Source organism: Akebia trifoliata, chromosome 15, assembly GCF_017979445.1.
Source record: "Akebia trifoliata isolate Shusen 1 chromosome 15, ASM1797944v1, whole genome shotgun sequence".
Classification (NCBI taxonomy): domain Eukaryota; kingdom Viridiplantae; phylum Streptophyta; class Magnoliopsida; order Ranunculales; family Lardizabalaceae; genus Akebia; species Akebia trifoliata.
In genome coordinates, this window is record NC_141389.1 from 10,925,709 (window position 1) to 10,997,797 (window position 72,089).

Here is a 72,089-nt window from a genome sequence, read left to right on the forward strand (position 1 = left end):
CTGTTAAGATATGCAGAATGTTTGAGCAATGGGGGATACAATTGATGTCAAATTTACAAAGACCTATGTAAAAGGAATGCACTACAAGAGAGTGATTTCCTTGATCAAAAGACATCCTAGAAGTTGTAGTTTTAGAAATCATATTTTTTTTCTTAAACATTGATAATGTAATGAGTTTTTGAGAAGCATTGTCGATGTATGTAAATATTGTGTTATAAGAAATATGCATACATTTGTGTTTGTGTTTGTACTTGTATACTATTGAAATAGAAAAGATAAATCATAAGTAAACATCATCAACTAACAATTACATAACATAATTTTTTCGAAGACACAAGATACTCAAAATGGTTTCACATAAGTGATTACTTACAAGTAGATTATGACCATAACCTGAACAATGGCTACATTGTATTTGACGACATGGAATAACTTAAGATTCAATCATTCTTTTCTTAGGTCTTCCAACTAATCATCGCATAATCAATGGTCGTATATTGACTTCAATTGGTGTCAACTTACCATCATTATCTGATGAAGCCAAGAAAATTTTCCACCAGGTGAACATTTCTCTTTGTTCATGCATCTTGACAATGAACTTTGCTCAGATACAATCTATGAAATGAATAATTGAAAGTTCTCGTTCGGGTAAAATCCATACATTAAAACTTTTGGCTATGTTAGAAGTCAAATACTTATAACGATCAACTTCAAAGAGTACATTACACCAATGCTCAAGCTCACTATTCAATATTCACTTCTATACTTCATTAGAGATCTCTTTCACCATATCGAGGTTATCCATGTAAATATTCATGTATAATGCAAAAGCAAGGGACCATACTGATTTTGCAATTTCGACCTTTATAGATGTTGGTATTAATCCACTAAAATAATCTTTCAAATTATGCTCTAGATGTCGTATACAATAATCATGAAATACATTTGAGAGTACATTTGCAATTACATTATTTAAACTCTTATCATGGTCTGAAATAATAGTCAATCTTCGTGACTCGAACATTGCAAATTTCAATTCTATAAGAAATCACATCCAATTGTCATTGTTCTCATTGCCCACAATAGCATAAATAATTGAAAATAAATGATTGCCTCCATTGATACCAGTAGTAGGTACTAAACATCCCGTGGCCTTAGATGTCAAATGGATTCCATCCAAGAAGATGAGTAGTCGGCAGTAGTAATCAAAACCAATCCTACTGGCATGAAATTATATAAAACATCAAAGAAATCGACTTTCGGGCCCAATTTCATATATCGCAACACTCCTGGGGTTTGTTTCTTATATCTTTTCACAATATCAAGGTAAAAAATTATATGCCTCCTTATAATTTCCACACAATTCATTCATTGCATTTTCTTTTACTCTTCCATATTTTATGTACTGGGAATAGATACCATAAGCTCTCCTTATGTTTTTGAACATGTCACACACTATATTGTGAATTGTCCTTCAATTTTTCTATGACTAACTTTGAGACTAATTGTCTTATAAGCAATTCCACCACCACATTTATGTCGATCTAAAATTGTCTTTATTGTGAAGTTTGGAGTAATCGGAACCCTTTGTGCATGTAACCTCCATGGACTTTTCACTTCAAATCAATTTGAATTGAGTCATTCTTGACAAAGATCATAATAAAATTATGAGCTATCATGTATTGCCTCAATACATTACAATGTTCTTCTTTATAACTAAAATTTTGTCCCACACCAAGAATATTGTCTTCCCAAACTTTTGAAAATAAAGGTGAGACCCGTTGGTTATTTTTTGGAGTGGTGGTTGCTAATTATCAATGACTTCCTCACTTTCCATTATAGTCACAGATGTTGTAGCTTTTGAATTTTGGGTTGAAATCCTAAAGGAGGATTCAGTTACTACATATATGTACATAGTTCATGTTGACCAATGTAAATCAATCAAAGAAGATAATGCTCTATCTGTTGAAAGATTGATCAAAACTCTATAGTTGTCGAGCATAAAGTACTTCAAGGAATATCTTCCTTTGATCTATTTGTAATTTTAGCAACTTTTTTCTTTAAATGATGAGAATGTATCATTGCGGTATATGTAATCTAATTCGAAACTACCATCACCCTCAATGTAAGTTATGAAGCCATCTTCATTGTTGATAGAAAAATTACCACCATATCTCAAAATAAAATATAAATTATCTTCAAACATGATGTTATGGTTCCTGTTGCATAAAAAATTATTTATTATTATTATTAAAGAGAAATAAATTCTATAAATTTAAAATTAGCATTGTGTTTAAATAAAGTTGAGTTTGGCGATTTTAATATTAATTAACATTGAGAAAGCACAACTTAATCATAATATTGAAAATGAAAGTACAAATTCTACGTAACTTAGAAATGAAAACATAACTTAATCTAAGTCACTTTCATCAGTCATATTGAATGGCAAACCAAGGTTATTATTGATAAAATTTTCTCATTTTGTTTTAGTAAATTCAGGAAAGACACTCAATCTATCGTGTCGTAAGACACGAAGACGCATTCCTGCATTTTTTTTTTTTTTTGCTTTCGAGAGCTTGATCAAATACAGATGGTGTATTGTTAGAGTACATCTTTGTTCTCTGTCAGGGAATTTTTTTCCTCTGATTTCATTCATCTCCATCTTAAGATATTCATCTTCACTTTTCAATCGACTTTATAGTTTGAAAATGTTTGATTATATCGTCACAAGCTACTTCGTCTAAGCTACTCATGTTGTAACATGAGTTTCTTGAGTATTAATCGGACTGACCATCGTCATTATTCATTAGATTTGTTTTTCCATATAATTCATCACTACTAATGAAAATAAGAGATTTTCCATCAAACATCAGGTTTTTGTAGAGAAGAAAACAATTATAAGTTGAGAGGTGGGATTCAAAGGATTGTATTCCAAAGGTATATGTAGGCGATCAAGTAATATGGATGTGACCATTTACTGGAGCTATTTTGAATGTTCATGACTTCAAACAGGTAAGAAGATGTAACCATTTAGTATTCACTGAAACAATTGAAACAACTGAGGTGAATTGTCATATCATTAAAAAGTTAAAGTGGATGTGACCATTGAATGGTGTATAAAGTATTCACTGAAGCATGTTAATAGTTTTGTTGCATAAAAAAGTAATATGAATTAACATCAAGTTTGATGATTTTAATATTAATTACCTTTGAGTTCGATGGTCAATTAATCACCATTGAGTTCATAATATTATGTAGTACCAAACTCCACAGTAATTTAATTACCATCAAATTCATAAGAATATTTAATATCGAGTTCGATGGTAATTAAATTACCATCGAGTTCCTAATATTATTTAGTATCGAGTTCGATTGTAATAAAAATTGAACTCAACGCTATAACTCAGTTTTGTTTGATTTTGCGATTTTGGTTCCAACACAATTTTTTCATCAAAATGACAAACAAAATGAAATGGATGAATCATAAACTCTTTATAAACCATCTATTTACTTGGATTTTGGCCCAGATCTATTATATTCATAGAAAACAAGTAAAAAAAAGTGTTAAAAACTCACCTCTTATGTCGATTTTATCATATAGAAGATTGGAAATAAGAAATTGATGGAATGAGAACAAGATCGATCTATTAGAGGGTTTCTAGGGCTTTATATCATCAAGAACTAAGGAAAGAGTAATTTCAACATTTCACAAGCTGAAAATGGAGGGAATAAGGTTTAGGGACCATTTAGAAAGGAAAAGTTTAATAAATATCCTATTAAGCCATCATCGAAACTTAGGGACTACTTAGAAAGAAACCCTTCCATGAGCGTCCTTTAAGTAATTATCCCTTATTTAAAATGCGGTTCAGCTTCCCTAAGTTTCGCATATCTCCATGTCCGTGTAAAACAATTAAGAAAGTTTACTTCATAACCTTATGAATGGAATTCTTTCTAAATATAGTCTGATTGTTTAGACAGTACCTTGACAACCCTATAAACCACCTCACATTTCTTTTTTAATGCCCCTCACCTCGACCCTATAAAAATCTTTATTATTAATTTCCCTCACCTTTGTTTTTTAATTGCCCTCACCCATCAAAATCTTTCTTTGTTAATGTCCTCTAACCCCATAAAAGTTTTCATTTCTTGATGATCCCCACATTTCTTTCTTTATGCCCCCTCACACCCATAAATTGTGCAAATTCAAATGGTATTCAAATCATTGAGATGAATAAACAAATGAAAGGGTCCTTAAATAAATACCTTCAAGCTTTTTTTTATTATATATTATCGATAAATCTATTTTCAATAAAAAAAAAATGTTATTTTTATTATTATGATACATTATTTAATCTAGATTTAATCGTAGTGTATATGTAAGTGCACCTATTTCAAAATAAAATGAAAAATACTATTTTTAAAGGTTGAGTCTATTTGCTCACAGTGAAATGGTGCACTTAAGTGTCTATTGTAAAAATAACAAAATAAATTATCATTTTACCCTTTCATTTTGGCGTATTGCACACACTACCACCTACAAAAAAAAAAAAAAAACTCAAAGCCCATTTTCTTCTTCTTCTTCCTTTCGAATTTTGTGAGAAGTTGAATTAATAAAGAATAGGTTTTTGGTTTTTTTTTTTCAAGTTATCTTTTTTTTTTTTAAATTTCTTTTACTTTTTTGCATCTAATCATTAAGAAAGATGGACAATCCACTATTAAAACATTAAAACGATGATTTTGAATTGACGAACTCAAAGATTTTTTATCAGTTCTATTCAATGGGTTTCAAACCAAACTTGTTTTAGCAAATTCGACAGGTACCTACTGAATATAACTAAACAGATTTAGTAAGTACATACCGAACAAAACTATTTACTGACCATTGTAAAACCAATTCGATAGGTACCTACTGAATAAAACTTTCTCATGTGAACGACTTTGACTCAATTGGAAGTGTTAGGGTAAGAAAAACAAGTAGGATAAAATATTAAAACCCTTATTGAAATCTTTTAAGATGTAAAGAAGAAGAAGAAAAAGAAGAGAAAAGATGAGGAAATGGTTGGGTACCTTTAGGTGTGTGCAATAAGCAATAGAAGTTAAAATAGACTTATTAGATTTGTGCAAATGGATATTTTAAAATTAAGGTGAGTAAGACAAGAAAGTGGGTGAAATGAGCCATTTTGGTGTGTGCTTATTGTCCCACCCACTTTTAAAGGCTCTAAAAATTTGCTGAATTGTTTTTGGATTTTTTCAAGTAGGTCTCTTTGCATAAGTGACTTATGGAAAAAGAAAACAGCAACACATTAACATTTTTTTTCCTTTCATTGCTTATTCCAAACCCCACCACCTACCAAACAAAATCCAAAACCCTTTTTTTTCTTCTTCTTCCTTATTTCCTCCTCTTTTTCTTTTCCTTCTTCTTCATATTCATCTCATTTTGAGTTTTATGAGAAGCTGAATCAATGAAGATTAGGTTTTAAAGTTTTTTTTTTCAATTTATCTTTTTTATTTTTATAACTTTTTGCATTTAATCATGAAGGAAGATGGAGAAATCACTATTAAAACCTCAAAAAGACAATTTTGAATCGAAGAAATTAAAGATTTTTTTATAGTTTTGTTTGGTAGGTTCAGACCGAACTTGTTTTAGCAAATTCATTAGGTGCCTATCGAATATTACCAAACAAATTCGCTAAGAACCTATAGAACAAAAATTTTCAACTGACCATTGTGAAACTGATTCGGTAGGTACCTACTGAATCTTGCAAAATAATTTTGGTAGGTACCTACCGAATAGAACTTTCTCATGTGAACAACTTCGACTCTATTTTAAGTGTTAGGATAAGAAAAGCAAGTAAGATCAAAGCTTAAAACCCTTATTGAAATCTTTCAAGATGCAAAAAAGAAGAATAAGAATGAGAGAAAGGAAGAGGAAGAAGAGGAAGAGATGAAGAAATGGTTCAATACCTTTGGGAGTGTACAATAAGCAATGAAGGTTTAAACAAATTTATTAGGAATGTGTAAAGAGATATTTTAAAGTTACGATGGTGAAATGAGTCATTTTGGTGTGTGCAAATCGACCCACCCATTTTTATTTTTTTTTGAATCAACCAAACAGGTACCTTATCGAGCAATAACCGAATCCAAATTTTCTTACTATGTCAATGATACTTGATGTACGGGACGTGTTACTCACGCCCACCAAATATGCTCTCGCCACCCACTTACTCTCCACATATCAATGTACTCTTCGCGCCCACACTAGTTTCCACTAACACCATCATTGGATTACTTTCCACATCCACCATCTTCTCCATAGCCCATCGAACAAAATACCCAAATTTTCTCCTCCTCATCCTTTTTATTCCCTCCCCCCCCTCTCTTCATATCTATATTCTTTTGAGTTTGTGAGATGTTGAATTAATGGATATTAGGTTTTAAGATTGTTTTGTTTTAAATATTTTTATTTTTATTTTTTTGCATTTAATCATCAAAGATGGTGGAAAATCATCATTAAAATCTTCAAAAACGAGGATTTCAAATCAAAGAACTCAAAGTTTTTGTTACAATTCTATTCAGTAAGTTCAAACCGAACTTGTTTTAGACAATTCGATAGGTCTATACTGAACATAACTTCCTACTGAACCTATCGAACGATATCTATCAAAGATCATAACTTGTTTTACAGTGCTTCCACCGCAATGGTTTTGTCATGTTTTGTAGGAAGTTATGTACTGAACCTATCGAACTTGTTTTAGCAAATTTAGTAGGTACTTATTGAACCTACAAATAAAGAGCATAACCTATTTTTCAATGCTTCAATAAGTTTCCACCAAAAAAGTTTTGTGATGTTCAGTAGGAAGTTATGTATTGTAGGTACCGATTGAATACAAGTTCGGTCTGAAACTACTGAATAGAATTGTAAAAAAAACTCCAAGTTCTTTGATTCAAAATCATCGGTTTTTAAGATTTTAATGGTAATTTTTATCACCATCTTTGATGATAAAATGCAAAAAAGTAGAAGAAAATTAAAATAAAAGGTTTTGAAAGGAAAAAAAAAAAAATTAAAACCTAATATCCATTGATTCAACCTCTCACAAACTCGAAAGGAGATGAAGTTGAAGAAGAAGAACAAGAAGATTGAGGTGAGAAAAAGAGATAGATGATGGAGAAGCATGAGAAAAGGGATAGGGAAGATGGTTTAGGTTTTTCAATCAATAGATAGAGAAGATGGTGGATACATGGAGAAGGGTAAAAAAGTAACTTCCTTTTTTTTTTTTTAAATAAGATAAGTGCGGCAACGTAGGTGGAGGGCGCGAGCGGCGCGTCCCGGTGGAATGATACACCTCCCAAGTTTGAATTTCTAAAAAAAGATGAAGAAATCCCCTCAACTCTTTTCGAAATTTCTCCAAAATCTCATCTTTTAGTCACCACCATCTCTTCTTCGATCCCCATTTTAATGGAAACCCTCCATATCCTACCTCAAAATCTGTATTCACCAACGTTTCACATGAACACAATCTCTGCTAACTTCAGAGCAAAAATCCGATTCAATCCCACTAAATTTAGGCCATTTTCTGGTTCTTCCCTCGATTTGAAGGATACCCATGAACTTGTTCATGTTGAGAGTTGCAAAAAGAGGGTTTTGAGGGATAGTTTTAGGGTTAGGGTTAATGTTTCAGATGCCCAACTTAAGGAAAATTGGTTAGCCTCTCTTAGTTGTCCTATGCCTGAGAAGGTTGAGGATTCTAGTGTCGAATCACGGGCGAGTACCGATGCTGGTTTGGATTGGATAATTGGGATTGACCCCGATGTTTCGGGAGCTTTGGCTCTCTTGAAAACTGATGATTCAGATTGTTCTGCTAAGGTAATTGGTTAATTCTTCGATTTAGTATACAGGTTTTTCTAATAGATGTTGCAATCAAGGTTTAAAATTTCATTTTTAAGGAATGTTTCCATCAAAGAAAAAAAACTGAAATATTCACTGAAATGGGACGAAATGAAACATTCATAATTTTGTGCAGCATTCCGAAAGCATTGTGAAATATTTATAAAAACCAGCATTTTAGTGATAAATATTATTAGAAAAAAAAAGGTTTTAGATTATAAAATGACTCTTACTACTATTTTTTTGTCATGTAGATCACACTATTTGATGCAGATGCTTATGTATGAATCCATATTTTTTTCTCCCAAAATTTTATCTTGTTGTTAATGTTTGATAGTTGAAGGAGATGTAATCTCAAGGTTAAAGATGATAGTTGAAATTTTTACCCTAAAGGTTAGAGGTTTAATTTGACCAGTTTGTGGGAGAAAAATCAACGGTTTTTTATTAGAGGTCCAAGACAAGGACATTTAGTTTATTTTGATTCGTATTTTAGAAAAGATTGAGGTGAAGGGTTTTGTCATCAGTTTAAAAACATGGGGATATCTCAAATATTCTTAAGAGTAATGGTTCCCCTATAAGTAGTCGTTGTTTCTAACATATCCTCTTTTTCTTTCTTTCTTCTTTTTTCCTTTGGTTTTGTTATATTTTTTTTCTGGTTTGTCTCAAAGTGTTTCAGCCAAGACATTCTGAGACAATCCAGCACATACTAAAACATTCATTTAAATTTTGATTCCAAGTATGCTTCGTATTGGAATGTTCAAATAACGTTATCGGCCGATACATTCTTAAAAAAATGTTTAGTGTTGCAGATGTTTTAAACAATTGGATAAGTTAGTTAAATGAAGCAATGCTGTGGTAATTTTGTAGTGTTATTCTTGATGGGTACTCTCTTATTTATATTCATTTAATAAAGAATCTGGTCCTCTACTGACAAGTGATTGGGTTTCAACCCCAACTTTTAAAAAGTTTACACCACATGTTGACTAACTCACAATCTACTTAATGTTATGTAGAATTAGTAAGGTAGTTAGTTAATTGGGACACTTGGCATTGATGCAATGAAGGAGTTGGAATTGAGTTTTGACTCTAGGTTGTATTGGATCCGAATTCTTCAATCAAAATACAAACTTGGCTATTTATTAAATTGTTTCCTCCTCTTTTGTGCTCTTCATAGCTCATCCGATTCAAATTTTCAGATCTAGAATCACTGAGGGACAATGATGAGTTCTTGGTTAATCTCATCCCCACCGTAAGGAAGAGGTTTCGTGATCTAAATTCGCAATACGGCAAAGTGATCGGTTCCGAAATTCTCAATTCGAATATGATTTTGGTGTTCTTGATGGATCAAAATCGGAGAAAAAAAGAATTAAATAGAAGAAAGATAAAATAAACAAGAAATAAAATTAAAGAACAAGAAATTGAGAGAGAAGGTTTGCAATTTAATTTAGAATTTCATTAGAGAGAAAAGAAAACTTTACAAATTTCGGAGCTCCATTAATGGAGTCTCTTTCTTTTTCTCCATTCTTCTTTTCTCTTCTAGATTTACTTTCTCTCTCCTGTTTCTCATTTTCTTCAAATCTCTCTCTATGTCTAATTCTTTCTAACAATAAGTTATCAGTTCTTTCTAAGATCTTTCCTCTATTTATAGAGAGAGAATCTTGAAATTATTACTAGCTCCCTCACTTACAACTTACAATTATTACAAAGCACTCCCTCTGTACTTACATTTACAATTATTACAAATTAACCCTTCCCTTACAAATCAACTCTAATTACATTATCCCCTTTCATTCACAATTATTTTATCCCAAAAAATACCCCAAATACAAGAAAAATTACAAAACCCCCCCTTCATTTCATTTACAATTATCTCCAACAAATTAACAAAAATGTAAAACCAACCCCAATTACATACCAAAAATGCATGCCAATTTTACCCTATAACAGAAATTTGATAGTTCATTGTTTGATCAGGTGGAAGTCAATCCGTGTGGTTTGGTTTATTACTTTATTATGTGGTTCATGTCATCAAATTGTTTTTGTTTGGAGAATCAACAATTAGCCTTTCTAATACGTATAACACCCTCACAAATGTGTGGGCTTGAGTTAATGTTGTAATATGTAGTCTTGAATTTTTCAACTTTTAATTCACTTTTCATCACGTTGGTAACATTTGAATGAGGACACCATCCATACCAAGAATCAGCCCTTGATTCATCTATGTGTGGCCTCCGCAATTTTATGCCAACCTATCTTAACATAATCATTATCAAAGTCTTATCCCAATCCTTCATGTATATTAGTTTATCATGTTTTTGGGAATTCATACTTACATTTTAAATTTCTTGGCCAATTGAAGTAGGTACATTTGATCAACTAGCATTGTAAATGAACCATTTTTCTTTTGGGAGGTTACAAATGTACCGGTTCAATTGGGAAAATGAGTTCTCTTACTATGATATAGAAAAGTTTTCACCAACTAAGCTTGAGCTAAGTTTGTTAGTTTGATGATCAATTTTCATTTTCTAGGTCTTTGATGCTCCACACTTGCAAGTTTTGGTTGGTAAAAGAGCTCGGAAGCGTTTAGATGCAAAGTCTGTGGTTGAGTTGCTACGGAGCTTTGATGCCCCTCTTGGTACAAGAAGTTTCTCTAATTCAAAGATTTGTAGTTTTTTGTTTTGACATGTTTTGGACTATTGGTTGACTAATGCATTGAATTTCAATGAAATCCCAGCCCATGATCCATTGTTTCTTGCTAGTTCATCTAGCAATTGAGGCATACATGCCTTCTGAAATGTGGTAACAATTGGACTCAATAAGCTTTCCTCTTTTATCAAAATAGTCGAGAAAGTGGGAATTGATGAAAATCGTTAATGTAATGCTATGTGGCTATGTTGCATAGATATAGTTATGTCAAAGTTCAACATGGGTATGATATGTTGGATTTGGCAAACCCCGAAATTTTTTTTTTGTGGGCACAACATTATGTCTAGTTTCTCTAAGAGGCCGGATACTCAAGGTATCAAATAAAATTAAAAAAAAAAACATTATATTTTTTTTGGAACAGGGTATCTTTGAGTCTAGCAGGCTGACCATGGTCCATTGGGCATTGCCCTACCCAAGAGGCAACTTTATCCACAAGAACTAATCCCTGAGTGTCACGCTCCATCCAACACCGTCACAAAACATTATATTTAACTTAGAACACAAGGGGTGATTTCAATCTATGATAAATGTTAATGACCATCTTGCAACACATATACGTTAACCTTTTAAAAGGGTTCACACAACATAGCTATGTAGAACTTTTTATTTAGCTCTCTATGTTTTAATAGATATTGTAAATCAATCTATTTGCTAATCATTGCTGTGCAAATCAAGATTTTTGTCAACATTTGCGGCAGAAAAACAACAAAAAATATGGATAATTGTGAGATTGGTGTTGTTAATAATTGGATTAAATGAAGGTATGATAGCTATCACCAGTTTGTTGGAGGAAGATTCCTCAAACTAGGTGCAGGAATGGGAGAAGGATTAAGGTGGTAGTGGAAACTTGGATTAAAATGCTTTGCAGCCAAGCCACCAAAAAGTGGATGGCAGTGCCCAAGCTAGTGCAATTGCAAGCTCTTCAAATTTGGTGCCAAATCTGTTTGGGTACTTCAATTTTAAGTGTAAGCACCCTCTGTGCCATATCAGGCATGTCTTTGGTGTACTTGGGGTAACATAAACTCCAAGGAAACATATTTTAGTGAGACATGCATGCACAAACACAAAGTCTTGTTAACCAGCCAACTACTCCATAAGACCAATCAATTGGAGAGGAGAACTATGAATATAAGAGGGTAACGGGACTTAACTGGGGAATGACACACCGGACAGTGGAGGAAAATATACAGTCAGCACTCCCCCTCACCCATAAGGGTGAAAAGACTTGAATCCATGACCAATAAGAAACCTAGCGCCCTGATACCATGTTAACCAACCAACTACTCCAAAAGTTCGATCTATTGGAGAGGGGGAGAACTATGAATATAAGAGGGTAATGGGGTCTCTCAATGTACCAACTTACCTTAGTATGAAAATTTTCTAAATGCCCATATAAATGTGAGTTTTACAATTAACAATAATGTTTACTAAAGCAACATGGTTATTCTATCCACCATTTACTCTTTGATAAAATATATAATACTTGATCCGACAAGCTCATATTATTCCTAAAATTTCTACCAGTCAAAAAATTTCACTTAGCGATGCAATTACTTAAGCAAGATGTGCATCATACGTGCATTCCCCTATTGCATTTAATACGGCATAAGCTAAATCCATAAAAATGAAAGAAATGGAATCAATGTGTAACTTTTAATTGTACCTACTTTTTGCTTCAGAGGGTCACATAATCCTGGAATGCTGGATCAAGGTGTTCTATATTGTGATTTTTTGAAGAGGATACTTCTATGGTTTCTATGCAGGTTTCAACTTGCCTTAAGATGCCTTTCAAACACTCCTTTTTGCCTCTTATTCTACTAATGTACTTGATCAATGTTTTTACATGTTTTTGATTATATGGAATCATGCATCACTATTTAACTATATTTTCCTTAGTTGGTTTCAATGCTGGATGATTTATCAATATAAAAGATTCTTTTTCAACTTATTTCAGGCACTACAGCATATATTGAACAATCAATCCCTTTTCCAAAAGATGGGAAACAGGTTAGTTTCAAATTCCTGTGCGTCAAAATGATTAGATCTGGACCCTTTTACTTGGATTTATTTATATGTTATGCCTTTCGTTTTCTTTCTTTTTTTTTCTTCTTTTTTTTTTATAACTTTTATATATGAAATAAATGATTCCGCAATGGCGGTTTTTTGTACCCACAAGGCCACAACCACGAGGAGGTAATGTTCTCTTTGAGGATTTTGTTTTTAGATGGAACTAGATTGTTTTATGCTTCTATCTAGCTTCTTTTTTCCACTCTTTTCTATCTCCTTGTGAGGGATATCTTGTCCATTTAGGTTGTATTTTTCTTGCCATTCATCCCTTTAATACAAATTAAGAACCTCTTGTATCCACAACCAAAACTTGCAGCTTATTCTCTTTTCTAGGTAGACAATTTTGTGTTTCAGTGAGGTGGATTTTATAGGCTTGAGAAACCTAACTTGCTAGAGATACTATATTAAAATAACTCATTTTTTGACATACTCACACTCTATGAATCATGTTGCACACATTGTTTGGTTTGAATATACTGGTTCTAGATTTCCTTTCATTGTTGATTTATTGGTTTGATGTCAATCACACTGATGTGGCATGTTAACTATTTTGACACTTTAATCGTAGTTCTTGCTGAGGACATTTACCTTTTCTGCAATGAAGGGATGGTGGAGTGGAGGATTTGGATATGGGTTGTGGATTGGGATTTTAGTTGCCTCTGGATTTTCTGTTGTTCCGGTGCCATCTGTCCTATGGAAGAATCATTTTGAACTCTCCGGAAGCCACTTGACCAAGGTCTGTTGTTCCTTAAATTACACTTTGGCCCTCACTTATCTCCATCTTTATGGGAAACTACATAGTGATCTTATTTACATGCGTTATCAAAGTCCCCCATTTCATAATTTCCATGAACATCAAACACCAAATCTTGTTTTGAATACGTGTTTTCAAGTTCTAAATTTGAAAAGAAATTCCCAACCGTTGAACCCCATTCAATTATTTATGTTTGGTGTGTCATAATAAAAAAAATAGTGGGGAAAGTCATTTAGAATCATCATTACCTGCTTGATCCTTTTTTTTTTTTTTCACATTTTGATTTAATGACGTCTTATTGTTATAAGGATTGTTTTATACTAGAGTTGCCTTTCTACTCAAATTGGTTGATTTTTGTGAGTTAAACTATGTCTAGTATATGTTGAATTTTGACAGGATGATAGCAGGAAAGCTGCGTCCACGTTATTTCCATCTTTGAGTTCCCAATTGATGAGGAAGAAGGATCACGGTACATATCATTTCAAACTCATACAAATCCACCCTTTGTTTGATATTGAACTACTCGAAGTACACCACTATGTATGGATTTCATTATAGAAAAATCTACATTCTATAATGATAATGGAATTTGGTGACCTTGACCCAATTCATTCAATACCCATTAAATCCAACCGTTCTAGTTCCGCCTCCTTCTCTGCTTATCCCAGCTAAGATTATATTGTTTCTTTTAGAAAGCTGTTATTGACACCCCAACTTTTACTTATTACACCCCAAATTCTTAAATTATTTATCACACCCCAATTACAAATTAAAACACACTATTCACACACTACAAAGATTTGGCTCAAGTTATTAATCAACTTCTCAAAACATTATGACACATTTAAACAATTTCAGTAGTTGTTTACAACTAGGATTCGGAATATATAAAATCCTATACCTAAAAAAAATAGTGTATTGGGTTAAAATACATAAATGATACAATTGCTGATAAGGTCTTTATTCTCTCAAAATTCGTTCTCACAACAATATTCTCTCAAGGTATTTGTAAGCTTTCAAATGTCCCTTTCAACGTATGGACAACCCCTGATTCGTCCACGTATCTCGAGGGGGTTGCATTCGAATGAGTTCCATGTCTTCCTATTCTTCGAGCATCCCATTGGGCATGCAAGAAGATCTATTCCACCTAGATCCCGTTCTTCCATTTGGGTGACACATTGGAGGTGCACATCCCCTTTGAGCTGTCCATGTGCGTACGTCCTGGAGGTGCACATCCCCTTTGAGCCGTGCAAGTGACGTGGCGTCCTGGAGGTGCACATCCCCCTTGACCTATCCATGAGTGTCGTCTTGGACAACCCCCCTTAGCCGTCCATGTGCGCACGTCATGGAGGTGCACATCTCCCTTGAGTCGTCAATGTGCGCAAGTCGTGGAGGTGCACATTCCCCCTGTCCATGTGCGCACGTCATGAAGGTGAACATCCCCCTTGAGCTGTCCATGTGCGCTATCCAAGTCACATGACGTCCTAGTGGTGTACATCCCCCTTGAGCTGTCCATGTGCGCTGTTTCTCTAGATGGAACCCTCGAAGTGATGCAATGTGGCCCCCTTTTCCAAGTCATCGTTGCCACATTGCCCTAGTAAATTAGCATCATTCACATTTAGCCCCCTACTTGATTGGGTGGGACACTTAGTTCGCGCTGCTATCAGGTATGTTTTGATGATGCCCTTCATACCCATATCTTGTGTGAGACATTTCGCGAAGCCGCCTTCTCCAATGATCACATCCTATTGACGCCTTGGCCTCAACACCAATGTGTTAAATTGCTAAAATGCTTGTGAAGTTGTCTTTAATATTATGCCCCCCCCCCCTTTTGACGTCGTTTAATGTTGTGACCCCGAAGTACGCACGTTAGTTGTTTTGTGCTCGTGATACTCGGTCATATTTCCTTTGTGCTCGTATCGCATGCCAGACATTTCACAAATTCGTTGTCCACTTTGTGCTTGTCATGTTGGCGCCGTCATCCCTTATGTGTTTTAAGTCGACGGTGATGGCCAGCACTTGTTTGAAGGATGGCACTTTGGCTGGTGAGGACCAAAAGTCTTTAGAGCCTCATGCTTGGAGGTGGTGTGGGGCAAGGACAACAAAGTTGTTAACAAGATTTTATATGAGCCTTCTGAGGTCGTATATTTTCCTCTAATTGATGGCATTGGGCAAGTTAGCATGTTTGCTTGAGCCCCTGGCGTGGATCTCAATTTAACTCATTGACCCTACCTTTCATGAGGGGCAAGTGGCATTTCTGCACAGCTCAACACCTGGACATGTACTGTTGTTCTTGGGTGGTAGGTGGGATACTAAGTACTATACTCCAAACAGGTGTGCACGTCAATGTGGGTTTGATCAAGGTCTTCCTGGCCCTATTCCAAAGCGTATGTCCATGACTTCAGTGATTACACGTTATGTTATTTTCGATCCATCTTTTTAGGACGTATTGGCGTGCTTCACATTCTTTTGCTCTTGAGGGTGGGCTTAGCATTCTTGAAGATGATTTGGACGATGTTGTTGGTGTGGAGAATCTTGCAGGTGTACCTTTGGCCGATACCAGTCTCTATTGGGAATTCCCTCTCTGCTTCTCTTGTTGGTATTGTAAGTTCTGTACAAGCCCCCCTTCGTTCAAAGGAGGTGCAATGCATTCACATATCGATGATATTGATCATACCAATGTTGTCATGAGGAAGAAGGGATGAATACTCCAAAGGGTGGAGTGGTTGGGTGGCGTGAAATGCCCATTATTCTTAGAGGGGATGTTACCTCCCCAACTGATCAAATGGGTGGTATGATATCATCTTCTTATGCCATGAATACCAAAGTTATTTCTACTAGTGAGCTTACTCTAATGGCTTCAATTGATTATGCCCTTGGGTTTGATTGTCCACATATTCGAGAGAGCTCCATGGGTGACAGTCATTCCCGCCCCTCTCCTTTGTGGGTAAATGTGGAGGGTGTTGTTGTTGCTATGAATGATGAGGCATTGTATCAAGAGGTTTATGCGCATCACAAACATTTTTTTGACAACACCTTGATTGAGTTTTGTTTTGGGCTATTGACCTTTATGATTTCAGAAGTGTTGAAGGTCGTGCTTGCCATGCGAAGCACTTGCTTATCTGATCTTACCTTGTGGTAGCTTGGCATTTGGGGAGGCAAGATTTAGGACTGCAGAATGGGTTAAGTTCAATGTAGTTTGATTGAAAGTACAATATGGGCTAGTAGCAGTTGCCTTTCACGATTTGAAGCGTGTTGATATCGAGCTTGTCGATGCAGAGTATGGTGGGTCTGCACTTTTAGGGATTGAGAGCGAAGCTCTTTGCTTAGATCTTCTATTGGCGGAGTATAAGGAGAAGGTTGCTAAGCTTCACATTGAACATGCAGATGTCCTAGCCGCATTAACCCCCCCGTCTATTCTCGTACAGAGGCCCTTTGAGCGTTGTTCACTGGGTCACTTTTGACTTTGTGATTTTTAAGCATGTTGACAAGCATCTGCACTTTCGAATGTTGAGGGTGTGGTTGTTTGCCTGAAGCAGTTGCTTGCTAAGCATAAGGAGAAAGCTATTGTGCTTTGTTGAGAGTATGCTGAGGCTTTGACCATGCTAGACCCTATCTGATGCTGTGTAGATGTTGTGAAAGCAGTGGCATAAAGGCTCTCCAAGCATTGCCTTTTGGGCCATTTTTGACTATGTGATTTTGAAGCATGTTGACAAGCATCTGCAGTTTCGGATGCTGAGAGTAAGGTTGCTTGCCTAGAGCAGTTGCTCGCTAAGTACAAGGAGAAAGCCGTTGTGTTTTGTTGAGAGCGTGCTGAGGCTTTGACAATGCTAAACCCCATCCGACGCCGTGCAGATCTTGTAAAAGTAGTGGCGCAAAGGCATTCCAAGCGTTGGCCACTCCGTCGTTTTTTGGATTTATGATTTTGAAGCATTTGACAAGCATTTACACTTTTGGATGTGGAGGGTGAGGTTACTTACTTAGAGCGGTTGCTCACTAAGCACAAGGAGAAAGACGTGCTTTGTTAAGATTGTGTTGAGGCTTTGACCATGCTAGATCCCCCATCTGACACTGTGCTGATGTTGTGAAAACAGTGGTGTAAAGGCCTTCCAAGCGTTAGCCTTTGGGCCGTTTTTGACTTTGTGATTTTAAAGCATGTTGGCAGGCATTTGCACTTTCGGATGTCGAGGGTGAGGTTGCATGCCTACCATGTCAAATCCCATTTGACGTCGTGCAGATGTTGTAAGAGCAGTGGCATAGAGGGCCTCTGAGCGTTGGCCATTGGCCACTTTTGACTTTGTGATTTTGAAGCATGGTGAGAAGCATCTGCACTTTCGGATGTTGAGGGTGAGGTTGCTTGCCTAGAGCTGTTGCTCATTAAGCACAAAGAGAAAGTCATGCTTTGTTGAGCAGACAGATGTGCTAGCTGCGTTAGCCCCCATCCGTAGCTGTACAGACACCCTCCGAACGTTGGCCATTGGGCCGCTTTTAACTCTGTAGTTTCCTTGGTGTTTTACTTTCTCATTTGTTTTAATCAAAAACATATGTAACTTCTTAAGAAAAACTTTTGGTAAGGGGAAGTGTTATCTTTTTCTTTCGATTAATAGAGAATAATGAACATTTTTTGTGAATCTTTCATTTGCCATTACATTTTCTATGTCCCGCCTTTTATTCTTGAACAGAGTACGTCGATACGAACTGATCATCAGGAGAGAAGGAAAAAATGATTGTATGGCTGTTGTCAGACACGATGTGTATGGCAAATGATCATTATCATGTTGGTACGATCATGTGTGTCAACATCCCTTATCTAAGTAAACTATTTACTTGTAAAGCTAAGTCGTCTTGCAGGGGGTTGCCTTCGTGGATGTGCAAGGTGACATTCGAAAATGCCCATAACGCTAAGGGTTGGTGCTTGTGCCATGACCTATGAAGGTCGTGCACCATTTAGCTAGCCAGCAGTTGTCTCACATGTTGATTGATGAATGGGGTCCCATTCGACAAATGATGTGCTCTTGAATGAAATATGCCACTGTGGGTCATTTAGTCGTCTTTAGGGTATGGCTTCAACCCGTTTGACAAAGAATTTTATAGTGGTGATTGTCCAAGTGTGTTCTTTGGCCTAACTCGATCGGTCCGATGAAGTCTAGCCCCCAAACAAAGAACGACCATGGGCGCATCATGTATTCGTGCCTTTGAAAAAGTTCACACCTTTAAACTAACAATGTGGCGTTTCCTTCGTGAGTCAGTATTGCCCGATCTGCAATCGTGATTATGTTTCTTTGTAGGGTCTTGTCGTCATATTGGCATCTTAATGGTTCCCCTCGCATGCTCTTCCTATACAATACCCCTCGGTGGATGTAGAAACGTGTGGTGTGCTTATTTAGTTTGAGTGCTTCCACTTTATCGAGTGAGAGTTGACCATCTTGTAAGAAGTTTATGATCAACATCAGTTAGTCCTCTTTCTCTCTTCTCCGAGATATGTCTCTGCTTGCCATGAAACACATTGGCATGTGAGGTGACAGTTCGAAGTGGCAAGAAATAGATGCTGGTTAGGCCTCTCTGACCCCTTATGCTTCTCCTTGACGTCTCGACCACGGCGGCATGGTCTTGAATGGGGTTGGAAATCATTAGCCAAGTTGATGAACACCACATAGCTCTTTTCTTCTAAAAAGTATAGTTGATCAGAAAGAGAGTTTACATTGTGTAGGTGGTACGTGGATGGCTTCATCCTGGATCCATGTTTTGAGGATCCCTTCAACATCGCCTATACTGCATGGGAATTCAGGGACGTTGTCATTGTCTGCTTTGAGATTGGGTTTCTTGTAGGTGCATGTCTGTCCAGGGTAGTCACTACCCCCTTTTGAGCGAAGATCTTACTATGAATACTTGAGGTCCCTGACGGTTCTCGGTCTTAGTATGCTCTCCATTCCATAAGCTCCCCCCTTAATCGCACAGGGACGACGGTCCGATGTGCAAATTCATGAAGCACCGAAAAGTTCGAAGTCCAGAGATTTTCAAGTAATGCTCGATAAGCGATGACCATCCCATTTATGCACATTTCCACTAGGCATATCTCTACGACTTGCTTGTCGTAGTCAATGGCCAAATGTCTAAACCTTCATATGTAGTCGTTCAAGTTTTCTCCTTCGCCTTGCCTCGTCCTTCCAAGGTTAGTGAACATTAGACTTCGAGAATTCCTATAAACGAAGATAATGATCCCCACCATGTCCGCCAAAGGCCTCAATAAAGAAAGAGACGTGTTCTCGTGCATTTCCTCTTTCGTTGTACGTCACAAAAGAGGTGGGGTGTATCAGGTTGGGTACAGAGTGTTGGAGCTCGCTCATCCTTTTTATCCTATTCTCTCGCTAGCAAGCGAGTAAGATTTATCATTGTTATGAACTTTGTCGTCTGACTCATCAACACTTGAGGCTCGAGTGCTCGCTTCGGGTCTCTGTCGACAATTGAGAGGTTTTTGGAAGGTCGTTCTCCCCTTGTGTTCGAAGCATCTTTCGAGATGACCTAGTCTAGTATCGTCGGTGCATTGTCATTCTTACTCAAGGGCGGGGGTCGTGTGTCAGCCATGTCTCTGATCACGAAGTGTTGTCGCTCGCCTAGCCCACTTCCTGCAGTAACTTCCACTTGGCAACGGGACATCCTCGCTCGCCCTTTAGGTGCTCTGATCATTGTCTCCGTAGCTTAGATTGACGTAAGAGGATCTTCACACATAACAAAGAGTGATGTGCAAATTCAGTTTAGTCTACTTTCTCTCAAATGTCTTTGAATGCACGATGTTATTTTCCCCAGCAGAGTCACCAAAATGTATTGGGTTAAAATACATAAATGATACAACTGCAGATAAGGTCTTTATTCTCTCGAAATTCATTCCCCTCAACAATATTCTCTCAAAGTATTTATAAGCTTTCAAACATCCCTTTCAACATATGGACAGCCCCTGATTCGTCCACGTATCTCTAGGGGGTTGCATCCGAACGAGTGTCAAGTTTGCCTAGCCTTCGAGCATCCCCATTGAGCATGCAAGAGGATCTATTCCACCTAGATCCCGTTCTTCCAATTGGGTGATGCCTTGGACGTGCACATCCCCTTTAAGCCGTCCTGGAGGTGCACATCCCCCTTGATCTGTCCATGTGTGCATGTCTTAGATGCACACAACCCACCTGAGTTGTCTATGTGCGCACGTCGTGGAGATACAATCCCCCTTGAGCCGTCAATGTGTGCAAGTCGTGGAGGTGCACATTCCCCTTGAGTCGCCCATGTGCGCACGTCATGGAGGTGAACATCCCCCTTGAGCCATCCATGTGTGCTATCCAAGTCACATGATGTCCTGGAGGTGCACATCTCCCTTGAGCCGCCCATGTGCGCTATCCAAGTCACATGACGTTTTCGAGGTGCACATCCCCCATTAGCCGCCCATGTGCGCCGTCCAAGTCACGTGATACCAATTAATAGAGCGAGGGTCAATGTAATTGACAGACGAGTACGCGAAAGGAAAAAGTCTTGGAGGTGCACATCCACCTTGAGCCGTCCATGTGCGTTGTTTCTTCAGATGGAACCCTCAAAGTGATGCAATGTGGCCCCCTTTTCCAAGTCCTCGTTGCCACCTTGCCCTAGTAAATTAGTATCATCCACAAATAGAAATCTAAACCCCCCCCCCCCCCCCCCCCCCAAAAAAAAAAAAAAAAAAGGGAGAGAGAGAGAGATAAAGGGCTACTATTGGCATTTGGCACCCCAACTTTTACTTATTCTCAACCATTCACTTACTTTTTTTATTTTTTATTTTTTAATAGGGGTCTAATAAGTACAAATTGGTGTGCCAATAGCACCCCTCTTCTTTTATCATGTTCTTCAGATATTATTCTTCCTTTAACTTTAGTTTACTCTTTTTTATTAATATTTGCAGGCCGAGCTGAGGCTCTTCTAATTGCCGCTTATGGGAAACGCCTTAAGATTAAGGCCGACTTGCCCATCACATAAAACTTGATATCTCAGAACTGGCAGAGCTTGGGCGGTCCATGTGTTCTTTCGCTGCATCAGCTTTTAGGTGCTGGTGGGTGTTGTTATTAGTTCTCTTCAATTGGTGATCAATTTTTGTACTGTAAACATTCAATTTCATTGTGGAATTGAAACTCGTGTATTTTTCAATTCCTGTTGGTATCACTCAGAATTATTTATGCAATTTCATTCCTAATGGATCAATATGCAAAAATTTGTTAGGTTATTCTGTGGAGGATTTGACCATACAATATTTAGGTCAGTGGTCTTACATGTTTACAAAAAAAGATGAAAACCTGCAGGTCAAAGTAAAAGAAAATTTCGATTGGCACACCAATTTTTAATTATAAATCATCAGCGTTTTTCAAATTAAATAATTTACCAAGATGTAGAAAGCAGTTCTTTATTTATATATAGTTTTTTACTATGGCAGCCATTTCTTCTCTTGTAAATGCTATTGAGAGACAAATCCTCTTCAAATATTTTTTCAAAAGAAATCTAGGGTTTCCTATAGGGCCCTCCTTTCATTTGAAAAGAAAAAAAAAGAGGATTTTTTTCTTTGAATCTTATCCTTCCTTTCTACCCTTTCCTATATTCTCTTAGGCTATGTTTGGATTGAGAGAAGTGGAGAGGAGAAACTCATTAATAGAAAAAAAGAGGTGGGAAGAGACTCATTTTCTCTCCACATTGACCGGAGAGAACTTGGGATGGTTTTGAAATTTTAAAATATCTTAAAAGAGATCTAAGGTTAAAGTTGGAATAATAAAATATTTTAAAAGACTTTCTTTTCATTTCTCTTCTCTCCACTTTTGGGGAGAAAGAAAACTTGTCTGTTTCTCTCATCACTCCAATTTTTTTCCCTTCTCTTCTCTCCATTTAATGTTAGTTTGGGTGCAATGTACAACTCCATTAATTAGTGTGTTAAATACAAACTTTATGTCCAAACAAAAATTCTCAATAAAACCAGCAAAGAATAAGGTGAAGTAATAAAGGTCTTATGGCATTCAAATATTAACTGATAAGGGAAAAATCTAAAACATAGGATGGCAAAGATCAGATTGATGTGGGATGTAGTAGTTATACATATTAGAAGAATGTTGACAGTTTCTTGAATAATTATGGGAAAAGTTGCATAAAAAAATGGTGGTGAATTGATGAGATTCACAAGATCCTTAAAAAGAAAAATCCATTACAAGTTTTGAAAAATTACAGCGAGTGAAGTTAAATTTAAATGCTAAAAAAGAAATAAATTGAGTGGAAAAATCCTAGAAGAATACTCCAAGAAAGACAAGAGAATGGAGAGAGAGAGAGAGAGAGAGGGAGAACATAGAAGGGGAGAGTCACCAATGTAGTTATCGCTTCCGTAGTTACCACAATAGTTGTGATCACCACCACCATAACTGTCGTAAAAGACACCACATGATATCTTTCCCAAAACAAATTCACAATCCCCCTTTTCCCTTCACTCTCATCCCTAAAGAGTATGGATGAGGCTTTTTCAGCCATAACAAGGCTAAGTCCCAACAGTCCGAGATCTATGGGGATGGAATTCTGATTAATCGGCATGGAGGAAAATAAGGACAGATGAAAAGAATAACAATTAAAAAAAAAAAAAAAAAAAAAACTATGGTTTTCTTGATTCTTCATGTGTTAGGAATGATTAGGTAAAAGAGAAGACAGGGATGTGAAGTGAGTTAATGGCAGAGTTGGAGAGAAAGATGTCTTTGTTGGTGTGTTTTACAGGGGCAAAATCAATCAGTGTTCTAAGAAAATTTTGGTTAGAGATGATCATCAATATGATAAGTTGATTGGAGTTTGCAAAAGATGTCTACAGATGACACAAAAATGAATACTAAAAGGATGTAAAAGAAATGGTCATCACCTCAAACCTTTTCAAGGGATTTAACATCAGAAATATGTGATAATGTTTTCAAAATTTTATGTCCTTGTAAGCTTTAAGTAATGATGCATCACTGATACTTATAACAACCAAATTGCCTGTGTTGCAAAAATGTGCGGACTCCAATTTTGGTGTAGGATTAAGATCGTTAAATGCAAGCTTCCATGGATCTGATATCCTCAACTCTTGACCGATAAAGATGAACATATATGGTTTATACTTCTAATGGAAGAGTGATCTCAAAAATGACTCCTTCAAGATTTCTGATCACAGTTCGGGTGCCATGTACTTCATTGACTAGCATTCCATGTTGGGTAGCTTCGTTCATAACCATCGCGTCCATACTGCACAAGAGAACAGGATAAGACGATGCTTAAAAACTGTTTGATCATGCTAGTAATAACAATGAAATAGAAGAAGAGATGAAAGAAAAGAAAGAAAAAAAAAACGAAGAAAATAAAGTTAATTTCCTAGTTTAAAAATAGACAAATTAACATATGAGGCTAACACCTTGACCAAAGGCTTATGCCCAGAAGAATCGTAGAATTGTCAAGTCTCTAATTAACAGCTTGGCAGATATATATAATAATAAAAAAGGTGAATGGACATAAATGTCCTTACACAGAAATAATATAAAAATAACAGAATTAGACTATTACTATCTACTATTTTCCAATACTCCTCCTCAAGCTGGAGCAAATATATCAACTAACCCCAGCTTGATAAGATGAGAGTTAGAGATAGAAGGACCAACAAACTTTGTAAACATGTCAGCGAGCTAATCTGAAGAAGATACAAATACTGTCTGAAGGACACCAGATCGAACTTTCTCCCTGAGAAAGTGAACATCAACATCTATATGCTTAGTTCATTTATGAATAACTGAGTCAGAGGCAAGCATGATAGCAGACTTGTTGTCGTAAAACAATAAGGAAGAACCAGAAGGAGAAAATCCTATTTCTGTTAGTAAAGATTGAAGCCAGAGAAGGTCACATGTCTCAAGAGCCATAACACGATACTTGACTTCAGCAAAAAAACGAGAGACCACACTTTGTTTCTTACTTTTCCACGAGATAAGGTTACCTCCATGGAATGTACAGAAACTAGAAGTAGATCTCCTATTAGTAAGAGAACCCGCATAGTTAACATCAGTGAAACATGACAAATGTGATTGAGCAGTGAAGGAGTAGAAAAGCCCAAGGCCAGGACATGACTTCAAGTAGCGAAGAATACGATGAACGGCCTCAAAATGAGATGTACGTGGAGCATGCATAAACTGACTGACTGCACTAACCGCAAAGGTCAAATTCGGTCTAGTGTTAGTCAAATAAATCAGACGACCTACAAGTCTCTGATAAGAAGCAGGATCAGATAATAGATCACCAGATTCGATATGAAGTCGATGACCCGAAGGGGCGATTCCTTAACGAGACTGCTTTAGATTAATAGATTTTTTAATAGAATAGAGAAGAGAAGAAGAGAAAAGGAGAACGAAGAAGAACCAAGAGAGTTGGGCGTAAGATCCTAATGGCTCTGATACCAAGAAGAATTGTAGAATTGTCAAGTCTGTAATTAAGAGTTTGGCGAATATATATAATAATAAAAAAGGTGAATGGACATATATGCCCTTACATAGGTGAATGGACATAAATGTCCTTATACAGAAATTAGGGGTGCAACTTGGTTCGGGTTAGTTCGGTTTAGAGTAAAATCAGAACCGAACCGACCTTGGTCGATTTCATTATATGTGAACCAGAACCGAACCAAATTAGTCTAAAACTGAAGCAACCCAAACCGACTTTAATTCGGTTTGGTTTGGTTCGGTTCCATGGGTTAGAAATACTAACCTGACTGCGTGTAACCAACAATTATAGAAGTACAACACACGACATTTCTTTCAGGCATTCTATCAAACACTTGACGAGCATCATCTGTTCGACCACATTTCTAATAAAAATCGCAGGTCGTATGTCGCTGGCCGCAGAGAGAGAGAGAGAGAGAGAGAGAGAGAGAGAGAGAGAGAGAGGGGGGGGGAGTGAGCCGGTAGCAGCAAGTTGCAGCCGCAGGTTGCAGGTCGCACCGTTGTAACCGTAGAGACGACGAGAGAAAGAGAGAGAGAAAGAGAGAGGCAGCCGCAGGTTGAGTCGATGGCAGCCGCAGAGACGAGAGAGAGAGGCGAAGTGAGAGATGATGAGGGTTTGAAAAAAAAAAAAAAGGTTTAGGATCACTTACTGTTTAATTGTATGAGGGTTGCAGTCTGTGGTAGTCGGTGGTTGCAGAGACGAGAGAAAGAGAGAAACAAAGAGAGAAACGAGGGAAAAAAAAAAAAAAAACATTTTATTTTTATAAATAGAATCGGTTTCGGTTTGGTTCGGTTATTTATCAACCCTGAACCGAAAATTGAACCGAACTCATCGGTTCTTATTTTCTTTAACCCGAAACCGAACCGCATTTACTTAAAACCGAACCAAGCCAATCCAAAATTCATGGATTGGTTCAGTTCTCGGTTTGAACCGAATTAAGTTGCACCCCTAATAGAAATAACATAAAAATAACAGAATTAGACTAACTACTATCTATTATTTTCCAATATGCCCCAGCCACGCCTCATAATGAGGTTTATACACTTATCGAATGCTTCCAACTCTAAGATATAAGCCTCGGTTGTCTTTATGTTTCTTCCTTGCACCTCAGGGCATTTTAATAAGCTTCATCTTGAGGCGTAAGCTTCACAAGCCTTTAAAAACATTGATGCTGATAAACAATGGTAGGAGGGTCAAGAAGTTTTGGTGCAGGAGTGTGGGAGTTTGATTCTGAAGAGGCAGCTGAACCTTGGTTAAAGTAAGAGCCACGAATCCACAAAGTGTAAACATATACAAGGAAAAAAGAAATTTCAACAACGATAAGATGCCAAAAAACAAAAACAGGCAATATTATAAATTATTTAAAATTTATTAACAAAAAGTGATTTTAGACTTTTTTCTCTTTTTGATCCAAACCCACAATTTTGGAGATTTTGGTAAGCAATTGTGAATAAAATCATCAAAACACATCAGGGAGCATTTTTACTTACCTTTTAGCTCGAGATACATATGCTAGTATAAATTTGCAGTGGTTCCCTCTGACACGGAGAAGCTGCTCCACAGTATCAAATAGTGGAGGAATGCTAGACTGTTGAAAGCTTATATATTGTCAAGGATTTTTCTCAGAAATGCCACTAAGCTCCCCAGAAAAAAGAATTTACAACAGAAAATTTTGAAAAAGAAAGAAAGTTGTTATTGGCACCCCAACTTTTACTTATTGCAACCCAATCTCTTAAATTATTTATCACACCCCAACTAAAGATTAAAACACACTATCCAAACATTACAAACCGGTTTGGCCCAAGTTATTATCTCAACATTTACAAAACATTCAAACAATTTCAGTGGTCTTTACATATGTAGGATTAGGCTCGTATAAAATTTAAAACATAAAAATAGAAATCTAATAAAAAAAATGAGAGAGCTTCTAATTGCACCCCAACTTTTAATTATTCTCAACCATTCATTTTTTTTAATTGGGGTGTATTAAGTAAAAGTTGGGGTGACAATAGAAGCTCTCAAAAGAAAGGAGATGAAAAGTAGAAGGATATAAATATCAGCTCCAAGAATCAGATCAAAACCACCTGAATATCTTTGCATTAGTTGGCTCATATGGTCAGTATTTCCCCATTCTAGCTTCTCAGCCGCTAATCCTACAACCAAAACACCCATAAAAAGATTTTTCGCCTATACAGATGGATTTATGTTTTCAGAAATTCATGTCTCTCACCAGCACAATTACTAGAGCTACTTGAAGACGAATGGAGCTCTATATTTTTCTTCAAGATCTGAAAATGGATCCTCCATATGTATACATTTAGAAAATAAATAATTGAAATAAAGAACAAACAAAATCTCCAACCTAAAAACTTTAATTGACCTTTTGACCTTGCCTTGAGAACTTCGTCATTATGGTCAGTCAACAGAACCTCACGACAGAATCTACTGCACAGTATGCCAGTGACACCTAAGAACCACAAGGAGCACTATTTGGAATCAAAGTGCACGAAGGATCATCAAAAAGGATCGATTGAAATAAAAAAAATTCCAGGCATGGACATAAAATTTAGTTTATACTTACTCCGGGTTCTTATTACATATTTGTACTCCCACTAGTAGGGCCCACATGGACAACATTTTGGCCGATCCAAATCCAAACATAGAGTGAGTTGTCCATAACTTGCATACGATATGAAATTTCAATCCATTCTAACATTCTCGGCAATAGTTGAGTTCAATTTAACAAAATCTGAACTGTTCACTAAAACCTTTATTTTCAAGTCAAACTTTCTATATAATTAGAAATTTAGAATGGACCGGTTTTTTATAACAAAATCATGTTAAGAAAGACTCAATGAATGGTTGGATCGTCTAAATGTTACACATTTGGGCCCCCAGTAGTAGGAGTACAAATAGAGAGTAAGTATAGACAAACTCTTACATAAATATGACATATAAAAAAGAATTAGAGTTCATCCGTGTCGTAGAGGGGTATTATTAAAAATCTTTGAGGTTAAGAGGGTAAAAAAGGAATAATAATAAAGTTGGAGAGATATTATTAAGAAAGGGGGAGATGAGGAAAGATAATAAAGTGGGCTAAAGAGGTAAAAGAGGAAAGATAGTAAAATTGGTGTGATATTATTGAAAACAGGGAGGGAGGAGGAGATGAAAGACAATAAAGTTGAAGGAGATGAAAAGGAAAGGCAATAAATTGAATATTGCGGACCCCACAAAACTGTAGTTGAGTGGGATGCTAATCCCCCCCCCCCCACAAAACTGTAGCAAAGTGGGCTCTACAGTTGTGTTTTATTACATAGATTGTATACAAGAAGAATTACAAAAATATAGACAACAGCCACTGCTTTTCTATCTACCATCCAGAAGCACATCACATGTATTTTCTAATATAGTCTTTGATCAACAAACTAAGGTTTGACATGTGTGTCGAACAAATCAAATGTCAGATATTAGATTGCTAAAAACTTTCTTGTTTTGGAGTATTAAATATGTTATGAACACAATTACTTAGCTTAAATTATCGACAATGACCAAGTTCTCACTGTTTCTGTTCCTTTTTTGAAATTGTGTTTTTATGAAGTAATGTTTTAGACTTTAGAAAAATATGTTTCATATTGTCAAATAACTGTGGGGTGTCAACATTTTGGATTACCAAAGTCACTATAAATCTCTAGAAAAGATACTATACGATTCTTGTCATGATGCATATCACTTACCAACACCAGATCCTAACTCGATAATGGAACATCCTCGGAGCAAGTTGGTGTTCTTAGATAGGTAATTGTTCAACAACATAGCGCCTGGCCACACCAACTGTCCTGTAAGATCATAATCAGCTGTCACCCAGTTGGTTAGTATCTCAGTACACAGTACATAACATGGTATCATTTGGAAGATAATTCACACACTAACATGTCAAGAGTAAAAAAAAAAGAATCATGAAAAATGCTTTTAAGTGTTGTTGAGCAAAATACTGGAAAGGGCATAGATTGAGGTTGAAGACGCATGGGTTGAAATGGATTGATGGAAGAACACATGGACAGCAACAATGATCATCATCAACATCATTTATGCTCATCCCAAATATTGAGGTTCACAACATCAATCATATGTTGGCCTCAACTTTATATTGATATAATCAAATTTCAGACCATATGTGTGACATACGTGTAGAATCAAAATATACCAAGAAACCATTCAAAATTGTAGACTGCAGTTCTGAACTTTTTAATTAAATTCATAGTGATTAGTATGATCTTAAAGATTATGAAACTAGAAGAGGTAATAAATAATTTAGAGAGCTTCTATTTTCACCCCAACTTTTACTTATTGCACCTCAATTATTGGAACACCCCAGATAAAGATCAAAGGACAACATCAAAAGTGAGAATTAACATTTCTACACCAGAATTTTCTCATGATTGGCAGAGTTTCCTCACAAATGACAGAGAGAAGGGAAAGGGTGGTGCACACCAGACGCTAGTGATGCTCTTCTTCTTCAACCTCTGCAACGTTGATTGCGGGTCCTTTGGTTTCTCATGATGACAGAGAAAAAAAAAATGATATAATTGTTCTTCTCTCCGAAATTAAAAGAATGGCTATTCTCACCCCCCATTCACTGATTTTCATTTTCTTTTAGTTGGGGTGCAATAAGTAAAAGTTGGGGTGCTAGTAGAAGCTCTCATATTTATAACCTTCACTGACAACTATGAAGGGTATTGTACAATCTGTTTGTTAAAAACCTCAGACAAAGCTTTGAAAAAAGTCAAAAAATTTTAAATTGAAGCAAAAACAGTTGGGAAAGAAAATTAAAATTCTGAGATTAGATAGAGGTGAAGAATGTGACTCCATATCTTTTAGAAAATTTTATTAAGAAAATGAAATAATTCATGAGATAACCAAAGTTCGCTTCAATAGAACGGTAAGGTAGAGTGGGAAAAAAAACTTTGAAAGATATAGTTAATTCCATGCTAATTAGTTTAGGGTTATCTGCGAACATGTGGGAAGAGGCATTGCTTTCAACATGCTAAATCCTAAACCAAGTTCCTCTTAAATACAAGGTTGAAAATCTATATGAAAAGGGGAAAAAGATAAAAGTCAGAAAACCTTCATATAATTACCTAAAAGTATAGGAGTGTTTTGCTAAGTTGTCTAGACCTGCCCCCAAAGAGATCAAAACTAGGCCAACAAACTGTAGATCTTGCCTTTATATGCTTTTTACATAATAATGATGAATAAAGATTTTTGGTAAACAATTCTGAAAAACAAAATTACTTGAGAAAAATACCATAATGGAGTTTGGGAGTGTTGAATTCTTAAAGAAATATTTACTTTAAGGAAAAACTTATCAGCCAAAAAAAAAACTTTGAAATATTCCTAGCAACCAAGAAGGTTCTTCAAATAAAGAAGAGCACGAACTTAGGAGAAGCAAATGAGCAAGAACCTCAACAAGTATTGGACATGATTTTCTTACTTTTCTACATTTGATTATTCATTTTGGAGAGAAGCTATCAATACTGGAATTGAAGCCATAATATGTAATAACACATGTGAGTTAGTCGACCTACCTTTTGGTTTTAAACCAATCGACTGTAAATGGAGATCCAAAAAAGAAATGAAAACTTGATGAGATAATAGATAAGTATGAGGTTACATTGGTCGCTAAAGGCCGTAAGTTGAATGAGGCTATTGACTTTTTGGATACAGAGTCCCAAGTGACAAGAATAACCCTTATAAGAGTATTAGTAGTGATACATCACATGGATGTAAAAAAACCGCCTATTTAAATGGCGAACGAGAATAAGAGATTTATATGGACCAACGTGAAGGCTTTGTTTTTAAAAACCTTGGAAGGAAAAGCGTGTAGACTTTATAAATCTCTTTATGGCCTTAACAAGCTCATAAGTGAAGGCATGATAAATTTGAGAAAATTCTAACCACAAATTGTCATAAAATTAATGAGGCAAATTCAATAAAAACTCAAGAATTATTATCTACTTCTATGTCGATGATATGCTGATCATCACCACCAATTTAGATGCAATAAAAGCACTAAAATGTTTTAATGAAAAACTTTGATAAGAAAGATTTGGGCAATGTGTATATTATCCTAGAAATTAAAATAACTACAAAACCTGAGATAATAATACTATCTCAGTCGCATTACACTGAAAAAGTGCTTAAGAAATTTCATCAATGTGATTGTGATCTAGTCATTTTTTATCCTAATAGTAACCTAAGGAAAAATGTGGGAAATCTTGCATCTCAATTGACGTATTTTTAGAGTGATAGGCCATCTCACTTATATCATGAATGACACTAAGTCTGACATTGGTCAATGCAGTAAGCAGGCTTAGCAGATATACAAGGAGCCTTTGATCTGAGTATTAAGATTATCTACTAAGGGTATTGAGATATTTAAAATACTCTATAGTTTATGAGAATCATTTTGGGATATATTCGAATGTGCTAGAGAGGTAACAATAATGCAACTTGGATTTCAATTTTCATGAATCTAAATTCACTAATGGATATTTGTTTATTGTTGGAGAAGGTGCAGTATCTTGAAAATCAACCAAACAACTCTACATAACCTGATCAACTATGGAATCAGGTTTATATAGAGTTCAAAAAAAGGCAAAATGACTTAGGCAAATTTTAGTTGATATGTCATTTGGGCTAAAGCCAGTATTTGTTGCATGTATACATATTGATAACCAAGATGCTATATTAAGAGCTCAAAATAATTCATATAATAGGAGGTCTAGACATATTCATCGTAAACACAACAGTGTGCAACAGTTGTTGAGAAATGAGAAAATTACTATTAACCTTGTGAGGTCAAAAGAGAACTTAGTAGATCCACCAACTAAAAGAATTTACTAGAATGCGTCGAGAGGGAAGGGGCTAAACTTATAGATAAATAAATCACCAACAACAGAAACCTAACCCATTGGATTCGAGATCCCAAAATATACATTCAATGTGAAAACAAGTTGGTAGAGTGGTTTTTGGGGTACTACACTACCCATCCCTATGAGACAGAAGTACACTTATATCGTTGAGAGCATGAGTTGATGACTCTTAATATTTTCTATACCTGCAAGTCTAGTGAGATGTTATGATACAGGACACTCCTGGTAGAAACCTATATAAGAGTGGAAGTAGGGCCGCTTTCTATAAGAATTTTGGTTGGTTCTCTATAACACTTTTGAAAACCTAGGAATACTCATGGCCAAAATGGGTACAATAGTAAGAATCAACAATGTGTGTGTCAAAGAGTTGCAAAACTCAAGGCGATAGTGCATTGGACAATTAGTAAAACAATTGATTTATAGTAACCAAATATTCAAGTCCAAAAGACACCATTGTCAATGCACAACTTTTCTATTGTACTACAAATTTTGATTTCTTATTTATTTTTCTTTCACGTGGGAGATTGTTACCAATTAAGGTGTATGAATTAAAAAAAAAATGTTATTAAAATGTTAGAGATTGGGTCTCTAACATTCTCCTCCACTAGATAAAATAGGGGAGCAGGGTTCCCCAATTGTATCCATGTGTCAACTAATGCAAACTGTCCGCTGAAGCTGTATTTAGAGGAGAATCCTCACTGATTTATTCACTGCACTCAATACAAAAACCATAAAATCTGAAACTTCTTTGCTCCCCCCATTAATCACAAATTCCTTATATTTCCTTCTTTTTACCTGAATTTCTCTCTTTTATCAAATTTTACTTTAGTTTTGGAGCATACACTAGTTAGTTCTTCGAGGCTTCTCGAAACAGTCGGTATACAATTATTGGTGTGATTGGTTAATTAGTTTGTTGAGGCTTAAATGGTAGTGTACCAAAACCTGGATTGACTTTCTGTTACAATTATTGGTGTGAATGTGATTGGTTAATAGTATTATTCCTTCACTCAACGATACTCAGCATTATCCATTAATTGATTCAAATAAAAAACAGATATCTAAAATATACAACAATTAATTAGTCTAAACAATTGGAAACAAAACGTTCTAAATCAAGCAAAAAATGTAAGAAAATAATATGGGTTTCTCTTCTTTCATTTATTTAATAAAAATGAAACTCACTTGAAGCTGATTGGAGACAGAGGAGTTCAAGAACTAAAATATACAATAATTAATTGGTTCAAATAAAAAACTGAGAACTAAAATATACAACAATTAATTAGTCTAAACAATTGGAAACAGAATGTTCTAAATCAAGCAAAAAGTGTAAGAAAATGATATGGGTTTCTCTTCTTTCATTTATTTAATAAAAATGAAACTCACTTGAAGCTGATTGGAGACAGAGGAGTTCAAGAACTTGAGACCCAAATGTAAAAGTAGTGAGCTGATAACTGAAAGTAAACCAAAGATGAAGTTGAACATCAGATTCAAACTTTTAGAAGAAAAATATCAGAGAGAGAGAGAGAGAGAGAATGGTTTTACTTGTCGTTGACGAAGAAAGACTCGTCTAAGCAGACTATCTCTTCTTCCTCTTCTTCTTCTTCTTCCCTCTTCATATTTTGCTTCGTTCCTCAAAAGAGTTTGCTTTCCGATTTTTCACCCTTTTAAGTTTTAACACACCAATATATTCTCTTAGACAAACCCACTTATTTGATACCAAATTATCAAAGAGAAATTAACACAAATCTTTGGGCGCTCTAACTAAATGTTGGTGTGGAAATAGAGTCTCTTACTTTAATCTGAACGTGAATCGGGTGTTTGGTAACTCATGCAAGCCTATTCGAGTCTACCCTACAAATCAGTATTTGAGCCGCCCTGGGCCAGATTTTATTTTCTTCTCCTTTCCTTCGGTAGATATATTTTTTTTCATAGTGTCATTGAAAGTTTATATTGCCACATCAGCTGTTGTTTTTAACTAACACCCCAATTGGCTCAAAGATGGTCAGTGCACGTTACATGGCTTAATCAGTTCATGGCCGTACCACTACCACATTGGCCCTCTTGTGATAGAGAAGTGTCGTGAAGAACACCGAAGAGTGGGAGCCTCTATCAAAGTTTAGTGCTAGCATTGCTGAGAGAGTATTGACAATGCGAGAGTGATGCTACCTCGGAATGAAAGGGAGTGGATTCTCTGTCGTACTATTTTCATGTTGTTCCCTTTAGTGCCCTTTCAATAGTGGAGATGTCATGCTAGAAAATAAAATCTAACCCATCAATTATCTAATGGTGTAATGATTTGAATCATATTTGAAAAACAAAATGTTTTAAAAAAATCCATTTTTAAGCCTAATCAAACATGTTGAAAATGAACGGTTAGTGAAATCCAACACTTGAATGAGTGGATTTTTTGGCCTCTACAACACATGGAGCTCACTCAATTGTCTAATCAAACTATAGGTAACTACTGGAAAATAGTACCACAGAGGATCCACTCTTGGAGTGTAGATAATTAAATACACCAACTATAGTCGAGAGCATGATATAGCGTAAGTTGGCCAGGGGGCCATCCCCCATCTTGTATGAATAGGGATTCTCTATTCACTCAAGAGGAGACAAGCAACATCAATTTTAGTTTAAACTCTTCTCCCTTACCTTCTTAATTTCCTCTGTCAGACTTGTTACGTGCAATAGGGCCTATGGAGCCCATTTCTATCATGCCGTAAGATAAGGACACATGTCCTCCACAACCCTGTAGGTCCAAGCTTAACCTCACACACTTTGATTCAAGAAACTACATAGTTAGTCAAAAATATATATCACTTGAGTTGGAGCAATGAGGTAAGTTGAGTTAGGGAATCGAATCGAACGGGAATAAGACGAAATTGAGGATTGATTATGTGTCAAATCCTCGAATTTAATGTAGAATCCACAAATACATATCAAAGCAACACTAACAACGATGTTCTCTGACTTACCAACACTCAAACAGTATAATCAGATCAATTCAGTAATCAATGTATTGAGACACTTTAAATTAAACCCGAGTACTAACATTAATAAGACGTGGGTGCAAAACCCAATAGTATAGTCAGCTATTATAATCATCTTATAACCTACTCGGCAAGACGTGTGGTGACATATGCCTTAGACTTAGAGCTATAAAACTCTACCCAAGGTAGGGAAAAAGGGAGAAAAAATCCTAAGGGACATAGGCAAAAATCTGAATTTGTTTTGCAACTCAGTATTCATCTTCTTCCTCATTCTCATTCAAATATACGCCTATTTCTCTTTCATCCTGATTTTTAACTTAAACTTTTGGAAGACTTTCGGCATGTACTGCACCGAGGCCTCATCCTTTTTCTTCCAACCTTCCAAAGACAAGAGCTCAACCATAGTAGCAACAGTCGAGGAATATGGACAAAAGATCAACCATCGAAGAAGTAGAGTCAACGAATCATGATTCACCAAACTTGATCAAAGACTTTGCAAATCTCGAGGACTAGGGTCTAAAAAGCCTCCCATACTTTTGGCATTGTCCATAGGAAACGACCCACTTTTGCGATTAATCTCAAGACCATGTGGACAACCTCCACCCAAAGTTCTCAAATTCTAAGAATCATAGCACAACCTAATGGAGTGAAAGGATCGAATAACTGGCCTGTAACAGGAAGATGCCCATCCAAGGGCGTATGCGAAAGTTCAAACCAATAACTGACCATGACAACAACAGGAAGAAAGTCCGATCGCCAAGGCTTCAGCAAAGGCAACATGAGACCAATCACAATAAATAATGTTGGAACTAGGGGAACAAGCCCCCTCAATGGATTACACATGCAAATTAATGAGATAAGTAGTATTGAGAGACGTGTGCCCTTAGACAAAACTTTTATCTAGATCAAGAATTTCTAGGTGGATCGATCTTACCCTCGACCCCAAATACTTCGGCACAAGAAAAAGTTTGCCACAACAAAGGAAAACTCAAAAATCAAGGAAGGACACAGAACCAAGATAACAAGCTCAGTGTAAAAAGACCTTCATCGCTATGATGTTTCAGCCACGCTTGAAATGTATTTAGAGGTGCAACAAGGCTTTGAATGGTCAATTTGATGATGAGCGAAATGTCTTAATACACATAAATTAATGAGTTGGATAAATAACAATACATCGAAGTCATTTTTAAAATACTCACGTGATTCTTGAAAAGGCAAGTTAGATGAATAACAACACACTGAGGTCATTTCTAAAACACTTGTGTGGTTCTTGAGAAAGCAAGTCAAATAAAACACAACACGTCGAAGTCATTTTTAAAACACTCGAGTGGTTCGAAAAAAAGTAAGTCAAATAAAATAAGAATGTACCGAGGTCTTTTTTAAAACACTCGTGTGATTCTGAAAAAGGCAAGTTAGATAAATAACAACACATTGAGGTTGTTTCTAAAAACATTTGTGTGGTTATAGAAAAGGCAAGACGGATAAATAACAGCACACTGAGGTCGTTTCTAAAATATTGGTGTGATTTTGGAAAAGGCAAATCGGATAAATAACACATTGAAGTCCTTTTTAAAACACTCGTGTGGTTCTAGAAAAAACAAGTCAGATGAAAAACAACACACTAAGGTCGTTTCTAAAACACTCGTGTGATTTTGGAAAAGACAAGGCAAATAAAAATAACACACCGAGGTCATTTTTAAAATACTCGAGTAGTTTAGGGAAAGCAAGTAAGATAAATATAACAACATATCGATATTGTTTTGAAAACCCTCATGTTGTTCTAGAAAAGGTAAGTCGGATAAACAACACTAAGGTCATTTCTAAAACATTCTCGTGGTTCAGGAAAAGGCAATAAAATTTCTAAATCGATAATCATACCCCATGAATAGAACTTTCAAAATTGATAAAAATTTAATCAACACTTATTCATAAATAAGTTACCTAATTGATGAACATACCTACCTCATACATAAATTTTTTAAATCGGTAATTGTATCATATATATAAAATTTCCAAGGTAAACATATCATGTGCCTAACATTACCAAAATTGATAAAAATATCACGTGCACAAACTTTCTAAATCACTAAATCATCACATGTACTAAATTTCTTAAATCGACAAAATAACATCATTATATGCACAATTGATTTACAAATTGATAATATAATATTATATACATAATCAATTATCAAAATGGTCAAAAACTATATTATGTATAAATAAATATCGAATTTGTTAAAAATAACTCATAATATATGAGAATAATTATTAGAATGGTTAAAGTCTCTAATTTAGGTGAACATCACATTAACTTAATTTTTTTTTTATTTTTTATTAAATAAATAAATAAAACTTATCTCAAAAATTCAATTGTCGCAATTCTTTTAGACAATTTGTCGAACGAGTCAGGCTTGACTAAGTATAAAAATTGAGGTCAAATATCAGATTTTACCTCAATTTTATAGACAATATGTATTGATTAGAAATAAGTTAGTAGGTATATGATATGTCGTTGGAAAGCTTAACATGTCTTGTTTCTAATGCAAAAAACGATTTGTGAATTAGAATTTTGTAAAAGAAGATATATACGTTTAATTGAAAGGTGTTAGATAACTTTAGATTTCATCTTGAATTTTGCCTTAAATTCATGGATAAATCTATACCAATTAGGGAAGGGTTGAGAGTCTTGCGATATATTATTAGAAAGACATTTGTGTCTAATTTTTAACGCAAAAGATGACTCATAAATTCGATTTTTTTGAGAAAGTTATTCACATTTGATTAAAACATGTCAGATTATCTCAAAAAATGGAAATCGGGAGATATGGACTTGGGACTACTTCAACTCAATTTTGTGACTCCTATGGGCTCTGTCATTGCTCGGTGATAAGGTATATGATGAGCTAAAAGTCATGAATGATTGTGGGCTTGTGAATGGTGGCAAGGTCTGTGAGGAAGGAGGTAGCGTTTGGCTCGTTAATGGCAGTAAGGTTTGTGAGGAAGGAAGTGAAAATATGAAAATATGAAAGATGAGATTCAGGTCTAATTTGGGGATGATAAAGAAGAAAAACTTGTACTTTTGCTTCTTCTCTTCTTTTGTTATTCTTCTTCTTCTGTTATTCTTATTCTATTATGTTGTTGTACTTTTTTTAGTCATGTTGCTTCTAGTAAGGAAGAAAGATTGAGAGAGAGTTGTAAGGGAAAGCTTGAGGACGTGAGAATGAATAAGAGAAATGGTTATCCTCTTGATAATATTTTTCACTTTCTTTTTTTCATTCATTTTTTTTTATTATTTCTTTTACTTTTTTGTTGTCCAAACCATTGAGAAAGATTCATCATATTTTGGTGTAAATTAAAAAGGGGATAATGATCCCACGCTCCTCGTGACCTTGATAGTGCTTTGATTGGCTAGAAATTGATTTGGTGATCGATTTGATGAATAGGAAATTTAAATGGATTGATTTAATATCGAATGGTTATATGTGGATGAATTTTTGTGATTGATTAATTAATTTAATGAATAATTTATTGGTGATTTTTAAAGTTGATTGAAACTTAAATGATTTGATCAGGTTAAATATTTTTAGGTTGGATTATGGAATGGATTGATTAGATGTGATATTAATTGAATTGAGTTATATCAATGATTATACTTCGATTTATGATGGATATGATTGATTTTTAAATTTTAATTCACGATTGGATAAATTTTTCATTGATTGATTGATTTTAAATTTCAATAATTACCATTGGCACCTCACCTTTTTTTTGCAAATTGGGGTGTAATAAATAAAATTTCAATTTTTTATCGACAAGGTCTAATACCCAATTTCATGATTAAAATTAAAATTAAAATTTTATTATTGATTAGTGTCATTTCATGTAATGAAAATTGTCATTTTTTATGATAGATTAGTGTCATTCCACATGACGAAAATCGTCATTTAATGTGTAAAATCTTATCATTTTATGTGAAAATCTTTAGATTTTCCTGTGCGTGAGATTTTTAGATTTTTTCGATATGCGCGAATGTTGTCAAAACTTTATTTTTAGTCACGTTTCCTAAGAATCAAAGTTTTTAAGTAAAAGTCGAATATAAAAGAATATTTTGATTATTTTTTATAATTTTTTGTAAATTTCTGCATTTTTATTGATTTTAGTTTCATTAGACTCGAAATCACATTCTAAACACAACATTGATACTTTCAAGATATTTCAAAGGTGTGAGAAGCACGAGGGATATTTTTGTCAATGTGTAAATTTTTTTTTTATATTTTGGCAAGCATTTTTTTTTAGTTCCAATGAGATTATTTCTAAGTCTCAATGTCATATTTTCTAGCACCACGAGGTCTTTAGGTTATCAAAATATGTGGCAAACATAAGTGTGCGTACTTGCTAAATTAAGTATAGAATGTACTGATCTTAATCGTGTGTAATTTCTATGTCAAAAGAGCAGAGTATGGGATATAAAATTGTGAGGATTGGGAAGGGATTGGAGGAAATCGAGAGATGACCTGTCATAAACTGTTGAATTTTTCACATATTTTACAATCAGCTTAGGAATCCACAAGAATCGGGTGACGAATCTTCGGATTAGGCAGATGCAAAATAGGGTGTCTACAAATGCCCTTATTTGTTTTAGATGGGCTTAAGATGAATGAACCCTAAGGCAAATGTTTATAAGGATCATTTCCATCAATGGGATGATCTTATAATTGAGTCGAAAGCAAATCCCTACTTAAGGAACAAATGCACGACAAGTAGCACTTCATTGTTCATTTTTTTAAAATCAAAATGATCGAGTTGAGTTGAGGTTACCACTACATGGTGGGGAGAAAAGGGTGCCTAACACCTTCTCTTTTCTCCAACCGAACCACTTACCCCGAATCCCAACATTTGATCTGTACCTTATCCATCGAGAGTCAGTAAACGCTAAAACCACAATTTTTAAAAAAATGCAAATCGGGTGACTATTCACACCCACTTACAATATGAATGATGGTGACTCCAATCCTTAGTAGGTGTGGCTGTTGTAATGACAAAATCACGTATCTACAGCTTGGCGACTCTACTAGGAACCAAAACCTCTACACTCGTGTCAACTCCGTCATTTTGGAAAACAAATTTCAAAATATTCTTATTTACAAGCTAACATTATTTGTTGTATTTATTTTTTAGGTGAATTTCTTTTTCTTTATTTACTCCCTTGAGTCAAAAAAAAAGAGAAAAAAAGAGATTTTTCCTTTATTTATCTGATTATATGTCTTTTAAGCATGTATATCATTAAAAAAATGAAATTATTTATTTATTTTTTTGGCCCAAGCTAAAAACCAGAGGCAATGTGCCTCAAAATGAGTGAAAAAAATCATTTTTTTTTTGTCGAATGGACAGTCGAACTAAAACTGATAGTAACTTTCTCGTCCGATCTCCAATTAACTATTAGTGCATATCGATTTGGGGTAGAACTAAATTTTCTTTTAAACGTGACAAAGTTTGTAAGATTTTGACAAGTCAAAATCGATTTTTGAGTTCGTTTACTATCGTTTACGCTAACATTTTTATTTTACGTCTTGTAGGGATACAAAATGAGTTTAAAAAAAAAACATAAGAAATTTTTTGACCCAAGCCAAAAATCAAAGGCAATGTGCCTCAAAATGAGTACACACAAAAAAATATAAAAAAAAATTTATTAAAAAAATAAAAATAAAATTTAAAAAATAAATTTTATTTTTGCTCAGCTTGTTCTTTACGTCAGTCTTGACAACTTTTCTCTTGGACTTCATTTTTGTTTTGAGTTTTAAAACTTCAAAAGATCAAACGGATCACTTTTCATTAAACTTAGGGTGTACCGCTCGCCACTTTTTGATTGATCAAAATGAAAATTCAAAGCGATCATCGGTTGGACCATAAAAAAATAAAAATAAAAATAAAAAGAGAAGTCCTTTTATGATTAGTTCATTCGTAAAAAAGAAATGATGAAAAACATTGATTGGTTGATGCTTAACTATGAATGTGCTACCCTTATGGACTAATTATCTAAAAAGTCATGGTCTCTATAGGTATATTTTAATGTGCTTACATGATCTTAATGTGGATGTAATAGATTTGGTAGTCTTTGAGCTATGTGGCATCCATGTAGGAATGGTTTAATCTGGCCAACGGGCCCATTCATCTGAAAAATGCCCCGGACACATCTTATCTTATTTGCACACATCATTAGCATGTTTACTTTACTGCATTGCATGCTTCCATGTCCCTAATAGTCAACGTGGCAATAGTGTGTGGCCCGATCTCTTCGGAGATGCGACGTCATCCATGAAAATCACAACTCCAATCACGTACCGTAAGGTATATAAAACTGGGGCATCAGTACCATTTGATCGGGTGATTCTAAAAGGTATATTGATACACCCATGTTAGAGTGACCTAAGCCTTTGTCCTATTATAAGTCGCACGATCACATGTCCCGATTGCCAACATAGTATTAGTACGTGGTCGGTCCTCTCACAGGATACGAAAATCATTTATGAAAGCTACAACCCTAGACTTGTACCTATACAGTATATCAAAGTAATCTAATTGCATTTCTTGATCAAAATCAGTGCCTAAGCAAGATCATGCCCCGTCGTACTACGGTACTAGGGGGATAGACGACGGCTATTCTAGACGAGAGGTGACTTAAAAGTGCTCTTGCTCAGCATCGTGCGCCACGTCTCAACTAGGGATTAAACTATCTGTTTTTGACTTCAGAGATTTGAGTTGGAGACTTAGATTATCACCTATATAGTATATCAAACTAAGTCACCACGTACCATCTGATTAAGTACGCTCGAGAGGTATATAGCTGTACTTGGGCAATGGTGGCTAGATAAATTGCATTGCAAATAGTAAACCTAGAGTCTAAAGAACCTTCCTATAGGTCACAACTCAAACTTATCGTGGGTATTCCCGTGTTGCTTTTCGGAAATGGACATTACAAATTATTGAGATCAGGAAGTTACAATGTTTTCCTCAAGATAATCAAACTATTTGTTTAATAGGTTGGTAAGAATCCATTTTACATATGATAGTGATGCACAATGACCCAGTTCATCTCGATTTAACGATCATGATGGGCCGGACCATTTAAGTCTAAATGGTGTTCAAGTTCTTTTTTCTCTAATTCGGGTCCCAACCCATTTCAAGAGAAGAAAAATATTTTCCAAAAGAAAAGTAAATGAAAAATGTTTTACAAAAGAAAAAAAAATGACTTACAAAGATATATTTTGCATGGACTTTGAAAATATACTGAACTATTCTTTTGTGTCAACTTAGGATGCTAGCTGCAGGCAATAACCCAATCAATCAGTTGGTCAAAACAACTATCACTGGGATGCACACCGTAGAGAAATTCAACTTTGAAAAATTCATGTTGAGATGCGCCCTGTACTTCCATGAGTTTGAGATAGATTTGAACCTTTTGCGCGCTATGGCTAATCGTTGGAACCCTTATCTTCACATCTTCCACATTGGGCATATGCACTTGTGTCCTACTCATGAAAACTATTGTGGCATCATGGGAATATCTACTTTAGGTCATTTAGTCAGGCCTTCATTGAAGACAAGATATTCTGGTGACCTCGTCACATGCTTAAACATTTCAAAAGAAGAAGCCAAGGCCTTAGTCTGTAATGGAAAATTGGATTTAGTACCCTTATTGAGTCCATACCACTCCCGTAGTCATCTCATCAATGTAAAATCAGAAGCCTGGTGAGTCACTAGAGATTATTGATTATGTTTAGGGATCTTAGCCCAATACATATTGACCTCCAAAAGTGAGGGTCAAACTATTCCTAAGTCCTTCATAGACATAGCTTCCCAACTCTCTAGAAAAGCCAATCATGTTCCTTTCATTTTAGCTGAAACCTTCTCAGATTCGGATACCATAAAAAATGGCAAGGGAAAGGGTTTCTAAGGAAGTCTTCACCTACTTTATATGTGGTTTTGCGACAATTTTAAAATTATGGACATTCCTTCAACCCTTGAGTATAAGCTAGAGCACTTTTCCAAGAGAAACATGTTAGTGCGTCGCAACTCAGTCAATGCTTGGAGCAAATAGTTGGATTCTCGCCTTGCTCGTCATATTGGTTTCAGATGTCCTTAGTGGATGGCTGACTACCCTGTTTTAGGTACAAAATGATCCTATTATGTCCGTTTGATTAGACTGGATGAGACATCTTTTTACCAACCTGCCTTGATCTCAAAACAGTACGGAGTGGATGAGAATTCTCGCTGTCTCAAGCAAAATAATTCTTTTCTCCTGAACCATTGACGATAAAGTTAGTGCATATCATTGAGAAGGCTTGGAACAAACGCATTTTAGGATATCCAGATGGACCAGCAGAATTCCAAGAGCTAGTTGTTAGAACCAAGAGAAGCAAGCCTAATTGTTCTAGCAATCCTGATGACGATCAAAATAAATCCAAGTATCCATGTAAAAAAATCTAAGTCAGAATTATTAAAAATTATTATTGAAGGAAAATCTTATCTGTCAAATAATTTTCAATAGCTCAATAAAATTTCCTTTAAGTTTCTTTGTGAAAAATCATTGCATAAATGAATTATTTAATGGGTTGGTGTACAAAATTCAATCTCAGGATTCACCAAAATGTTATCAAAGGGGGTAACACCGCAATTAATAATCCACCTCAAATGGGTCCAGAACCCATATCCATCTCGAATTGGATCCATGACTCATATCCGATTTCAAATCAAGCCCATGACCCATCAGTCATACCAACTTCGTGTTGATACCAGTTCTGTGTTGATGAAATCATTTTTAAATTTTATCGATTCTGCATCGACGCCAGCTCTGTGTTGATGAAATCGCTTTTAAATTTTATCGACTCCGTGTCGATGCCAGCTCCGTGCTAATGCAATCGTTTTTTAATTTTTACCGATTTCATGTCGATGCCAGCTCCGTGCTAATGGAATTCATTTTATCGACTCCGTGTCGATGCCAACTCTGTACTGATGTAATCATTTTTTATTTCACCGATTCCATGTTGATGCTAGCTCCGTGTTGATAAAATCATTTTAAAAATTTTACGGACTCCATGTCGATGCCAGCTCCGTGCTGATAAAATCGTCTTTAAATTTTACCGACTCCGTTTCGATGCCAGCTCCATGCTGGTGGAATTCATCTTTCAAAAGTTTTGCCAACTCTGTGTCAATGCCAGTTCCGTCTGATGTAATCATTTTTAAATTTTATCGATTCTGTGTCGATGCCAGCTCCGTGCTGGTAGAATTCATCTTTCAAAAGTTTTGCCGACTCTGTGTCGATGCCAGCTCTGTGCTAATGTAATCATTTTTAAATTTTACCGACTCCGTGTCGATGCCAGCTCCGTACTGATGAAATTATTTTTAAATTTTACCGACTCCGTGTCGATGCCAGCTCTGTGCTGATGAAATCATTTTTAAATTTTACCGACTCAATGTCTATGCTAGCTCTGTGCTGATGAAATCTTTTTAGTTTTACCGACTCCGTGTTGATGTCGACTCCGTGTTGATGTCAACTCCGTGCTGATGAAATCTTTTTTATCGGCTCCGTATTGATGCTAGCTCCGTGCTAATGAAATCTTTTTAATTTTACCTACTCCGTGTCGATGCCAGCTCTGGCTGATGTAATTATTTTTGAAAATATTTTACCGACTCCGTGTCGATGCCAACCCCGTGCTGATGAAATTTTCTTTTCAAAATATTTTTACCAACTCCATGTTGATGCCAGTTCCGTGCTGATGCCAGCTTAGTGCTGATGTAATCGCTTTTTATTTTATCCACTCCGTGTCGATACCAACTTCGGTTGATGTAATTTTTTTTTTTTAATATTTTATCAACTTCGTATTGATGCCAGCCATGTGCTGATGCCAGCTTCGTGCTGATGTAATTGCTTTTTAATTATACCGACTTCGTGTGGATGCCAGCTCTAGCTGATGTAATTCTTTTTCAAAATATTCTTCCAACTCCTCGTTGATGCCGGCTCCGTGCTGATGCCAGCCTCATGCTGATGTAATTCTTTTTTCTTAAATGATCCAGCTCCGTGCTAACGAACCACGTTTTTTTACATAACTAAAATTTCCCTTTTGGGTGTTATCCCGAATAATTGCCGGACTTAATAAAACATCATGCATATTCCTTTTGTAAACAAGACAGTAACGTTTGGTCTTCTGTACGCACAAGGTGGCCAAACGAAAGAAATACAAACACCTTGAAAAGCCTTCGTATTTCCTTCAATCTACATCAACTATGAGCAACTTAGAGGACCCACAACCTACGACAAGTGAACTTGCCAAAGCTAATGCAATGATAACAAAGCTAGTAGAAACAACAAAAATACAGGAACAAATGTTGATGGTTGTTTTTAGTAGTACTAACTTTCTACAAGCACAAGCCGCTCAACACCAAGCATCTAGATCAAATCCGGAATCCCCTGAACAGATACGACCAGATCAACAGACCACCCCACCTCCTACTGTGCTAATGTATTAGGGCCCTCCACTTTACATCCCACAGAATCAATCACCTTCGGTAATAATCCCAGATGATGAGTGTGTCTTCAGGGTGCCCGAAGCCAAAAATGCCACTGATAACAAAATGGCCCAACAAATAGAGTCTTTCCAAGATGAAATGAAATGAATGAAGGGTACAAATACTTTAGGAGGGACAAGATTCAGGGACCTTTGTTTTTATCCTAATGCACAGTTGCCAGCCAAGTTCAAATGTCTGGAGTTTGAGAAGTACAGTGGGGTGGGGTGTCCATTGTCACACTTGAAATTATACTATGGATTTATGTGCCAATATGACGAAGATGATAGGCTACTAGTACAATTATTCTAAAGAAGCTTAACGGGATTGGCCCTCAAGTGATTTTCAGGACTAGATCACACGCTCATTAAGAATTGATAAGACCTGGCTGAAATGTTTTGGCACAATTACTGATTCAATACAGATGTAGGTCTAGACCGAAATGATATGGTTAGAATGATGAGGAAGTAGAGGGAAACAGTGAAGGAATACGGCCAAAGATGGAGAGAGTCAACTTCCTAGGTACGGCCCGCTATGACCGAACAAGAGATGAATACCACGCTTATCTCTACATTAGGACATTCGTTCTACACTCATCTAGTAGGGCATACCACGAGTACTTTCTCCAATCTTGTTCAAGTAACAGATCGGGTTGAGGACGGGATCCGAACTAGTTTAATATTTGACTTCACAGCCCTAAGTGCAGCAGCAAAGACATCAGCATAGAAGAAGTTAGTACCTTTTGTCAAAAAGAAAGAGGCAACTCAAGTCAACAATGTACAACATAACCAACCTCTTTTCATTCAGGCACTTGTTCAGAGGCCGCAGGTACCACAAGTCCCTTGGGCGCCAGTACCTCGAGCTGCTTGGGCTCCAGTATCATAGAATCCCTTTCAGACAGTTCCTCTGCAAGCACAACCAGCACCACAGTATGGGCAAAATCAACAAGTATGACCCAACAGAGTAAATAGGGTATTCACCAGATTGCCTATGACGCTACCAGAATTACTTCCGATCTTGCTTAGGGGAGAGTACATCACAAAACGACCGCCAAATCCAGAGGCAGTGAAAGGACCAGGGTATAACCTCAACTTATTTTGTGAATTTCATATGGGTGCAATGGGACACTCTACTGATTAGTGCTAGCAATTCAAGCACCAGGTGCAACATTTGATAGATAAAAAAGCATTCATACTAGATGAAACAACAAATCCCACTCAGCAGCAGAACATCAACCAAAACCCCCTACCTACCCACAATGGAGGGAGAAGTGGACATAGAGTAAATGTCATTCTTGGGGAACCCGATTTTAACCCATTAGCTTTGATAGCTCCCATCGGATCGAAAATCAGGATCCATCTAGTAGAAAAAATAGAAATACCAACAGTTACAACAAATCTACCTCAAAACTTGCAACTGCCCCTCAGAATGGCTGATCTCACCATCCATCCTAGTTATCAAACTCCCAATACTGCTACTTGACCGCCTTTTATTATACCATATGCATCGCAAGGTTCTCAATATATGACTCGACCACCCCTTCATATACCTTACACTCCACGACCCCCACTAGTCATTTCTTATACTTCACCAGTCCCTCAAGTAGCTCATCCTATCACCACAACAGCCAAAACACAACCACCACCCCTCATCCTCAATGTAAAACCTGATCCATCCCCAATAACCATACCCTCACCAAAACTCTTTCCATATAACTCTAACCAAGCAGTCCCCTGGAGCTACGAGACGACTATCACCACATTAGTAGGAGTCGAGACGATGAAAAAGGCAATGGTAGCTGACATTAGCCACATGACCAAAACAGGAAGGTGCCAAAGAGTGCCAGAAAAAGGAATAAGCATCAGGGAAGAAACAAAAGAAACAATGGATGAGGAAAAAAGAAAGGAAAAGGGCAAGGACAAGATAAACGAAGAGGGCAAAGAAGAGAAAACAGGGAAGGTGACTGACAAGGAAGCAGTAGACTTCATTAAGCTCATTCGCAAGAGTGAACACAATGTCTTGGATCAACTGAACAAACAACCGGCTCAGATCAGCATCCTAGGTCTGTTACAAAAGTCAGAAGAATATCAAGAAGCACTGATGAGAATTTTGGGAAAATGCATGTGCCTACAACTACTTCGCCAGCACAATTAGAACAAACAGTCCCCATCGTCTTCACAGAAAGTGAGTTCGTGCCAGAGGGACAGGAGCACGTTGAGCTACTAAATATCATGGTCATATACAAGGGCATGATGGTTGTTAGGGTGTTAATCGATAATGGTTCAGCCCTCAATGTCTGTCCTCTCGAAACCTTTCGAACACTTAATGCGGACTGGTCGCATGTTAAACCCAACAATAAGGTTGTCTGAGGTTTCGACAGCTCGAGAAGGGACTCTCTAGAAGAGATAGATTTACCAATCACTATAGGACACTACACGTTCGAGGTAACATTCGAGGTCATGGAGATACCTACAACCTTTAACTTGCTGTTGGGCAGGCCATGTATCCATATTGTTGGGGTAGTGCCTTCCTTTTTGCACTGAAGAGTCAAATTTATTATGGGACAGAGGATGATATTTGTACTAGCAGAAAACTTGATTCCAGTTGGGAGAGCTCCGGATGTCCCCTTTATTGACATAGAAATGACGAAAGACAAGGCGTTATATCATTCCTATTAGCTTGCGACTTTTAATCACGTCGAAAAAGGGAAAGAGAAGGCAAAAGCAGAACTATCAAAGGCTAATTTGATGATTGGTCAGGTCTTGAAGAGTGCTAGTTACAAACCCAAGCAAGGGTTGGGATCAGGAAGAAAAGGGAAAACCACGCCTGTTGAAACGAAAAAACACACTCCTTATTTTGATCTGGGGTTCAGGCCCACAAAAAAGGATATTGCAGAAATGAATAACAAGAAAAAAGAACTTCGACTAGCGAGAAGGCAAAATCGTGAACCGAATGTCTGAAATCTAGGCAGAGTTCCGCATATCAACGTTAATTTTCCAAAATCACATACTAGACCTGACAGCTTATCGGAGCTACTGCCAATGAAATCAGTAAGAAAATCAAGAATGGTAAGTTTCAAACCTCTACATATTCAAGAAGACTCAGTTGTTGAGTCCCAATCATCCTTTGTAGAAGGCATTGATGTCTTATTCAATGGAGATTCCAATGAGAGTTTATCAGAAACTACCCAAGAACCTATGAGCAAGGAAACTACTGAAAGCATGGCAAAAGAATCACATTTCCTTACTAGTATCGACTGGGCATCAGTCGTCATCCCACCAAGCTTGGGAGGGACTATGCCCCAACCTGACAACAATAATCAATAGGAGATCATGGTTATTTCCGAACCACCGACCAAATCACCCAACAAATCACTTTCACATCTTATTCACCCCCCTTAGAGAAGGGGAAGTTTTGAACAACTAGGAGGAATTCCCATTAACTCTCGAGGTTGTTGAGGCCTAAACAAATACCGTTAAATGAATCTAGTTTGCCCGAGGATCATAACGAGCCCTCATCCTCAGGTAAAGACTGTTTTGAGGGCTCCTTATCTTTATTAACGAATTTACATGATTGTTCTTCTTATTTTAGGTATTCAGAAAATCACAAAAAAATAAATATTTCTCAAAAAGTAAAAATCAAAAATTTCTCATAAGACAAAAAATAAAAAATCTTTCAAAATTACAAAAAACATAGATATTTTCCAAAAATCAAAAAAAAGAATTTGCAAAGGATCTGCCTCAATTACATGAGTATTCTAGAATAAAATGAAATTTGAAAGGGACAAGTATGATTTCAATCTTGAACTCGACTTCGACCTCATGGGGATCGAAGAAGAATTTGAGGATGAAATGGAATACCCACCTAAAGAAATCAAAGACTTGGTAGAATGTCACGATAAAGGTGTTCAGTCAAAGATCGAGGATACAGGCTCAATCAATCTTGGTACCAAAAAGGACCCACGAATCGTCAAGATCGAAGTCTTATTAACATCGCAACAAAAAGAAGAAATGATCAAACTCTTACAGAAATATCAAGATGTCTTCGCATAGTCGTACAAAGATATGCCAGGATTGAACACAGATCTTTTTGTACACAAGCTACCAATTACCTCCGGAAGTAAATCAATCAAACAAAATCTGAGAAGACTAAAGCCAGAATGAACCCTCAAGGTTAAAGATGAGGTCATGAAATAATTCGAAGCAGGGTTTCTTGCAGTCTCTACGTACCCAGAATGGTTGGCTAATGTCGTCCCAATACCCAAGAAAGATGGAAAAGTATGCATGTGTGTTGACTATCGAGACTTGAACAAGGCCAATCCTAAGGATGATTTTTCACTACCACACATCGACACTTTAGTCGATAGTACAGTAGGGCACGACATGTTCTCGTTTATGAACGGCTTCTCAGGCTATAACCAGATAAAAATGGTAGAAGAAGACCAGGAAAAGACTGCATTCATCACACCATGGGGTACTTTCCACTACAAAGTCATGCCATTTGGTTTAAAGAACGCAGGAGCGACTTATCAATGGGCAATGACCACATTATTCCACGATATGATCCATAAGGAAATGGAGGTTTATGTAGATGACATGATTGCTAAATTCGATATTGAAGAAGACCATCTAGCGAATCTAAAGAAGTTGTTCGACAAGCTAAGGAAGTACAGTTTAAGGCTAAATCCTGCAAAATGTGTATTCGGGGCAACATCGGGCAAACTACTGGGGTTCATCATCAGCAGAAGAGGCATTGAGATAGATCCGACAAAAATCAAGTATATCCTCGAGATGAAAGTACCCGTTTCAGAGAGAGATGTTCGGGCATTTTTGGGGAAAATACAGTATATTAACAGTTTCACTGCTCAACTCACGTTTATCTGTGAGCCAGTCTTCAAGCTACTTAGGAAGGACACACTGAAAAAGTAGAACCAAGACTGTCAGGAAGCATTCGATAAGGTCAAGTAATATCTGCTCAATCCACCAGTCCTAGTCCCTCCTACTCTAGGGCGACCCCTACTTATGTACATCTCAATGCAAGAAACGTCAATGGGGTATGTACTAGGACAACACGATGAATCAGGACAGAAGGAGCAGGCCATTTACTATCTTATCAAGAAATTTACCGAGTACGAAGTGAAATTTTCGACACTTGAGAAAACTTGTTGTACACTAGTCTGGGCATCTCAACGACTGTGTCATTATTTGCTCAGTTACTCGACTATACTTATCGCTAGGATGGACCCTCTGAAGTACCTTTACGAGAAATGGACATTAACAGGTCGTACATCGAATTGGCAATTATTATTATTATCTGAGTTTGACATCACTTATGTTACTCAAAAAGCTATTAAAGGGCAAGCAATCGTCAACCACCTCGTCGAGCACCCGTTGCCTGACTACGAACCACTAAAGACGAACTTTCCCAATGAAGCCATATTACTTACCGAGATTGAGGACGATAATGATGAACCAGGCTGAAAAATGTACTTCGATGGAGCAGTCAATCAAAAAGGAAACAAAATAGGGGCAGTTCTGATCAAGCCAGATGGATCCCACGTGCCAGTTGCAATCAAATTAAAATTTCAATGTTCCAACAATGAGGCTGAATATGAAGCATGCATAGTAGGGTTGAAAGCATCACTGGATCTCGAAGTAGATAAGATCGATGTTTTCGGAGATTCAAGCTTAGTAGTCTATCAGACGACTGGAGAATGGAAGACCCGAGAGCAGAGACTAGTCCCCTACAACGAGTATCTGGAAGAACTAAGCTCGCACTTTGATATGATTTCATTCACGTACATGCCGAGAGCTAAGAATTAGTTTGTAGATGCACTATCTACACTTGCCTCTATGATCAACATCTCGGAAGACCTAATCATCGATCCTATTGAGATTGGAATTCAAGATGAGCCAGTCTATTGCTTACCCGTCGAAGTAGAAGAATCTGAAGAAAAGCTATGGTATTCTGACATCAAGGCATATCTTGAAGATCGAACTCTCCCCTCAGATGCAACGCCAAATGATAGAAGAACCATTCAGAAGCTAGCAGGATAATTTTTCTTGAGCAACGGTATTCTGTACAAAAAGTCACACCTTGAGATGTTACTCAGGTGTGTGGCAGAAACAGAAGCAAAACAACTAATTGAAACTGTATATGGGGGAGTCTGTGGGCCCCACATGAATGGTTATATGCTGGCCAAGAAAATCATGAGGATGAGATACTATTAGTCGACAATGGAGAGTGATTGCTATCAGCATGTCTGCAAATACTATCTATGTTAGATCTATGCCAACAAGATCAATGCCCCACCTTCAGAACTACATAATATGACCACTCCTTGGCCCTTCTCACTCTGGGGCATGGACGTTAATTGGTAGATCTCGCCAAAAGTTGCAAACGGGCATCGTTTCATCTTTGTTACTATCGATTACTTCACCAAGTGGTTAGAAGTGACTTCATACTCCAATGTCACTAAAAGCAACGTCATGAAGTTTGTCAAGAACAATATCATTTGTCGGTATGGACTTCTAAGCGGATTGGTAACTGACAATAGCAAGAACTTCAAGAACAAAGATATGATCCAAATGTGCGAAGACTTCCAGATCACTCATCACAACCCTGTACCCTACATACCTAAGATGAATGGAGCAGTCGAGGCAGCCAATAAGAACATCAAGAAAATAATCGAGAATATGGCAGTTACATATAAAGATTGGCACGACATGTTGCCCTTTGTACTACACGCCTACCGAACCTCGTTCAAAACTTCGACTGGGGCAATTTCGTATTCATTGGTCTATCAAATGGAAGCAGTCCTACCCGTAGAGGTTGAGATTCCCTCTTTCTGAATCTTAAAAGAAGCAGAGTTAGATGAAACTGAATAGATTCAAGCTCGGTTTGATCAGCTGAATTTGATTGAAGAGAAATGCTTTGCAGTCATTTGCCATGGACAGATCTATCAACGACAAATCACTCATGCCTATAACAAGAAGGTTAAGCCTAGAGATTTCTCGTCGGGAGACCTTGTATTGAAGAAGATTCTACAAATCCAAGAAGATGTTAGAAGAAAGTTCAGACCAAACTATGAGGGACCATTCATCGTGCAAACGGTAATGACGGTAGGGGCTCTGATCCTCATAGAAATGGACGGACAAGTCCTCTCCTAACCAATCAATGCTGACACTGTTAAGAAATACTACGCCTAAAACTGATCCTGAGATGACGAAAGGCCATCTTTGCTATTCTAAACCAACTATCAATCTTAGTCAACCCTTTTGAGCCATCACGTTCATTTATTAACCTAAGACTGGGGTAAGTCAACAATTACAAAAAAAATGATGACAAAAGAAAAGAAAATTAGATAAACAGAAAAAGCAAAAACATCGAAATACTCCTAGCTCGCATAAGGAAAAACTGTGAATAACTAAAAAATAAAAAAATAAAAAAATATCAAAAAATCGGACACTTGATCTGAACTTGACCTAAATCTCCAGCCTAAACAAGTTCGAGAGATGTTGGGAGGAGACATAGGTCACCTTTTCGAAGTAAAAATAGACAAACCCCAGGTCTAACCCACTCTAGACAAACCTAGACCTTAACCTTTTTGAACCTTCCACTACCTAAGCCTAAGCCAACGTTTCATCCTACTTAAAGTCCTTTTTGATCAGGAAATGTTCTAGGACAACATAATGACAGTGGCAATACCAATGATCTTGCGACTTGGTCCGGACCTCAAAGTCTTGTTAGTCGTTGGAAGACTCAAGAGGGGAATCCAGGTCGGATATTAAAAAAAAGGAGTACTCAAAGTGTAGAGTAGCCGATCTCACGGCTCAACTTGAGTTGTCGAACCACGAATAGTCGTCAACAAACTCGAGAGGGGAATCTAGATCTATTACTCAAGAAAGAGTACCACTACAAGAGTAGAATCGCTGATCTCGCAGCTCAACTTGAGTCACCAAGCGACAAAGACGCAGAGCAAGAACTGCAATATAAAAATCCAAAAAAATACAAGCATAGTCTGAAAGGGTATAGTGAAAATTCGAAAGGGCTCTATGAGTAAAAGAATCAGACTATTACAATATCAAAGTCACCGGCATGATGAAAATCCCTAAAAGAATGTCGATGAGCAAAAATGTGGAACCCGGGTTTGGTGAAAGTCGTAATGGGCACCAGGGGCAATAAGGGTAAAAAAAAAAACTCATGGCTTGCAAGAGTATAAACTGTGAACGGCAAAATCCTTCCTAAAATCTTACGTCCCGAGCAAATAATAGTTAGTCCAACTCCAGGGCACTGGGTATGACTCTAAAGGAACCAAAAGATAATTGACGCTTGTATCCCCTGTGTTTGACAAAAACACCAAAACCGTTACAACCAAAAATTCTCCAAACTCTAAATTTATCGTACTCATTTGATAAAGATATTTCATAAAATTTTAAAAATAAAAACTACTATTTTGACTAATGATGAAAAATCTAAGACTTATTCAAACTTCAAGTTTTCAAAGCATTAGATACACCTGAGGCCAGGTAAGTAAAAAACCTATTTTCTTTTTATTTCAAAAGCTTCACATTACATTTTTAACAAAAAAAAAAAATAGGGTACCATTACCTCGGCGTTCGAAGCATCACGACTCACTAGGTAAGACGCGAAGGCATCGAAGCAGGGACCCTGAACAAGCCTCTCTTGAGATCACTCTCCGGGCCTACTGAGGCAGATAAACCGTTGATCATCAAGCTTGCGATTTCAACAACAGAAGAGCTTATCCAAATGGCCCAACTAGGGGAACCCTTATGGATGCATGGCCTTGATGATGCTTCTGAGATTCTAAGTGAAAATGAGTACATGCAAACATTCTCAAGGGGAATTGGGCCAAAACCATTTGGATTGAAGTTAAAAATTTCTCGAGAAATGGTCGTTGTTATCATGATCACATTAACCTTGTTGAGATCTTTATGGATGTGAATTAGTGGTCCATCATGTTTTCTAGCATTATTTCAAGAGCAATGACTCTTGATGTCGTATCAACAAGCGTAGCAGAAAACTACAATGAAGCCCTTCAAGTGATGACAGCATAATTTCAAGTCCCTTCAACTTTGATTCCGACTTGAGAGAGTTTCTTTATAAGGTATTGTAAACAACATGCCGAGGGGATTTGGGTGGTGGTCGATGTTTCCTTGGATCATTTGTGTCCTAGCCCGACATTGAGATATCGAAGAAGGCCATCGGACTATTTAATCCAAGAAATGCCAAATGGTTACTCCAATATCATATGAGTCTAACATGTAGAAGTGGATGGCAAAACAGTTCATAGTATATATAGAACACTAGTTAATTCTGACCTTGGATTTGGAACAAAGCGATGGGTTACTACCTTAGATTGACATTGCGAACGCCTTACAAGTGTTATGGCTGGTAACATGCTAGCTAGAGATATTGGTATGATAATGAATCAAGAAGGGTGAAAGAGTATGTTGATATTGAAAGAGAGTAGCACCGATACAATAGGCTCGTTCGTAGCTTATGCTCCTATCGATATTGTTGCAATGAATGGAGATGACCCAGACTATGTAGCCCTCCTGCCTTCAGGTTTCACTATACTTTCAGATTGGCCAACAATTCATAGAGGTGGAATTACTGAGGTTGGGCCTAGGGGATCTCTACTGATTGTCGCATTCTAGATCTTGGTCAATTCGGTTCCAACTACAAAATTTTTTCTTCGATTTGTGGCGACTGCTAACAACCTCAGTGTTTGCACCATTGAAAGGATCAAAGGTATCATTACAAGGGACAATGCATGAATTGAGAGGGTTAACTTATGATAGAAATAGAGCAAAATCAACAAAAGAAGGCAACGAAGAGGGATTTAAAATAAATAAATAAATAAATAAAACTTCAAAAAATCTTTCGAGTTGCACTCAATTCCGATTTGTTAAAATGTGACTGAAGAAATATCTGAATTTCTAAACTCATCAAAATTTCATAAAATCCAAGATCTCACACGAGCTCCATGCCATTAGGATTAAGGAATCAATAAGGTAAAACTCTGTCAGACCCCGTACTTGAGTAGCCATTTTCAACAAAAATCTTCAATACAATCGGTAATTCAAGATCGCATTTTTACAGAATTTTCCTGGCCGGTACAAATAGGGGTTTAGTCTATTCTTTGTAGTTTTTTGCATGCAATTGCTGCAAACAAGAGTAGCTGTAGACACCCAAATTTGAACGGGCCCCTACTTGAAAGGACCCAAAAATACACATTTTTCAATAAAATGTGCCAACGGGCCTCAAAAGCCCAAATCAATCGAAATATGGCATTTTGATCGAATCAAGGCCCTTAAGACCCCCTAAAGGTCTAGGGGGTCCACCAAACGGACTCGGCCTACCCTACGCTTTCCCAATATTTACTGTACCATTCCCAAAATAAAAAATGACGAATTCTCAATGAAATTATCTGACGGACCTAAAAAGCCCGACGTGCCAACACATGACATTTCGATCAATCCAATAATTCCAAAAATTCTTAAAAAGATAAAAAAAAAAAATGTAAAATGAGACTTGGGAACATCTCCACCTTCCTTACCCCTCACCGCTCCATCGCCGAAATAAAAATACTCTAAGCCCATTTACGACCCACTAACCTTCATCTCTCTAAAATCAATCCTTTACCTTACCCCTTAACCTAAACCTAACTCCACATAACCTAAACTCCAAAATATATCCAACATACACAACCCTACCCTAAAACAAACCGTACCCCATCTCAAAATACTTACAACCTTCCTAAAACCCAAGCCCAATGTCCTTAAGTCCAAACCCATATCCAATTCACATCTAACACACAAATTTAACCCATAAACCACAACCCACATCAACCAATCACTATTTTATCATCAAAAGTTGACACATGTTATCACCCCTTCTCACCATCTCTCATCAAATCACCCACCCCATCACATTTCTTTAAAATATTAACTACTCACATAACTTTTTCTTTAAAAAATCACATCAACCCACACCCTCCCCTAACCTACCCTCATTACTCCCTATAAACCTCCATTCTCTCAAATCAAATACATCAACCCACACCCCTACCCTAACCTACCATCATAATTCCCTAACACCTATTCTCTCAAATCAAACACACCAACCCACATCTCCCCCTAACTTATTATCATCATACCTCCCCCTACAATCTAAACCTACACCCATCCTTTCAAGTCAAACACTCAATCTCTCCCATCAATTAAATTTAAACCCTCAACCTCTATACATCTTGCCACATGTCACCATCTCCCTCACCCTCTCAACCATCCTCTTACACCTTCCATTCTCTTAAATCAAACACCATTCAATCAATCAATCATCCTCTTAAATACCCATCATCTCACTTCACCAAACACTCTACCCAAATCATTTGGGTAAGATCCAAACCATTTGAATCAAAACACAACCCATTTACTCTCATTACATAATTACCCATCTCCCAACTCTTAATTTCATACCCATAACCTTTAAAACATATGCCATTATCTACTATCCCCCACTTTACCCCATTATATCCGTAAAATAATCTCTCAATATCTATACATACCTTCATCCTCTTATAAAAAAAAAGGCCCCAACTCTCACTACTAACAACTATCACCAATTCTCACCAAGTCTACCAATCATCTCTTATTAATTCCACACCAAGTTTCACTAAAAAAAGAAAATTCCTACTCTCTCTAATCACCTCTTCCCATTCTTATACTCTAATATTCTACTAAGGATTCAAGAAGACTCAAAGAAGAAGAAGGAATGAAAGAAAAGAAAAGAAAATATTGAAGCATCAAGGTGGGTTCAAAGTACACCCCCTTTCTTCTTCTCTACCCTCTCCTCCTCCCTATTCTATTATCTTCTCTCTTCTTCATTTTGTTTTAGATGGGCTTAGGATGAATGGCCTCCAAGGCAAAGGTTTATAAGAATCATTTCCATCAATGGAATGATCTTATAATCAAGCCGAAAATAAAAATTCCTACTTAGGGAACGAATGCATGACACTTGGCACTTCATTGTGCATTTTTTTAAATCAAAATGATCGAGTTGAGTTGAGGTTACCACTATATGGTAGGGAGAAAAGGGTTCTTAACACCTTTCCTTTTCTCCAATCAACCCGCTTATCCCGAATCTTAAGATTTGATCAGTACTTTATCCATCGAGAGTCATTAAACACCAAAACGACAATTTTTAAAGAAATACACATCGGGTGACCATTCACACCACTTACAATATGAATGGTAGCGACTCCAATCCTTAGTAGATGTAACCGTCGTAATGATGAAATCACGTATCTACAGTTGATGAAATGCATTGTACTTGTAAAGTGTGAACGAGAGACTATAGACTTTGATACATAACAAACAGAAGAATTGACATTCCTTTAAATTTTTAGGACCCTTAAGATTATCATATGTGCAGTACATAATTGATTATTTTCTTTCAAATTTCTTCTAAGAAATGCTTGAGCTGGACTTTAAATCTTGATAATTATTTGAGTAAAAGATCTTTTTCTTCAAAATGATTAATTGTTTTACATTTTCCTTTAGAAAACACTTAGACACGTAAACATACTTTTGAAGATCAACATGTTTGAGATGACTTCTAAGTTTCATTGACTTTGACTCCAACATTGCCTTAATCGAATAGGAGTTTTTTGCTGGAAAAAAATATGCTTTGACTTGAATAATTTTTTACATTTTCTAGCTTTTGCGTAAGTTTCCTTTTTTATTTTTCTGTTATATGGGATCTTTTTTTTTCTCTTTTGGTGCATTACTTTTTGCCTAGTTGTCTTTTCAAGTTTTCAACCTAACGGGCTTTGCTTTTCTTTTTTCTGGAGATAAATTGACTTTTGCTTAGATCACATTTTTAGGTTTTCAACCTAATAGACTTTTTTTTATTGCTATGCCCTAACTTTTGTCTAAGTTGTCCTTTCGAATTTTCAACTTAGTGGGTTTCTCTTTCTTCTTAATGATCTTGAATATTCAACTCAACAACTTTTTAGCTCTTTGCACCTTAACAAAATCAATTAGCATTCAAAATGACTTAATAGGTGGGCTTAGAGCAAGGTTTAGAAAAAAAAGGTGTAAGGTTCAACTTCCTAAAATACCCATAGTCTTGTATTTTGTTTGTTATATCAATTATTTTGATTCTCTTTTTCTCTAATGTTCTTAATTTAGTATTCTTTTTTCTTCTTTTTTAAACATTTCAATAGAAGATTTTCTTTTGAATGATATTTTTGTTAAGAGAATTATTTTTTATGTGACTAGGCCTAAAGTAACTTTTTAGGCTGTCTGTGTACCTTGATTTTTTTTCTAGGATCAGGTCAAAACGCAATTCAAAAAAGACTACCATACCATGGTTGGTTGGTGCAGTTTAGAAAGAAGAGTTTATTGATTTTTCATAAATTGCAAAGGGCTAAAGAATATTATCTATTTTCTTGGTAAGAGATGAAGATGGTTCAATGAAAGAATGCCTCTTTTGCTAAAAAATCACTTGATTTTGTCAAAATTTTTTAAACTTAATGTCTTGATTGCCCTGTCAAGTAAGGTCTCCTTTTGAGAACAAATGGTCTTCAATATTCTTCTACGAAATTGAGTCCACTTTAGTTTTTTGTATTTGACATTGAGTCATTCAACACTTCAAAATTTTTTCTATTCTTTTGTAAATGAAAACTCTCATCTCTCGAGTAAAAAATATGATGGATCCTATTTGTGTGTCTCAACACCTTTGTCAATGGTTCTAATTGTATGATTTTTAACTGATAATTTTTTATTTTAAAAAAAACCTTTGACTTTATGTCTTGATCTGTCTGGTATTTTGATGCAATTCGACCTGATGATAGGCAATGTAGTGCTTATACTTGACATATCCTCATAGTTCATGTAAAAACACTGCTAAATTTCTTAAGTTTATTGTTTTCTCATGTTCCCGGAGGACAAGGTGATACCAAATCGCACTTTTTGAGTGTACTCTTTAATTCCAATATTTATCAAGTTCAATTAGTGAGCTCCTTTCTTCATGTTAGATTTTATACTCAAATCATTATTATGCGTATGATAAATAGAAGACTACTTTATTTTGTTGGAATTAAGAAAAATATAGACTGACTAACTCGATTATAGCTAAATAGAACCAACATGACTGATTTTAACGATTAAAGTAACTGAATTGAAATTAAAAAGAAAACTCATGGACGTTTGAGTGCAAAGCGGGGGAGATCATTATGAATGGATGGATGTGATATTGGGGATCTATGACACTTTTGATATCTTCACGATGGACGACTTGAACTTATCTATTTTTGCCATCCCTTTATGTTCTGATTCGAGCCTGTTAGATTCTGAATATCCCGTTACTTCAACCAATACTTTGTCTTCCAATTTCGTTACTGTCTCATGGTAGATGAGCTCATTCTGATATAGTGAAGGTAGACCACTAGGAATGATCGAGTGAATGATGGAAATTAGATCAACTAATTCGGGTTTGACTGAGGAAATTAGGTTCAATGCAAGTGAAAATCAATTTTGAAAGGTAGGCAAATGATTAATTTTAATATTGGATGTGGTAGGAGTAGATATGGTGACTTTTTCTTACTCAATAAGGTCTTGATTATTACTTGATTGAAATGAAATATGATTAACCATTGTTTCTGAAGGATTGACTCTTAACCATACAATTAAAAATTTGATATAAGATAGCCCAAGTCTTGTGGCAATCATTAAGTCCAAATGCATTATAGGCTTATAGTGACCACAATGGTGATGAAGATTGGTTGTGGGTTTGACTCTTATTGGGTTGAACCCTTAATCAAATGGACTGATTAAACCATAAGATTGAATCCTTCTGATGTGAATTGGTCTGAATCTTTGAGCTTAAAACCAATTGGTCCAATCAGTTGTGTATTGAATGATTGGATCCAATTACCAATTGGATCAACTAGTTTAATTGATTCACATTGATTAGTATATTTCACCAATTAGATTTATCGGGTCAGGCCGACATTACAGGTTTAATTTGAGCGGTACGGACTAGTTTGCCCACTTACCTGTTAGTTGGATTGAATAGAGTAATTCGAGAACACCCATAGTCAATTTAGGTCATAACTTATTAGAAAGTTCCTAGACTCTAGGTTTACTACGTACAATGCAATTTCTCTAGCCTCCCTAGCCCAAATATACTTATATACTTCTCAGGTATATGGTGACTTGGTTTGATATACCGTATAGGTATGAGGCTAGGGTTGCAACTTTTACAAATGATTTAGCATCCCCAAGGGAGACTGACTATGTACTAGTACTATGTTGGCATTCAGAACATGCGACTATGTAGCTTACAATAGGATAAAGGTTCAAATTGCTTCAATGTGGGTACATCAATATACCTCTCAGAGTCACCCGGCCAAACAATACTGATGACCCAATTTTATATACCATATAAGTACGTGATTAGAGGTGTGGTTTTCATAATGATGTTGCACCTCATGAGGAGACCAGGCCATGTACTAGTACCATGTTGGCTATGAGGGAAATACAAGCATGAAATCCATCATAAAGTAAACGTGCTAGTGATATAGGCAAATAGGGCAAGATGCATTTAGGGCATTTTTACAAATCATCACCCAAGCAATCAACAAATATAAATAATCACGATCACAAATACACCCATAAAAGAAATGACAAAAACTAACCTATTTTAAATCTTCTTGAGTAAACTGGACTGATTTAAAAGTGTACCTGAGGAAAGTCTTGGATTGGATCAAGTTTGACCCTAAAGTCCCTAGTGGAGTCGTCACTGAAAGTGCCTCAACACTTTTTACTAAATAATAAAAAGATGTTTAATGATAAATAAGGGATTTTTAGGAAATAAGGATTCACTGCCTAATTTAGGTCTCGGAACCAAAATAACTTCAAAATAGATCCGGATCGGTCCACGGATAAGAAAAATGGGCAAGAGGTCAAGTTACGGATTCTGAAATATATTAGGCACCAAACCCACTTGATTGAAGCGATCGATCTCTACTTCGATCCAAGACTATCTTAAGGTCGAATAAGGAAGATTATGTTCAGGACTATGATCTAATTATCATCATTAATTTATGTCAAGTTGTCCAAATAAATCCTATGACTACGATCCCCTCAAACATTATACAATTCATCAAATTTTGCATACAAGGAAGGAATAAACAATTCAAAAAAGCTTAAAATCATATCCGATGCCCTAAGGTTCATGTGGCAAGACTTATGAAAAATGAAAAATCAGATTAACAAGCCTTATGCATAATTGATGTGATAAAGGTCACATGCACAAATAAATTTTCAATTTTGTAAGAATGTCATCACACATAAATTTATATTCAAATTGGCAAACATATTATTATGTGTAAATTAACTTCCAAATTGGTAAAACTATCACATACATCGATAAATTTTTAAATTGATAAAAAGATCATATGCATAAAAATTTTCAAGTCGGTAAACATATTATAATCATAAAATTTTTAAACCGATAATCATACCCTATGAATAAAAATTTTCAAATCGAGAAAAAAATTAAATCGATAAGCAATCTGTAATTATAAATTAATTACCCAATTGACGATTATACCTCATATATGAAAATTTTCAGTCGGTAATTGTATTATATATATAAAATTTTCAAGTCGATAAACATATAATGTGCCGAACTTACCAAAATTGATAAAAATATCACATGCACAAACTTTCTAAATCAATAAATCATTACATATATTAAAATTTTCAAATTAGTAAAATAATATCATCGCATGCACAATTGATTTTCAAATTGATAATATAGCATTATATGCATAATCAATTACCAAAATGGTCAAAAACTATAATACATATAAATAAATACCGAATTAATTAAAAATAACTCATAATATGTGGGAATAATTATCAACATGGTTAAAGTCTCTAAGTAAGGTGAATATCACATTAACTAGAAAAAATTCTTTTTCTTTTTTATTCTTTTATTTTATAAAATAAATAAATAAATAAAACATACCTCAAAACTTCTTTATTCCTTTAGAAATTTTTATTCCTTTAGAAGTTTTTTTGAATGAGTTGGGCTTGAATGAGTACGAAAATCGAAGTCGAATATTAGATTTTATCTCAATTTTACATAAAAATATGTATTGATTGAGAAGGAGATAGTGGGTGTATGATATGCCATTGAAAAGCTCTAAGTGTCTAATTTCTAACACAAAAGGTGATTCGTAAACTGAAATTTTATAGAAAAAGATACATGCATTTAATTGAAAGGTGTGGTAGATCGCCTTAGATTTCATCTTGATTTTGCCTCAATTTCATGAATAAATCTATACCAATTAGAGAGGGGTTGAGAGCCTTGTGATATATTATTAGAAAGTCATTTGTGACTAGTTTTCAAGATAAAAGTTGGCTCGTAAATTTTTTTTTTAGAGAAAATTATTCATGTTTGACTAAAACACGTCGAATTGCCTCAAAAAATGAAAATCAGGAGAGATGGACTTTGGACTGTTTCAACTTGGTTTTATGGCTTCTATGGGGTATGTAATGGCCCGGTGATAAGGTCTATGATGAGTTCAAATTCGTTAATGGTTGTGGGCTTGTGAGGTTCGTTAATGGTGGCAAGGTCTATGAGGAAGGAGGTGGCGTTTGGGCTCATTAATGACAGCAAGGTATGTAAGAAAGGAAGTGAAATAATGAAAATATAAAGATAAGATTCAGGTCTGGTTTGGATAAATTTAAAGTTTATAAGGTAGAAGTTGAGTTCTTTAGTAAGTACCGAATAATGTGACCGAATATCGAGCATTATCAGAAGTTTTTAATCTTTTCAACTTATCAGGCCTAAAAATCATCATCAAAATGGATTCTCTTCTAATTGTCAATGGCCTGAGGAGAATGACATTGCCTTAGAAGATCAATTGTTGGATGCAAATTATTCGTGATTCCCTTACAAATCTTACTTGAATGGTTGAACATACTTGGAGAGAGGCAAATGTTGTCGATGCTTTGACATCCTATGCGGTGCACTTTGGGTGGTCTTCTAATTTTACAAATCACAACTCTCTCCCTTTTTTTGGTTTTTGAATCTTTACTTGGAGAGATCCTAAACTTGCCTATATTCATAATTGTAAACTAAAGGGATTCTTTTTTGTATACTTCTTCCTTCATGCAAATACATTTTCACTTAGAAAAAAAAAGATACAGTTAAACAGGTCATAATCCAACACAATTTGCCAAATATCTATTAGAAGGTAGTATAGTAGCATGGTATATTATTCCAAGCACTCCTTAGCAAAATGGTTCACCTAAAAGGAGAAATTGCATTCTTATGGATATGGTAAAATCCATGATAAGCAATTCAACTTTACTAGAAAACTTATGGGTGAGGCCTTAAAGACTGCTACATACATCCTAAATCGAGTGTCTTCTAAGGCAGTCTTGAAAACTCCTTTTAAGTAATGGATAGTTAGGAAACCCAATCTAAGTCACTTACTAGTCTAGGATGCGTAATAGAAGCTAGGCTATACAATCCACGTGAAAGAAAACTAGATCCCAGAAGAATAAATTGCTACTTTATAGGATATCCAAAAAAGTCAAAAGTATATAGATTTTACTATCCATCAAATAGTATCAAAATTATTGAAACTCTAAATGCTAGTTTCATTAAGGATAATTTTTTCAGTGGGAGTATGGAGCCAAGGCACATAAAATTTGACAAAAATTAGGTTATGGTTCCCATATTGATTTCTTAAGATAACATAGTCATTCCAATAATTGCCATGCAAGATTGTAATTCTGATTACCAAGAGCTTAAAGAATAAACACCTCATGTGGACGAAAAACTCAATTGTTGAATCTACAAAATTTGATATGTTTTCCCATTATTAGATGCAATCAATCAAATGCATGGCACCTTCAACATGCACCAAATGTTTTTGGGTAGGTTGCGATTTATGCCCAATGTCATCAAGACTATCCTTAGTTTGGTGACACGGGGAGTAGATACATTGTTGGTATATTCATGATATATCATCTTTTAATTAAATTGAAAAGGGTACCTTCTAGTGTTTTTTTTCCATCCATGGTACCTAAAACACTTGACATGCCATTATCATTGCTGATCTATTTATGACACTTTAATTTTGAAGAATACCTCAAGCTTTTAATCCTTCCTTGAAGATTAACAGTGAAGGGTGCCTCAGGGTTCTAATCCTTCCTTGGTGATTAACAATTTGAGTGCCCCCACCATTGTTGGACCATTCTGGACACTTAAACAGTGAAAGATGTGCATTTAGCCTTAGTTGAACCATTCTAGGCACAAAATTATTTTTGCATACCTTCAACTTAAGTTGGACCATTCTAGGTACTTGAGGTTTTTCAAACATATTTGTGCTTACAACCATGATTGGACCATTCTAGGCAATGGCCATTTTCAAGAAAAAAGTCTCCTATAGGGAGGATTATTTTGAAGACGTCTATATTTTGATAATCCAAAATTTTCATTTGTTGAAAAAATTTGCACCAATTCTCATGTCATGAGAAAAATCAAACACATTAATTTTCACAATTTTGAAAATAATTTAACAGTTCCCTAATTAGTACAAACCACAGATCTAACACTACGTTAAAACTGTCAAAACTAAAGAAAAAAAATTGTTGGGCTCGACTCGACGAATTTTAGAAACAAAAATTTGATAGCCCATGATCCATGCAATTTTATGAAAATTGGGGCCTTTCTTCTCCTCTCTATCTGATTTCTCCTTTCTCTATGTTTTTCCCTCTCACTTTCTTTCTTTGGTTTATATGAGTTTTCCCCTCTCTCTCACTCTCTCTGATTCGTGAAAAGCTCTCGATTGTGAGATATTTCTCTACATTTTTTTCCATCTCTCTCACTCTCTCTCTGATTCGTGAGAAGCTCTTCAGATTGTGAGAATCTCTCTTTGTTTGTCTCCCTTGATCACATCTATCTCTTTATTTGATTGATCTCTCTCTGTATCTGATATCTCGATCTCTCAACACCAAAAATGATGGAGTAAAGATGAGATCTAAGGTTAACTCGATCCTTAAAGTGATCTCTCGAAGTCAAATCTGTTGAACCAGTCTATCGTTCCTCAGAATACCATCTCTCTCCAGTTCTCTCATCTGTTTTAATCAAGGGTCATTTTTTTTCCATTTTTATGATGGTGATTTGTAGATCTGATCTTAAAACTAGGTTTTTAAATATTGATTTGGTGTTTTAATTGCAGTATTGTTATTTTTTTATTGAATGTTTATGTTTTGGATTCCATCTTGAATGTGTAACAGTAGTTTTGAGGGAAAATTCTAGTTATATTTGGTTCAAATCATGTAATTTTCTGGAAAATATACTCGTGCTATTAGATCTGGGTTGGTTTGTTAGTATTTGATTCAGATTGTTAGATTATGATATTGGATTATTAGAATTAGATTATGTAAATAGATATTCAGAATTCAGGATCTTGTTTTCTTCTTGTACTATTTTTGATAAATTGATTTCAGACTCTAGAATTAGAATCTTATTTTCCCCTCTTTTGAACTTCTGCAAAGGTTGCACAGCATGAATCAATAACTATCTGCAACACGTTGAAATATTAGTTAAGATGGATGGGAGCCCTGATCACCATAGAGGTTGGTAGTGACTTCATTTACACCATACATGTTGACTGTTGATCACACTTTTATGAGTCATTCAATTTTAGCTCTAGATCATCCTTTAGTGGATTTTCAATTCCTGGGTGGTGGTGAAATTTTTGGGCCAAAACATACCCATGAGTAGCAAGGTCTATAATCTCATCTCGAAGTAATGTTTCAATCAAGAGAAAAAACAATTATGTCTCAACCAAAACAATATTGTTTCAATCAGAGTTGATGTTTTGTATCGATTTCAACCAATAGTCTACATTCAAGATATGACATGATATTTTGAACCATGGGCATAATTAAACTCTGTAGAACTTCACTCTACCATATTTACTTTCTGTATTCAAATTAAGTTTTCTTGACAAACCTCTGTTCCAACTTTAAAAAGGAAAGAAGGATCAGCGAGCATCCGATTACGAAGCAAAGAACAAGACCTCATCTCAACACCCAAAGGCCAAACTGCCCCCTACAATTAAATTATAAAAATATATATATAAAAAAAAACTCAAATTATTTGTAATAATAAAGTTCAAAAAAAAAAAAACGTTTCATCATAATCAAAAAATACCTGCCAATCCAAGTATCTAAGAAGTATTTTCTGAATTCCAACAGTCTTCATCGCCTCTAACATATCCAAAGGAAGACTAACCCCTTTAGCTTCCATCTCTTTAATCACCTCTTCAAACCTCATTATTGACCCAAACTCTTTTTCTTTTCATAGGTGTGTCCATCATAGGTGTTTTAGAAGTTTATGGAATCATTTTTTTTCACTATTTGTATCAGAAAGCATTGAGTTGTTTCTTGCTCATTCCATAAGCTTTCATATTCTGAAGTATTTGAATTCATGGTCCTTCAGTTATGGACTTTTTTCATATAGTGTTATTCATCTATCTGCAACCATCTTGGTCCGAAAGCTGTCCATCATTTTATCATTCACCTGCAAGAAAAAAGTTGAAAGCCTTTGTGCAGAGCGCCATTTTTGGATACATAATAGCTTTCATACTCATGCTAAATCTCGTTACTGTTATAATTGAAACAATGGTATGACCAAGATGATAAGTTCGTTGTTTCCTAAGACTGATCTCTATATGATATATAAAGATAAAAGGGCATCAAACACTTCGACGGGTTTGTGTTTGTGTGTGTTACCTTATGTGTGTCCTTGTGACCATTTTGGTTTTGTTCCGGATCTCACCTACTACATCTACTCGAATAACATGTTTCGATACATTGAAGGTTATGTTCAAAAGGTAAGAATTTTGTGAAGAAGTTTGGTAACTATTATAGACACGTGGTTTTCATCATTACAACGACCACATCTACTAAAATTTGGAGTTGCCACCATTCAAGTTGTAAATGGGTGTGAATGGTCACCCGACGTACATTTTTTTAAAAAAAATGACATTTTTGACATCGGTGACTCAAGATGGATAAGGAACTAATTAAACCTAGGGATTTGGGTAAGCGGCTCGGTTGGAGAAGAGGGAAGGGGTTAGGCACCCTTTTCTCCCTGCCAAGTGGCGGTAACCTCAAATTACTTGATCATTTTATAATAAAAAAAGAGAAAATAAAAGTGCCACGTGTGTGCATTTTGTACCCTAGATAGGGATTTGCTTTTGGCTTGATAATAGGATCATTTCATTGATGGAAATGACCCTTTTAGACCTTTAGCCTTGGAATCCATTCATGCTCAACTCATTTAAAATAATATGAAAAGAAAGACATATTATAAGAGGGAGGAGAAGAGGATAGAGAGAGAAGGGGGGTGTGATTCGAACCCACCTTGTATCTTTGATCTCCTTTTCTCCTCCTCCTTCTTCTTCTTCTTCTCTTGAGTCTTTAATGAAATATGAGAGTATGTATCTTTTTTTTAATTTTTGGAAGGTGGTATGAGAGAGTAGAAGAGGGGTGAGTAGATTTTTTTTAAGGAGACCTGGTAACCATTTTTAGGATGAGGGGAGGGGTATTTATAGTTTTTGGAGGATGGTTTGAGGGGTATAATGAAATTAAAGGTTGAGATAATAGAAAATGGCATGGGTTTTAGAAGTGAAGGGTATGAAATTTAGAATGTAAGTGAGGGTAGTTGTGTAAATGAGGGAAATGGGTTGTATTTCAATCCAAATGATTTGGATCCTACCCAAATCCATTTGGATAGAGTGTTTGGTGGGATGAGATGAGTAATGATTGATGGGGGAGTGGGGGTGTAAGAGGGTTGTTTGGAGAATGAGTGTTAGGTTGGTTGAAGAGGTGAGGTGTTTAGATTTAGGAGAATGGGTTGTGTAAGAGGCGGGTAGATTGATTTTTGGGAGGAGAAAGTGGATGATGCCATGTGGCATATGTGATGAAAGAGTGTGGTGATGAGATTGGTTGATTGGTTGATAGTGGTTGTTTGATTAGAGAGAGAAGTATGGGTTAGTTAGTTAATGATGAGAGAAGTATGGATTGAGGTGATTTTATTGAGCGTTTTAAGGAAGATGATGGGTAGAGATATAGATGGTGATGTGGGTGGTAGATGATGTTAGATAATGGTGATGGATTAGGGTATGGGTTGAGGTGTGGGTGGTTGATGATATTAGAAGATGGGGATAGGTTAGGTTAGGATAGGGTATGGGTTGAGGTGTGGGTGGTTGATGATATTAGAGGATGGGGATAGGTTAGGTTAGGATAGGGTATGGGTTGAGGTGATTTTGGAGGGAAGTGATGTGTTAGACGAGTTGTTTAGAGAATGGTGATGAGGGTGGGTGACTAGATGAGGGAGGTGAAGGGTGGTGATGACATGTTTCATCTTTTGATGTGAAGATTGTGATTGGTTGATGTGGATAATAGATAATGGATAATGGGTTAAGATAATGGGTTGGATAATGAATTGGATAGGTTTATGGGCTTTTAAGTGTTGGGCTTGGGTTTAGGAGGGTTGCGGGTCATTTTGGCTTGGTTAGGATTTGTTTTGGGTTGGATATTTGAGGGAAGGTAGGTGTTAGGGTTTAGATGACATGGAGTTAATTTTAGGTTAGGGTGTAAAGTGGAAAATTGGTTTAGGAGAGGGTTAAGGGTTTATGGGCCTTGCATGGGCTTAAGGTGTTTGTGGGTTTTGAGGTGGATCAATGGAAGGTGAATGATGGGTTGGCATCCCAAGTCCCCTATTTTTTAATTTATTAATTTTTTGAGATTTTTGTGGTTGTCGATTTGATCAAAAATGCCACATGTTTAGCAATTTGGGCCTTTTGGGCCCGTTTTAGAATTTGCTTGAAAATCAGGTATTTCGGATGCAAGAGCGGAACGATGAGGGTTGGGGAGATGTATGGTAATTCAAATCCCCTTGGTGGGTCCCCTAGACTATTTTGAGGTCTTAGGAATCTTGATTCAATCAAAATTGCCATTTTTTTAATGTTTGGGCCTTAGAGGCCCGTTGGCCTATTTTGTTAGAAAATCGACATTTTTCATGGAGCAGGGTAAATGTGAGCTTGCCGGGTCCCTTTGGTAGACCTATTAACCCATTGAGAGGTGTTAGATGCTCGGATTTTGGCTAAAATGTCACATTTCGATGGTTCGGGCCATCAAGGCCCGTTGGTCAATTTTATTGAAACATTGCAATTTTTGGGCCCTTTCGAATGAGGGCCCATTCAAATTGGGGTGTCTACAGCTGCCCTTTTTTGTAGGAATTCCGTGCAAAGAATAGACTAAACCCCTATTTGTACGGGCCAGGTGAAATTTTGCCAAACACGACTTCGAATTACCGATTGATGACTTTTATATAAAAAATGATTACTCAAGCACGGAGTTTGACAAAGTTACTTTATTGATTCCTTGAAATCGATGGGGCGGAACTCGTGTGAGATCTCGGACTTGATGAAGATTTGATGATTTTTCAAAATTTAGGTATTTCTCGATCGTGTTTTAACAAATCGAAATTGAGTGTCTCTCGAAAGGATTTTTGAAATTTTTTTGATTTTTTTGACTTTTTGATTTTTGACTTTTTTTTATTTTTTTTATGTTTATTTGGTTTTGATTTTTGAATTGATTCTTTATTTATCTCCTTTTTTTATTATTGACTAATCCGTGCTCGAAGCATGGATGGCCTTTATTTCGATTTCATCCGTGTTCAAAACACGGATAGCGCTACTCTTATCTCATCCGTGCTTGGGACACGATTCCAACCAAACTTTCTTCATCCATGTTTGCGATACGGATAGAACACATTTTGCCTTAACCGTATTGGTAGCACAGACCAGTATGAAATTTGAACGATAAAGCCTTCGCGCCCCTCCATTTTCTCCTTCTTCTCCACTTTCTTTTGGTTTTTCTTTCTCTCTGGTGACTTTTGGCGATCTCTCCTCTTGTCTCTTCGTTTTCTCATTAACTTCTCTTTGATCTGTTCGAAAGATTTGGTTATTGTATTGCTTCTGGGTCGCTTGTGGAACCGACTTGAAGCCTTGAAGCATTCGTGAGAGGGTTGCACGCTTGTCTTTTGAGGTGAGTTGTTGATTTTCTCTTCTTTTTTCCCTTCCCTGCCTACTTTGTATGAGGACATGCATTTTGAATTTTGTTTTAAACCCAGATACTTCCTTTTGCTATTTTTTTGCTGGTCATTGTTGTTGTTTTGATTTCTTTGAGCACTTAGAACGACTATTCTCATGTTTTGAATTCATGTTACTGAATGTTGTCATCTTGCCTTTCTTGTTTCTATGTCTTTATTTGACTAGATATGAGTGCATAGATTGTTAATGAATGGTGGGTTTGCGAAACCTTGAGGGGTTGAGGTTTAATGATAATTCCACAAGGTGGAAAGATGGTATGTGTTCTTGGATGGGTTGTTGGGGATTGGATGGAGTGTTGGGTGTTGATTCGGATGGCAGATTTTGTTGGGTGTGTCTTGCACAGTGGGTGGCGGTCATTTGCATTAGTTTGGCTGATGTTTGAGTTAGGTGAAGTGAGTTTATCATGGGTTGATTGGGCTCTTCGAGTGGTTAATGGATTAGACTAGGTTATGATGCATGATGAGATGATTACAGGTCCTTGAGAAGGCTTGGGGCTGTTTCTATGAGAATTTTGATGAACGGGTTAGACTGATTGGGCGGGAGCGTTGATTTTGATGGTGGGTTGATGGTCAGGAAGGTTGTGGTTTCAAAGTAGGGTTGTCTAGGATAAATATGGGTTTTGGATTTGGATTTAAAGAGTTGCTTGGATGTGGATTTGGGCCGACTGTGGATTGTTCAGAGTGGATTAGGGGTAGTCTAGAGTGAAAGTGGGATTGTTTATGATCTTTGAATGGGTAACGATATAGGGTAATAATGACGTTATTTTGGGTTGTTTGGGTTGAGAGGGGCTTAGGTAGGTTGACTTTTCCTGTTTTCCTTTTTCTCTTTTAGTATGCTTTTGATTTGGAATTGCCTGTTTATCATGCTTGTGAACATTCTGCCTTGCTTTGGGTACATTTCCTCTCTTTTGAGTAGTATCTTCTTGTGATGAATGATATCTGGTTTGGCATAGGCTTTGGCTTTTGATTGGTCGACTAAATTGGGTCAACAATGGATTAATTGGATTTAGCATGGGTTGATTAGCCTGATTAGGTCAACTGGTTTGTTTGGATATTGGGATATGCTAAATTTGATCGAGTGTGACTGGATTCGATTAGGCTTTTTGAATTGACTGAGGTGATCGGGTTAACTAGGTTTTGTTTGGATTTTGAGTCGACTGGGTTTAATGGGTTGACTATGTTCTAAGTTGACTAGGTTTGATGGGTTGACTAGGTTTTGAGTTGATTAGGTTTGATGGGTTGACTAGGTTTTAACATGGTTAATTGAGTTGACTCGGTGTAACTCAGATGGGATAGGTTTGACTGGGTTGGCTGGGTGGGATAGGTTTGGCTGAGTTGGACTTAGATTGCCTGGGGTATGACTAGGTTAAATTGGGTTGACTTTGACTAGTTTTGACTAAATTTGCCTAGCTTGACTGAGTTAGGTTGGGTTTGACTTGAGCTAACTGGGT

General features: G+C 36.2%; 2 protein-coding genes across 5 annotated transcripts; one reads left to right on the forward strand and one right to left on the reverse strand.

The window, feature by feature from the left end:
• Positions 1 to 7,311: 7,311 nt before the first annotated feature.
• On the forward strand, positions 7,312 to 21,651 carry LOC147384330 (Holliday junction resolvase MOC1, chloroplastic-like). 3 transcript variants are annotated; one of them, XM_086425636.1, is made up of 6 exons: positions 7,312 to 7,864; positions 10,415 to 10,520; positions 12,546 to 12,598; positions 13,227 to 13,394; positions 13,809 to 13,881; positions 21,334 to 21,651. In XM_086425636.1, exons 1-6 carry the CDS (start codon positions 7,457 to 7,459, stop codon positions 21,405 to 21,407), a joined length of 882 nt encoding a protein of 293 aa, XP_086281762.1. In that variant the 5' UTR covers positions 7,312 to 7,456; the 3' UTR covers positions 21,408 to 21,651. The 3 variants fall into 3 exon arrangements, with proteins under 3 accessions (XP_086281762.1, XP_086281763.1, XP_086281764.1); XM_086425637.1 differs by having other exon boundaries at positions 13,263 to 13,394; XM_086425638.1 differs by lacking the exon at positions 13,809 to 13,881.
• A 1,603-nt stretch (positions 21,652 to 23,254) lies between these two features.
• Positions 23,255 to 33,539, reverse strand: LOC147384331 (Putative methyltransferase family protein). 2 transcript variants are annotated; one of them, XM_086425642.1, is made up of 8 exons: positions 33,383 to 33,539; positions 33,224 to 33,291; positions 28,643 to 28,762; positions 27,302 to 27,375; positions 27,139 to 27,196; positions 26,960 to 27,061; positions 26,399 to 26,507; positions 23,255 to 23,669 (listed from the first exon to the last, which is right to left on the reverse strand). In XM_086425642.1, the coding sequence occupies exons 1-8, from the start codon at positions 33,454 to 33,456 to the stop codon at positions 23,540 to 23,542; spliced, it is 735 nt and encodes a 244-aa protein (XP_086281768.1). In that variant the 5' UTR covers positions 33,457 to 33,539; the 3' UTR covers positions 23,255 to 23,539. The 2 variants fall into 2 exon arrangements, with proteins under 2 accessions (XP_086281768.1, XP_086281767.1); XM_086425641.1 differs by lacking the exon at positions 26,399 to 26,507 and having other exon boundaries at positions 26,993 to 27,061.
• Positions 33,540 to 72,089: the final 38,550 nt, after the last annotated feature.

Coding starts and splice junctions, on each gene's coding strand:
- LOC147384330 (XM_086425636.1), top strand. CDS start 7,457: ATGGAAACCCTCCATATCCTACCTCAAAATCTGTATTCACCAACGTTT. Junction 7,865..10,414: donor ATTCAGATTGTTCTGCTAAG/GTAATTGGTTAA, acceptor TTCATTTTCTAG/GTCTTTGATGCTCCACACTT. Junction 13,882..21,333: donor GATGAGGAAGAAGGATCACG/GTACATATCATT, acceptor TAATATTTGCAG/GCCGAGCTGAGGCTCTTCTA.
- LOC147384331 (XM_086425642.1), bottom strand. CDS start 33,456: ATGAAGAGGGAAGAAGAAGAAGAAGAGGAAGAAGAGATAGTCTGCTTA. Junction 33,292..33,382: donor TCTTTCTTCGTCAACGACAA/GTAAAACCATTC, acceptor GTTTACTTTCAG/TTATCAGCTCACTACTTTTA. Junction 27,376..28,642: donor CGAGTTAGGATCTGGTGTTG/GTAAGTGATATG, acceptor TGTGGTTCTTAG/GTGTCACTGGCATACTGTGC.